General features: G+C 42.3%; 5 protein-coding genes across 6 annotated transcripts; 4 read left to right on the top strand and 1 right to left on the bottom strand.

Moving 5' to 3' along the window:
* Positions 1 to 20,491: 20,491 nt before the first annotated feature.
* Positions 20,492 to 29,734, top strand: LOC129601211 (uncharacterized). 2 transcript variants are annotated; one of them, XM_055499953.1, is made up of 8 exons: positions 20,492 to 20,850; positions 27,900 to 27,970; positions 28,031 to 28,170; positions 28,260 to 28,424; positions 28,486 to 28,657; positions 28,715 to 28,904; positions 28,969 to 29,081; positions 29,148 to 29,734. In XM_055499953.1, exons 2-8 carry the CDS (start codon positions 27,902 to 27,904, stop codon positions 29,442 to 29,444), a joined length of 1,146 nt encoding a protein of 381 aa, XP_055355928.1. In that variant the 5' UTR covers positions 20,492 to 20,850; positions 27,900 to 27,901; the 3' UTR covers positions 29,445 to 29,734. The 2 variants fall into 2 exon arrangements, with proteins under 2 accessions (XP_055355928.1, XP_055355929.1); XM_055499954.1 differs by lacking the exon at positions 28,260 to 28,424.
* Positions 29,735 to 37,553: 7,819 nt separating this feature from the next.
* On the bottom strand, positions 37,554 to 40,531 carry LOC129601213 (uncharacterized). The gene is made up of 4 exons (XM_055499956.1): positions 40,178 to 40,531; positions 39,420 to 39,557; positions 38,373 to 38,604; positions 37,554 to 38,006 (listed from the first exon to the last, which is right to left on the bottom strand). Exons 1-4 carry the CDS (start codon positions 40,471 to 40,473, stop codon positions 37,554 to 37,556), a joined length of 1,119 nt encoding a protein of 372 aa, XP_055355931.1. The 5' UTR covers positions 40,474 to 40,531.
* Positions 40,532 to 47,460: 6,929 nt separating this feature from the next.
* Positions 47,461 to 50,513, top strand: LOC129601205 (putative per-hexamer repeat protein 5). Its single transcript, XM_055499946.1, has 3 exons — positions 47,461 to 47,648; positions 47,822 to 48,348; positions 49,258 to 50,513. Exons 1-3 carry the CDS (start codon positions 47,591 to 47,593, stop codon positions 50,239 to 50,241), a joined length of 1,569 nt encoding a protein of 522 aa, XP_055355921.1. The 5' UTR covers positions 47,461 to 47,590; the 3' UTR covers positions 50,242 to 50,513.
* A 4,227-nt stretch (positions 50,514 to 54,740) lies between these two features.
* On the top strand, positions 54,741 to 57,440 carry LOC129601207 (uncharacterized). The gene is made up of 3 exons (XM_055499948.1): positions 54,741 to 54,928; positions 55,112 to 55,638; positions 56,631 to 57,440. The coding sequence occupies exons 1-3, from the start codon at positions 54,874 to 54,876 to the stop codon at positions 57,216 to 57,218; spliced, it is 1,170 nt and encodes a 389-aa protein (XP_055355923.1). The 5' UTR covers positions 54,741 to 54,873; the 3' UTR covers positions 57,219 to 57,440.
* A 4,486-nt stretch (positions 57,441 to 61,926) lies between these two features.
* On the top strand, positions 61,927 to 64,756 carry LOC129601206 (astacin-like metalloprotease toxin 1). The gene is made up of 5 exons (XM_055499947.1): positions 61,927 to 62,342; positions 62,632 to 62,752; positions 62,812 to 62,915; positions 63,348 to 63,419; positions 64,134 to 64,756. The coding sequence occupies exons 1-5, from the start codon at positions 61,994 to 61,996 to the stop codon at positions 64,637 to 64,639; spliced, it is 1,152 nt and encodes a 383-aa protein (XP_055355922.1). The 5' UTR covers positions 61,927 to 61,993; the 3' UTR covers positions 64,640 to 64,756.
* The last annotated feature ends 7,040 nt before the right edge of the window (positions 64,757 to 71,796 follow it).

The following is a 71,796-nucleotide window of genomic DNA, read 5'->3' as shown; positions in this document are numbered from 1 at the left end:
GGTCCGTTTACGTGGCTTCCGGGTGAAGAGGATCGCAGTCACAAAGTCGTGATGGAACACACGGTCCAGGCGGCGGTACTACGGTGGAAGAATAACGGGCAGCGCTATACGGACGTGGTCCCGGCGAATCGGCTTCGCTGGAGAGGGGCGGGGACTAAGTGGCTCAGTTTTCGTGCGCCTATTCCGCTTGGATATGCGCTCCAAAGTCACACAGGTAAATTGATGGAGCACGAACAATGTTTCGCACATGGAACCCGCTGTAATAACACATCCCATTTTTGGATCGGGTTTTAGGTAAACTGCGTGTTTCCTTACAAGCGGTGGAAAAAGGGGATTATGTGACACGCAGCATGCCGCTGCCGGCCGAGTACTCTTCAGTGCCCGCTGAAACTCTGCTTGAATACGTCAACAGCACAAAACGGACTGCGAGCAAGGAATGCCGAGTGCTTTACGTCGGCGTTGCTGAAGGGCGACTATGGTACATTTATCGTCAGGACGATAAAACGGATACGGTGAGTTTCGCCGCAGAAAATAATTAATCCTGCCTCCTGTTTAATTGCATTGTCTTTTGCAGTAAGAAAGTTGTCGCACGTTTTCGTAGACGGACTATGAACGTCTGGACCGCCAAATAATTGCGGAACTTCTGTCCCCCCCCCCTTTTTTTGAGAGGCCTTTACCTGACCGAAATCCGAAGATGGACGGACTGACTGCGTTCCCACCGGAGCTGCTTCTGGAGGTCTTTTCCCAGTTGGACACTGCGAAGCAAACGGAATTGCGCGCCGTGTGTGCCAAGTGGAAAGCCATCTTACAGTTGCCGCAATTGACCGCGGATATTATCATCAAAACCTTCGGACGCGATCAGCTGGAGAAGTATTCGAACGGTCGGAGGATATACTTATTGACGTCGCCGATTTTCAAATGTCTCCGTTCCTCTACGCGTCGTCTCGTCATCGCCAGTCGAGGGCGCACGTTAAGCGAAACCGACTGCCGAACCGTGATCGACGTGATCACTTACGTGCACAGAGAGACTGACATCCACCTAACCGCCATCTATTTGGTGGGTGCACCGAGGAAATTAAAGATGCGCGCGGCTTGGCACACCGGATGTTCGCTGCATCTGTTGCGAAATAAATCCTCGCCGGAACGTGGAGCTAAATCACCTAAGTACAATTTTTATTTGGACTCTTTCCCAGCGGACTGCACCGAGTGTCCCTGCATGCGCTGGGAGCCTGCGGAGGAAACGGCCACAAAAACGCTGCGATGTGACTGCGGCCACGAAGGTTTTCAACATGAGGCCATTGAGCGCTACCCTTCGCCGGTAGTCCCTTATTACCTTAGGTAATAACTTTCCCCTTAATCTGGCTATCGATTTGTGTGAATAGTTTCTCAAGACATTCGACAAAACATGAACTGTTTGAATTTGCACAGTGTTTATAGTAACTTCCGTTACTAATGATTACTCAGTATTCATATTACCGATCCTGGTTTTCTAGTATCATTGTGCGTATGTGACCGGCAAAAATGTCCCCCCTGTCCCCCCGGACATTTTTGCCGTGTCCCCCCTGCCACCATCGCCAAAACAGTAACCCTTTGGCCAGAATGGTGACACGGGGGACCTACCACAGAAAGCTAATTTTCAGGTCAATCGGTGACCTTGAAAAACTGCCACCAGCGTTACCATAGCGTTACCAACGGAAAACCACTGTGATAATCGGTGACCCAAGTGACATTATTGCTGGAACGAATTTAGTGGTGTCCGACATGGGGGTCATTATTGCCGGAACCAATTTAATGGTGTCCGACATGGATGACATTATTGCCGGATCCAATTTAATGGTGTCCGACATGGGGGACGTTATTGCCGGAGCGAATTTAGTGGTGTCCGACATGGGTGACATTATTGCCGGAACCAATTTAACGGTGTCCGACATGGGGGACGTCATAGATTACTTGAGTGGACGTTGCTGCCAGATTGATTTAAGTGTTGAAAAACAGTATATTTGAGAAAGCCGTTGTTGTTTAGCAAATAAAGGTGCTAATTCAATTTATTCAACGCAGTTAAGTGAGTTGTGAGATTTGAATGTTGTCACTTTTTGGTGGTAAAATTCAGCAAATTGTTTTGGCCAGAGTAGACAATTAAGAGCTGTTTTTTGAATTTTAAAGTGCTCGTAACTTTTAGATTAATGAAATGTTACTTGTAAATCGAAGCTAAAAACTAGCGCTTTGGTGCGGATTTTGGATCTTGGATTGGATCCGGCAATAATGTCACCCATGTCGGACACCATTAAATTGGTTCCGGCAATAATGTCACCCATGTCGGACACCATTAAATTGGTTCCGGCAATAATGACCCCCAATGCCGGACAAAATTAAATTGGTTCCGGCAATAATGTCCCCCATATCGGACACCATTAAATTGGTTCCGGCAATAATGTCCCCCATATCGGACACCACTAAATTCGTTCCAGCAATAATGTCACTTGGGTTACCGATTATCACAGTGGTTTTCCGTTGGTAACGCTATGGTAACGCTGGTGGCAGTTTTTCAAGGTCACCGATTGACCTGAAAATTAGCTTTCTGTGGTAGGTCCCCCGTGTCACCATTCTGGCCAAAGGGTTACTGTTTTGGCGATGGTGGCAGGGGGGACACGGCAAAAATGTCCGGGGGGACAGGGGGGACATTTTTGCCGGTCACATGCGTATTATAGTATTACTGTGTGCACTCTTTTCATCCTCCTAACGTTTATGGAATTTCGATATATTTTCCGCTGCTGTGCACACAGGTTTCCTGTCGCATAAATATAATATTATGTATTCATGATTTTTTTGCCGGAAAATGCTCTTCTGTTTAGTCGGATTTGATCTTTGAGCAGCATTACTGTCCATAATGTGCTCGTGTTCATCATTATGCTACTACAGTAGTACTGGTCATGAAGTTTTCGTTGCATTATTCATATTTTTTTGCTGCCATGTGGATGACAACAGGAAGGTCTTTAATTTACGTGATCAATGTTTTTTCACGTAGATAAAGCTGATACAAAAATTAATATGAAAGAAGAATTTGCAATGCTCACAAACAAAAACAACGATGTTGAAAAATTGGGCAGATTAAACCAGGAAACCAGCAGTAATCAGTGTTACCACGATATTCTGGATTCCAGTTCCGCCGGCTGGCAGGAAAGAAGCCTCGCATACAGCAGGTACATCTGCTGGTGAGCTTTGGAAATCTGCTGCAGCTGAAATTTCGCCAGGTCCTTTGCGCTGGTATTGTCCATTGGCAGGGTAATCTGCGGGCCGATGGAAGGTTTCGCCAACTTTGCCAGTTCCTACTTACAAATTAATCAGTGCATTAGGCGTTGAATAAGTGACGTTTCCGAGGAAATTTTACCTGTTTGACAAAATGCCATTTTCCATCGCCATCGCGGTGAAACCTGCCCAAATACTTCAAGATGCAGTTCAGCTGCGTGTCGGTCAGTATCGGCGCACCATCCCCAAACATCGTCCACCAAGCGCTTGAACTGAACTGCTGGCCGTTCGTTAGACGGCCGTCGGTGACATGCACTCTGATGACCACTTCCTTACTGGACTCGGCTGCAGTGAGGAGAGTATATCTGACATTGCGAAATATTAAGTCCTCGCAGGCAGATGCCGATGCGATCATTTCCGCCTCTATGGCATCTAGGGAGACAGATCACGCTCCTGTGACCGGTCAATGAGGACGCGCAGGTGGGATAAAATTATCTTGCGAGGTGAACGTTGTCCAAATTTTTTCATGAGGCGACACAAAAAGCTAACGGAGAACACCGCTGGTTCGTCGTGACCTGGAGAGCCGGTGATGATAATGGTGGGAGCCCAGCACTTGCTGGCACAGACGGCGTTCAGTATTCCTCTTCAGGATGTCCCTCTTTCTCCATTTCATCCGAATTGACGCGACCGGTGTAGGTCAGACGCAACTGACTGTGAACGGACGGCATGGTTAAAACGGCGTCCCAGTGACTGCATACGTTACGGTATCGACAACGGGTCAAGGTATCCAGGCATTCAAATATTTCGGCTAGGATGACCGCCGGTAACAATTGAATGCCCCTCTCAGCCGACAAATTGTGATCAGGATCCTGGCGTTTTACTGGACCGCCATCGGCATCCGCTTCGTCGACGCACCGAACCGTAGATCCCTGAAAAGAGCAACACTGTACACAATCGATCAAGTTGTACCACTGCCAGGTCCAACCGTTTCCTTACTTCGGCCGGGTATCGCGCAAGTTACAGGGAACATAGACCAGCGTGAACGACTTTTTTTGTACAGTAATATCCTCTGCTTTCTGGCTTCTGCTTTTAGCCGCAGCGAATTTTACAGACTACGAACAATATTGTACAGGGAAGACCATACCTTGAGCGATTCTTCGGATAACTCGCGACAGTCTTCCTGAGTCACAGCCACCCATTTCGTGGAGCGTGCTCGGATCCGACTGGCAGGAACAATCACTTTGACTGTTAAACTCTGCTGAACGATGCCGACCAAACCGAATGTGCCTCGACCGTTATTAAACTGTCGAAGGATACCCGGATACCATTGGAGCGGCTGGCCGACGTCAAGGCGCATTAGCACATCCACTACCAACTTTTCTCTGTCTGGAGGGAAAAAAACAGATAGGAATTAAAAATTTCTTCTCATCCCGGTTGAACTTATGGGTTTATGACATAATACTAGATAAGCGTCTTGTTGACTTGTTCCAGAAAGAATCTTGCAGCTGCCTATTTAAGATTCAGGAAGGACCGTACTGAACATGAAATGATTATGACTTAATCTGAGTCTTACGTTTGAGTAGTTCCATTGCAAGTTCTGGTCGAACGGTTCTCTCGCTGAAATAGACTTTCCCGTATGGAACCAGCTGGGTCGATCCAGCAAAATTTCCCGTTTGGGTTTCGACGAGGATACCGTTTTCCGTGCCAGAGATAATCTTTCCACGATGCAACAAACCATTCTTGAAAATCCACATCTTCAGTCCGCAGAGGCGGCTTTGTTAGTTCAGAGCCCATCCTGAGTTTCGCCAAATATGGGATCCCACTGCAGCAGCACTAAGGTGATGGTAAAAATAACGTTCTGGATATCGACACAGTAGTATTGACAAGGCTGAAAATGAGCAGCGAAAGCTTAAAAGCAGACGATCGTGAACGTGTTATACGGTGTAGCGAAGGCTGTTATGTGAGTAACGTAACTCATGGTGAGCGCATTGTGTGCTCATAACGTGTTTTTTTAGTGAAAAACTATTGCTTGCTTCATAGCATAACACACATGTGCGCACTGGGTGGTTGTACGTTTTAAACCTGAAACACAGTTGACTAGACAAAAGACACGCTGCGGCAAATTGATGAGGAAACAGGAAAACGCATACTTCTTCGTGCTTCATGCGCTCATATCGCTGCTACGAGTCATGACTGAATTCGATCATCAGTTTACTTTGTGAGTGAACTGATTCACTTGTATGATATATTGCTGAATAGCTACTGATCAGGCCCGCCAGAAAGGGGGGGGGGGCGCACCGGCGGTCGCCCACCCTTTCCCGGGTTTTTGACCGCCCCCCGGCGCGCCGTCCTGACGGCCGAGAAGGGCTCCGCCGCCCCGGCGCCGGTTTTACTGCCCTGGTTCCGTACGTTTTTTTAATTTTTTAATACAGAAATTAATGAAATTTGTAATTTTTTGTTCGAATTTAGTAATCTGCGTGTTCACAAAGCTTCAAAAACATTTTAAAACCAGACACAGGATAATACCATGTAGCGATCGACGGTTTTTGTCGGGCCAAAATACGGTTCGAAAATAAAAATAATTTTTTTTATTAAGCGCCCCCCGGCGGCGGCCAAAAAATGGTGCGCCCCCTCCCCCTTTCCAAAAACCTTGTGGCGGGCCTGCTACTGATTCATTAGGGCGATATGTCCACTCGTTCTATCTGCTATGCTTCTCTGCTTATTCGCTTACATATACAGAGTAGTGCCGCTTCTTCACACACCGCTTCTATCATTGTACACTTTGGCGGTTCGCGAGTTCGATATCTTTCATAACTACTTTTCCTTCTACTTTGCGTTCGTTAGCGTTAATGTTTTCATTTTACACGCTGCATCCGTATCAGCTTACCCGGCCGGCCGGTTTACCCGCGCCGTGACCTTGCATTATGTTGTTCTGCCAAATCTATTTAACACTTGTAACATCATTGAAAGTGTAAAAGACAAAAAACAACATTACCAAGACAAGTGGGCGTACAAAATTCACGGTCGTTCGCTGTTTTTTTTTTATTTGGGACGTTCTGATCATTTAGAGACGTACATACGTTTCGGGCGGCTACAATATGCCCAGTGACTGTACACGATCATCCTGGAGTACCCGAACGAAATACCACCGAACAGAGGAATAAGCTGCACAAATTACTCAAATGTTATCGACCCGGCATGACATTCAATCCACTATTGGCTTCGGATCTGACATACCTGGTACAGTAACATCCCCTGAGCAGACCACATTGTCGACTCAATCTGGCGCCATATCGTACTGCCTCGTGCAGCCAGACGGATATTTGGGATATACAGCTTCTGCTTGTTGCACGCTATTAAAAAACCCAGATGAGCGCAGCGAGCAATGTCGTTCTCAAAATCCTACAAAGCGATCGGAAATATTACGCAGGCTGCTTTCAAGTGTTAGATCAATATTTGTTGAGTACTTATAATTTTACTGTGGACTTTGAACGCTGCTTGCGGTGTAGGATATCTATCGGCTCAGGTAACAGTTACTGGGCACTGGATCAGCCAAATCACACTGTTTTTGAATGAACCATGTAGTGATGGATCTATTAAGTTTTTGACTCAACTGCTTCATAGAAGAATGAATTAATTTCAGCCAAGCGCTGGTTTCAGCCCGTGTAAACTTATACTCTGTATTCAGACATGTCTGAGGCTCTGCACCAGTGGAACAGTGTCGACGTGCTGGGAGACGACGGACTGTTCCGCTACGGACACGTTGTGGACGTGGCGGACACCGGGCTCTTCATCGACTTTCTCTGTCCCAACCGACGACGCGAGTTAACGCCGTTCCACCGACTTTTCCGGAAGGAAGTCGACCTGTTCACTGAAAGTTATCTGGCTAAAATTCTTTATCGTCAGGATTCGAGCATCCCCGTGGAGGTGTTAATACGAACACGGTTGTAACCGACCAAAACGTCCGGACGACCAAGACGTCCGGCGGACGTTTTAGTCGTTAAACCGACCAAACCGTCCGGGGGCCAAAAAAACGTCCGCCGTAAATTTTGCCCACTCAAAAATTTTTGCATTCTCGATGTGACCTGAAGTTCCTGAGAGCGTCTCAGCCCGGACACTTTGGTCTGAGCACTACTTCAGCCCGGACACATTGGTCGGAGCACTATCTTGACCCGGACATTTTGGTCGGTGCACTATTTCAGCCCGGACACTTTGGTCGGAGCACTATTTCAGCCCGGACACTTTGGTCGGATCACTATTTCAGCCCGGACACTTTGGTCGGAGCATTATTTCAGCCCGGACACTTTGGACTAAGCACTATCTCAGCCCGGACACTTTGTTCGCAGCATTATTTCAGCCCGGACACTTTGGTCGGAGCACGGTTTCAGCTCAGACACGTTGGTCATGGGGTTCATCACAAGTCAGCCGTCCTTTGGCGGGAAAGCGGATGGGATTTATTGTACAATATCTACCCTACCGTCCACGGCGATACGGAACTGTTGGATAGCGAAACAATGAAAAAAAAAACAATTAGCGATTGAATACAGTCACTGCGCAATTGCGCATAGGACGCCGCGCATTTCATTGCCTGTAACCTATTGAGCATCCCCATTAGAGAAACGATATGCCAGCATGAATTTGGCAAGATACGAAGTAATCAAAAACCGAGTAGCTGCCAAATCTAGGTTTCTTAAGATTTTGATGTTTTCATTTTCTACTTGGTAAGGCTTCTTTTAAGAAAATAAAAAATACCTTAAAAATTACGGTGAGGTGATGAGGTGTAAGGGGCGACAGTATGCTGGCGCTTTTTCCCCCAAAATGTTTAATGGTTTACGCTTTCTAGTTTAATATTTTTTATTTTTGTTTTTCAGTATTACATTTTCGACCGAAGCGAAGCGAAGGTCCTCTATGTTCAAGGAAACGGGACTTTCTGTCACGTCGGACACGTCGGTCATGCACATATAAATTATTGCGCTTAATGAAAGCTTAAGACCAGTGTGTCTGTCGAACCCCCATATCCCTTAGCGGTGGATTTCAAAAACCAAAGATCGTCTGATAGAAAACTTCAAAAAACCCTATCATACAAAGTCTATGGACCTCTACCACAACCAATCAGCGAGGACGTTAAGTAACTGCTGGCTTCAGTTGCTTGGGAGCTTGTGTGGTGATACTGAAATTTTGCAAATTTTGTTTACTTGGATATTTTCGGTCTTCTGTTTCGGTCTGGCTGGGCAACAAGCTTCTAGAAACCTTTGTGTATAGCGTTGGGTTTTAGGATAACAAAAACATATGCTCGAGAAAGGTTTAAATCATTTTGACAACTGAACGCACAAAAAACTAGGGGAACCTATTAAAGAAGTGCTCCAAGTGAGAATCGCGAAACTTTTGCTGACAACTGGCAACTGGCAAGCTCCGAGTAGCTGCGGGATGGCGGGTGGGTGCTTGATACTTATGTAGAAGGCAGTGTTCTGTATCAGAAAAATTTTGTGATTTGGACGGTACGTAGGGCGATCCAGACAAACCTGGATCCATCAGTGTATCCGGGTGCGAAACTCTGGGTACTTGTCCATTGTTCTTCGCCGGGCGATGCGACAACCCTTTGGGGCGATTCAACAAGCTTTATTTTCGACAAATATTTAACTTTATCAACACAACACAGTTAACTTTAACAACGCAGCATTCGTCATTTATGCATTGATTTGCTCAAAAAAGAGCAACAGTTATACGAAAGGTTAATACAACGGCACTGGCACGGTATCGATATTTCCACGCTTAACGGTCGCAGACGAACGTACTACCGTTTCTTTGTTGCGGTAATTTATGCATTTAGAATACCCCTAGTTTATGCATTTAGTTTATGCATTTAGAATTTAGTAGTTTGCTGATACTCCCATGTTCCACCGTTTGTCGAATCGCCCTGTCAATTGCGTAAAATGTATAGACTAAAAATAAACTAGGCCTTTGTGAAGTCTAAGCCATTGCGTGCTATTGTTATTGAATCGCCCTCTGAACCGATTTGTACTCCAAATTTTGGAGTCCCACTTTGTGGAGACTTAAGAGTTTTTTATAAGTTTTTGTTCGTGTTTGTGGACTAGAAACATAGCGATTTATGACAAATATGAATATTGAAATGAACTTTATGGTGAACGCTTTAATTACATAATGCTTGAACCCGCCAAGAACGCCAAGAATCCGCCAAGAATTGTCGATTTTCGACGAATAATAATAAATGCTTGCTGAGGAATGCTACTCTTGAGAACCGGCAAGATGTTGTGCGAATAAAATAGATGAGCGCAACTAACCTTACTCCGCTGATTCCAGCATCACTGTTTCAAACGGTATCTTCATGAAAAAAAGTATCTTAGTGTCCGTGCTGAAATAGTGCTCCGACCAAAGTGTCCGGGCTGAAATAGTGCTCCGACCAAAGTGCCCGGGCTGAAATAGTGCTCCGACCAAAGTGTCCGGCTTGAAATAGTGCTCCGACCAAAGTGTCCGGGCTGAAATAGTGCTCCGACTAAAGTGTCCGGGCTGAAATAGTGCTCCGACCAAAGTGTCCGGGCTGAAATAGTGCTCCGACCAAAGTGTCCGGGCTGAAATAGTGCTCCGACCAAAGTGTCCGGGCTGAAATAGTGCTCCGACCAAAGTGCCCGGGCTGAAATAGTGCTCCGACCAAGGTGTTCGGGATAAAATAGTGCTCAGACCAAAGTGTCCGGGCTGAGACGCTCTCAGGAACTTCAGGTCACATCCAGAATGCAAAAATTTTTGAGGGGCAAAATTTACGGCGGACGTTTTTTTGGCCCCCGGACGGTTTGGTCGGTTTAACGACTAAAACGTCCGCCGGACGTCTTGGTCGTCCGGACATTTTGGTCGGTTACACATGGTGTCCGGGGCGTTGATGTGGTTCCCAGCTGAATTACTCATCTTCCAGCCTTGTTACGCAGTGGCAATTGTTCAGTGGTGGAACGACGGACAGCGCTGCACGGACATTGTCCCGCCGAGCAGAATTCGCTCGAGAGTGGCGAGCACGTGATGGGAGAAAAGCGGTCAACCAGCTCCAGCTGGTTACGTGCCATCCGACACAGGTAAGTCTGCCGCAGGAAGAACCTATTCGAGTCAGGATCAACCACAGCGAATTCCAACGAGTTGAGCGCAGGTACACCGTGGTGAAAAAGCGCATATTGGCGGTTTCTTACGTATAGATATTACTGGCGAAACAGTCCCCGAAGCTGTTGAAAAATGGGAGTACGTGAAGCGCAGTGTGCCATTGCCGAAGAACCATCTTGCAGCGCCCGCTGGAGAACTGCTCAAACGATTGAATAATGACGAACAGATGGGGAACATTTACTATGTCTTGTACGTAGACGTTACAGATGGACGCCTGTGGTACATTTTCCACCAGGTCTACAAAACGGATGCAGCATCCATGCGTGCCACAGTATTTCGGCGTATTAAGAGTATTTCGGCGTTTTTCGCATTCCGGACATTTTCCAAATACGGTTGTGCGTACCGGGCACCAGACATACGGTATTCTCCGCGTTGTTCTGCATTCCATGATAAGTAGTGTATTATACAACATTGTAAACGAGATTAATAATAAGATAGTCACAAGTTTTTAATGTGAATCAACGCAAAGATTACGAAGTACTCTGGCGCCGGATACGCGAATCCATATTGTGAAAACGTCTGGTATTGCGAAGTACTTGATTAACGATTTTTGTCGCTGTCTTTCACGATAACCAAAGCCGCTGTTGTTTTAGCAGGTTCAGTTTGAGCGTAAACTGATTAAGCTGCTTCCATCCATCATTGCGGCTGTTGGTTTAGCGCAAACAACCGTAAACCTCCCGATAAAGGATGGTCTCTGCTTGCTACCGCCGGAGCTGCTGTTGGAGGTCTTCGCCCAGTTGGACACGGCAAAGCAAACGGATCTCCGCGGCATCTGTGCCACGTGGAACGCCATCGTACAATCGCCCCAGTTGACTGGCGACATTGTTATCAAAAGCTTCGGACGCGATCAGTTGGAGAAAGCTGAGTACGACCGGATGATCTGCCTGCTGATATCGCCGCTCTTCAAATGCCTTAATTCCACCTCAAAGCGCGTTATTATCGCTGATCGAGATAATCGACTGAATGCTGCCAGTTTCCGGAAAGTGTTCTCCGTGATCGAATTTCTTGCGGATAGGAAGAAAGACATCCATCTAACCGCCGTCTTCGTGGTGGGCGCATCGTGGAAGCTGGTGATTGACGCGAATATTGATGATGTGAGTGACCTCCGGTGCGCACGCCATCTGCCGGATGATCGTAAAGGACAGACCAGTTTTCCCAACGCACTCTCGCTCCAGGATGTCGTTGCTTCGTGGCGCAGTTGTCCGTGTGATACCATCTATTTGGTCAACTTTGCAGTAGAGCTGAAGTATGCCGCTTATAATTTTCAACGTGAGCGCATCTCGCCCACATTTCTGTTCCACGTAACTTCCATTCGCTTTACAATGCCTGAGGATTACAACAACGGCGCATTGTGGGATGCTCTGGAAGCGACACTCCCTGCACCGTCTGACGAGCAGCTGCGGATTCTGTCCCGGTTGTTGGCTGTGTTGAACGCCAATAAGGAGTACCTTGCCAATATCAGGCTGATTCCGAAGGTAAAGCGAAACTGCTCGCTATTATAAGCCTCGCCAGTGAAGCTGTTGCTAATATTGATCCTTTCTCTTCCATAGATACTGTGTGCTGTGGAGGCCGCCGATCCACGCCCGCCTTCGTGTCATCGCGGGAAGAAGTGGTGCGTCTGCGGCGTGGGAGACTTGCGACCGGTAACTCTGTCTCGCATGACGCAACATTTCCTTCTCAAAATGGCCAACGCTTTGTGACCCAGAAACTTTCATCCTGCTTTTGCTTTTTTTGTCATGACCTTGCCTTTTTTGCCGGGATATGTTTATTCTGTTTAGTCGGTTTTGAACTTTGCATAGCATTACTATCCATAATGGAGCTCGGCGCTCGCATTCATCATCATGCTGCTGGTCATCAATTTTTCGTTTCGCTGCATTACGCATAGTCCACTCTTCATTAAGAATAGTAACGAAAAAGAGCAAATTTTATTCTGCTAGACTGAATTAAAGGCATTAAGACATCGCCGAAATTTGCGCAGCAGCACCGATTCATGCTGCCGCACCAGCAGGCTGCCATTTCTTTACCAACCATAAGCGGTGGGGATTCGTAATTTTGGGAACGTTCAGTTTATTTTTCAACTAAATCTTTGAGAACGCCTGCAATCTAACACTTAAAACCTTCAAACTATTTCGCTTTTTTTGGACATTAACCAAGTGAAAGTTTACATGTAAACTCCATGCTGAAACCTCGAAACGAACAATATACTAAAGAATGGCTGATCTAGCAAAATAAAGGCAGCGAAACTAATGACGCAGAAGACAGCAGCGTACAGATAAATTAATATTCCTACAAAAATGCGCACACAGTACTATTACCAAAGAGAGGATAATTCCTGGCATTATTACACTTGCACGACTTTAGTACTGAATCTATGGTATTTCGCTGTCAATCTGACTGCTTCATCCCTCCCAAGTTCCACGCTATCACTCACTGCAGCGACTGCACTGCGCGAGAAAATATCGAGTAATACACGACAGTAAATATCCAGCAGTAAATCTTTATCCAGCAGTAAATCTTGCAGGCCATGCACGCACCATTTCTTTCCACGATAATGCGACGAGGAACGCGGACCAGCTGATTCCAGCGCACACAGCATCTGCAGAAATAAACAGCGCTCAATGCTTTTCCAAGTCTGAAAATCCTAAACAGCGATAAAAGCTGTATATGGCATACTTACCGCGCAAACGGCTTTCTTAAGTAGGACAGTATCATCCGGACTTTGACTGACTTTACTTTAAGCCGCTCCAACCAGTGGGTCAGTTTCGGCATGTCCTTTTCGCATGGAGCCGGCAGCGTCGCCTCCAGCGCATCCCACAATACGCTGCCCAAGTCCCGACCAATCGGCAGTCGCGTTGCCGGAAGTGTAAGGTCAACTTTAATGCCCGGTTTCCAGCATGATGCAGGGCTAACACAGCGGCAGACGAGGTCAACAGCGCAGTTGGCCATGAGGATGGCATCACACGGCAGGTGACCCCATATGGCAACGAAATCCTGCAGCCAATGAAACCCGCTTTTCGCCATAACCAATGGATGGCCAGATCGATGCAAAACACATTCGGAGGCACCGGTGCTGTCGCTAAGACGATCATCAGAGACAATTTCCAGATGGAAATGCAGGTGGCTAGCATGCAGGCTGCGCAGGCGGATACCCGTCCGCTGCTGAACCACATAGCGGACGATTTCCCAAAGCATCAACATGCTTTCGGGGCACTGTTCCCCGTTTCGGCCGTCCACCGAAATGTGCCGGGTGTCACTTTGCAAGCGCTGGTAAACCGTCGCCAAACGTAGAAACTGGGTGTATCCTGCCTGTGAGTCAGCGGGATCTTGGATTAGAATGCGACTGCGCCATGCTGGCGCGTCCATCAATTGGTTCCACGTGCCGCACACAGCACGCAGCTGCATTTGTGTCCGCGCTGCCAAATGCGAGATAACTTCCAGCCACAGTTCCCCGGCAGCGCAGTCGTGTCCGGTGCTATCGGGATGGCGACTGGATATACTGTTATCAGGATGGCGACTTCTCTCCATCTCCAGTCTAACCACAACGCGCTGCAATTCGTGCAATTACACGTCAGAAAGCGCAACACAACGGATCCTTACCAGAAGGCGAGACACTTTAAAAATCTTCCATACTTGTAAACTCCGAATCCACGAGTGCTGCGTAATTTCCCACGGACCCTTTCCCTTTCCGAAGAGTAGAAACTGCAGCTGGCTATCGGCGAGGTCCACCACGAAAAGCGGACAGTGAGAGCGCGCCAGCTCGTCACTGCTGTTTAACTGCTGGATGAACGCCGTTGCTTCTTCGGTGCAAAGCGAGGTAAATTCAGGGTATAGCTCCCAGGGTTCTTTAATAAAGTTCCGCCGAGAGATATTTTCGCGCGGTGCGCCGTTTCGGACATTCAGTCGTCGGACGCGTTCGATGGGAAAGAAATCTGTGGCAGACACTCCGCTGTGCTTGCACTTCCAGCGGACCATGAAGCCGGTGCATGTCGGATGCGGCAGACAAGCTCCGACTGAGGGCTACCGATTACTTCGGCCGTTTTCCTTTCGGCCACGTTCATTTCGGCTTATGTTCACTTCGGCCACAGAACATTTCGGCTGAATACGGCTTACATAATCAGCCATTTGCAGCGATGGAGTTCTCGTTGTTCATGCATTTTTGTTCCTTTTCTTTTTCATTTGCTCTCACAGTTTAGTGAGGAATATTTGACGGGTTCCTCTCACCACAATGTCGGCAGGGGAGAAAAGGTGGCAGTGGCACCTGCAACTGCTACCGGCAGTGGCAGTTGCCACTACGTGTTCTGGCGTGGCAACGTGGCAACTCAAAAAAATTCAGAATCAGCTAGAATTCGCCTCGAAACGATTTCGCCATCAAACGATGAGTTATAAAGGAAGTACCTTTGTATTTTCGCAAATCCACTCAATTGGACTTATGTTTTCGCATGCTTTTTAACGTTTTTTATGTTTCTAAAACAATCCCGTATATCCCAGTTCCCCAAGTACTTGCTTTCATAGTCGTAATACAAGTACAAACTTGGTACTATACAAAACAGCATTTATAACAAGAGACTGGTATCATCCCATTTCACCTACGCGACATTTCGCCAATAAATGCGATTCGAATCATAAATAACGCTAATACCGAAAGCGTTTTCTTCTGGTTTCTTAGTTTTCTTAGATTTCTTAGGTTTTCTTTGGTTTTCTCAGGTTTCTTAGTTTGTTTTTTATGATTCGAATCAAATTGTTAGGCGAAATGTCCTTTAGCGTTCACAAAGCGCGTTTCCCCGTTGTATTTGCACAGATACTCGTGGCTTAAAAAACTGTTTTATTCTGGCCAGTGGAAGTGCTTTGCCGTTTCGAACCTTCTCCACTACAGTAGTTTTTTGGTTGCGTCTCCCCAGGGTCCGTAAATTTCGAAGGCAGCAGCAAGGAAATCCAAGTTAAGTTATTCTAGCCGAAGCGTTCCATTCGTGTTCCATAAGAACACGCGATCTCGACAAACTGTTTGATCTTGCTTGACATGTGGCACATTCTGGATGACAAAAATAAAGCCACCGCAGAATATCGGAGTCGCATTTGGAATTGGATTACTAAAACTTGGACTTAGACCACTTGACTTGTATAACTTACCGATTCGATTCCGTTTTCTTGACTTTTAACTTTTTTCGGTTTCTTCTGTTTTTTCATCTCTTCTTATATTTCATACTTTTCTTTTGTTCCTTATTTTTATTTAAAAACACAAGAATACGCTAAAAAATATAAGAAACATAAGAAAACATATGTTCTATAAAGTCGATCTGTGAAAATAAAAAGATTCTCTCTACAGAAGTTATCGTTGGATAGCAGAATCGTTTCAAGCTCTTTCTGAATTTTTTTAAAGTTGCCACGTTTTGTAGCTTGCCAGAACGTGAAGTGGCAACTGCCACTGCCACCTTTTATCCCCTGCCCCACATTGTCTCTCTAACGCATTTCTTACAATTCAAAAGCTCGTGCCGACCGTAACAAGGTTGATCAGCGGAAGTCTACCGCTGCAGGCGAGTGCTAAAAACCTAAAAAAACATAACCATAAAGCAACCAAAAAATTCGAAGAAAAACAAGGAAGTCCTAAAACAACGTAAAAAATTTTGCAAAAACTAGGGAAGCTTGACCGGAAATGAGAAATAACCTGAAACCTAAGAAACATCTATTTAACTGTACTTATCTTAATCTCACTGTAAGATATTACAAAACAATTGTTCACAGAAAAATTTCACAACAACTTCAGAAACAATCACATTAAGCATCAATCGACAGAGGCGGCCTAATCACAGAGAAAATTTGATCTAAATTTGCCCCAATCGGCGCTGTCCCCAAGATCGATGCCGTATGTCCTCGTTGAATTTCAATGCTAATCCGCTGGCGAAGATATTCTGTGGCTCGTTTTTCGCCGGTTTCCTGTCGTATCATCTGTCCGAATTCCGTTATCGTGCGGGCAGCATCCGGTCCCGGCGGTCCGAGCGTTTCAAAACCAAGAGCGCGAAACACGTAGTCCTGGCCGATATCACGATATTTTTCGATCTTGCCCTGCTCGGCCTGTGCTGCTGCTGCTCCTGCTCGTGCTGGTGTCGCAATAATATGCGATATGGCCATTGTGTTGACGCAAGTAGCGTCCCATGCCAGCATTCGTCCTCTCTCCCAAGGTGTTAAGGTAACACCGTCTGGCCGCTTACTGTCTGTTGGAAAGATGCCTTGCGGTTCCAGTTCGCTTTCGAAACCAGCAGATGCGAGGCTGCGCTTCACAATGGCGTTCAGACATTTATGTGTAGGGATTCGTCCGCGGCTTTTCTTGCAGCTTAGGCCATGGTAGCCTCGAGCATCCGCCCACTCACCGCAAACACAGCGGTGTGGGGTAATGACCGGTGCCCCCAGACGCAATCCAACGGCGATCTAACATCTAACAATAAGATAAGAATAAACTAAGAAAGCTTTAGAAAGACAAAGAATCTCAAAAAAACCTAAGAAACCAAAGAAAACCTAAGAAACCTGAGAAAACCTAAGAAAACCTAAGAACCTTAAGAAACCTAAAACGGCCGAAATCTCCAGTTGCCGAAATGAGCTCTAGCCGAAGTGAGTGGTGGCCGAAATGAGCCAGGGCCGAAATGAACGTTGGCCGAAGTGAACCTTTGCGCCCGAAACGTAACGCAGCCGAAGTGATCGGACGCGGAAACTGAGTTCTTCATCCGGCAGCCAAATCCACGGACCCAACTGTGTCTCCGGCACTAGAACTTCCACGGGAAGGGTAGAGAATTTCTGGAGATCAGCGTCGTGATCACGTATCTTGCTCGTTTCGCTGGGCACGTAGAGTCGGTCTGCCGTGACGAATTCGCGTCGCGGAATGGGACAGAGCAGATCGACCAGCAGTCCGTTGACCGACATATTTACCATATTTACGACGAAAAAATGAATAGCTGTAGCAAGTAGATTGATTAGTCTGTTAGTATACTGATTGTTAAACTGGGACATGAAGGGCACCAGTGGTCAAGCTGGGATTCAAAGGAACGTAAAATTTATAACCTATTATCGGATAGTTTACAGCTTGAAAAAGCGCGGAATGACAAAAAAAAAACAGGAAGGGAGAACAACTTCTAAATTAGAAGTCCTTCTAAGTTCTACAACTTTTAAGTTCTAACGAATTACAGACTCCCTAACGCAGTGGCTGCACGAAATGTGGGTAATTGTTTGGTTACTGATCTTGAAATTAAGAAACATATCGGAAACTAATGAAAAAATGTTCCGCTTTTGCGAGAGAAATTTCGCAATTCAGGTTTAAAGCCATCTCTGCAGTCAGTTAAAGAAACTGGCAAATTTCCCAGTAGATATTACCGCCAACCGTCAACGGTATATACAATTTTATGGGCATAATGGTATTACACCGGGAAAGCTATGACGTCATCGATGACGTCATTCGACTCAGAAATTTTTTATGAGTCGAATAGTGATGACCTTTTGGGAGGAAAAGGTCATCCAACGGTCGTCCCGTAACCTGCTTATATATAGTGTTTTACCAATAGTTTTAAGGTTTTCTTAGGTTTTTTATGGTTTCTTTTCTTAGGATAGGTTCTTGGGTTTCTTTGGGTTCCTAGGTTTCTTAGATTAGTTGTAGGTGATATAAATTAGGGGAAGTGATCAAGATATACGAAAAGTGCTGAAATCCACAAAAGCAATTGTTAAGCAGCTTATCAAGGTATTGTCTGCTATGTCCTCAGGATGACCTTTTCCTCCCAAAAGGTCATCACCATTCGACTCAGAAAAAAATTCTGAGTCGAATAACGTCATCGATGACGTCATAGCTTTCCCGGTATATAATACCATTATGTCATTTTATGCTTCGTACACTACACTACAGCATTAATTTTTTCACTGGATTATGATTTGTCCATCGCATTAAATGCTCCGCGCGATCTGCGCGGAGTCTGCCACATCGAAAGTTCTTCTATACATGTCTATCGCATTAGACTGGCAGGTGATGACAACAACTGCACCGGCAGCAAAATATGTTCACTTTCTCAACCAAACCATTGCAACAAATCTGCTGTCAAATCGTCACAAAAACATGTGGCTGGCATTATTACACCAGTTTATTAAATTGTTTTTACTTTAGGTACATGCTCGTTCAGGTTTGGATCTTTGCCATAAGCAATTCTTAATCACTTAAATGAAGCCAATAAAGGAAGCGAAAATGAAATACAGTGCAATGCAGACGCGCATCGTCTCATTCTCTAAGCAGCCACGATTATTTATGGATTATGTGCAATTAAGTAATTACTGGGAGACCGTTTATTTCGTTTTATATGGTAATTTGTTATGGAAGCATATTTGCGTTAATTCACTGCTTAATTTTTATTCCAACTGCCGATTGGACTGTGTGGACAAACTGACGAAAGCAAGTATTTGTTTTGTGAAGTGTGTTGTTTTGCGTTTGTTTTGTTAAGTTGCCGTTTAACGAAGTGTCAAATGATCTCGATATGACAGCTTTCTTTAATTATTTGGCAAGGCTATAAAGCTCCACACTAGTAGTAGCTCGTTGTATTTTCATAACCGTAGAACAATATTTCGTTGCGCTGTATTGCATTATCTGACTTGCCAGATAAATTGCGCAGCTTAATAAAATTGTTGCATGGTTTCTAGTAGCACCAGAGAACAGAGAAGCACATACGTACGGCATACAGATAATCAGATAATATTTTGCCGCGGGAGGGGGAGGTTCATAATGGACAAGCCCCGCCCCGTTTAGCCCCAATAATTGTAGGCGGGCATCTGCCAGTCGATGTTGCAGCACCAAAGGAACTGGCCGCATATACAGCGTATAGTGCGAGCGTGGGCAACCGATCCAGGTGCGTCTTCGGCACGGCGCAGACGGGCGACAGCCATCGGATGATGATAGTCCTGGGAACCGGCAGAAGCGTCCATATCCGCCGTCCACTGGGCCATTGTCGGGCGGCTTATTATGGTGAGGAGGAGTAAGATTACGAAGACGAAAAGATACTGCAAAGTGCTCATAATTGAACGGTATTACAGAATATTTATTACTATTAACGGTATTTAGCGTGGCGTTTACAGTATATGGTATTAGCGGAAAGAATATTGCAGTCTGCAGACAGGATTCGGAATAATTATTCAAATTAATGTGATTAAAAATCGAAACTGATGATTAAAGGATATTTGTAACATAAATACATAATACATTCGTTCCTTTGCGACTGGTTTAGTACATGGGGACTGTGCGTTGCCATGCACCTACAGATCGAAGCCATGTTGTTTTGGGAAATCCCCATGTTTCTATTGTGTCAACTTCTGCTGTGAAATTATTACGATGTACACAACCGTACGAATGCCTTGATGGTAGGGAAGACTACGTTTGTCATGGAAAGTGTGAACCTGCTCTGCAGAAGCCTTGATAAAATATACGTATGTGCTACAGATTGGCATGGTTTTTTATGTAACATTTTATGCACTGAACACTTTAACAGGAAAAGAGAAGTATACAAGTACTTAATTGAGTTCAACTACTGTACTGACACGATATTAATCGTAAGGGTCAGTAAAGTCCCCTGGACCGCCCGCACTAGGCGTCGGTTTCGTTGATGTCAAAGGAACCGACGATTAGCGCGGGCGGTCCATGGGATTTTGCTGAACCTCAATATCGTGTCAGTACAGTACGTATACAGTAAAGTTATTATATATACAAAGCTAACTGAGCCGTTTCTTCGGCCAACATCTCCTCCTACACCGTTCGACACTGATTTTTACACGATAGCTCAAAAAAATCCTAAAATCATGTAGTTTCCGGCAACGACTTTCGTTTTTCATTATTTTTATCCTACGATTTACGAAACGCATTCCAAACTAATTTTGCTGATAGGCGGATTTTAAGACGCAAAATACCAATTGGCGGAAATAGATCACATATATTTAACAAATTCGCTGACTAATATAAGTTCCAATGCACGACATAAGTCTTGCATTATTATGCTGTATATGCAATACAAAAAATTATTTATTTATTTACATACATATGCACATACATACACACATAGTATATAAAGTAAGACACATATTTAGTATTCAGTGCCACATGTTTGTCAATTCGGTAGGTTTATTTTACGCCGATGCAAAATTCGAACGCGACAGATGAAATTTTATTATTATTTTTAAACAGTGCGGTTAATGGTACATTGGCATTGATTTTTGAATCCCTGCCATTCCCTGTATTCGTGTCTTTTCGAACGGTAGTCCAGCGGTCTTCTGTGTTCTCTGTTCTCGCTTTTGTCAGCTTCGCCCAAAAAGGGACAGTTACCGATCCAGCAAGTGTCAACGTTCAGCTACGAGAGCCTCCATTGATTCTCCGCTTTCTCGAGCCTGTTCCTTTAAAGGTTCATACGAACACTTCAACCAAAACTTCGTGTAAGTGACCTTAACGCACGTAAGTGGCCGTTTGCCTTTTTTCGAAATACTCGTATACTGTAACCGCAATTACGTTAAGGTTTTTGTTTAATCACTTAATCCACCATATAAAGATCGTTATTTTTACTGAAATTTAAATTTTGCATGACCATCATTATTTTTTACTGTTAACAGTAAAATTAAAAAATAACTTTAGATACTTAAATTTTTGCCGGTGTTCTGTATTCGAACAGGTGCTCTAATTTCGAGTAGGAACTACACGTAGTACATGCCATGTTGGGTTCGATTTATAAATGCCACGTCAGATATTTAGGGTTACCGCTTACCGGCATGGGTTCGATTTAAGTTTAGGGTTCCTGGAAACACTTAGGAAGCAATACAGATTCAGGGTTTTTATGCACTGCGCTTAATTTAGCCATATGTACTGCCGCAATGTCATACTTAGATGCAAGTGCATGTACTGTCTCATTTCAGGCAATGGTTACTATTTCTTAGTTATTATTGCCTATTAAACTGTAAAAAGAAAGATACATTTCAAAATTAATTGAGGGAAGTAGGCCGGTACATGTAGCCAGATCTGGATACATACACGAAAATTTCCTTCCGCGCAATTCCAAACACTTCTTACATTCATTTTGATGCATTCTGTAGCGAATTGATTTGTATACGTTGATGTAAAAATCGTTTGTGCGCGCAAACATCCGTTTAAGAAGTTCTGGGCGAAACTTACCTAACCGGATGTTTTATTCTAAAATTTTATAATCATACTAGAACAGTGCATCGTTGTAAGAACGATCTTCATAATTATGCGCATTTACCTGCAAAATGTGAAAAGATTCTGTCCATACTGAGACTTATCGTACACCTCGATGCATTTAAACTTTTTGGAATTTTGTTATCCTGATAACTGAATTTTGTTATCCTGTTGCGCGCGCAAACGGATTTTACACTTACGTATACAATTCTTGGCTGTAAATACAACAAAGCAATGTAAAAAAGTGTTTGGGAGTGCGCGAGAGCGAAAGTTTCTTTGGATGTAAACGAATTCCCTTAAGAATCCCTTAAGAAGCAGTCGAATCCCTTAAGAAGCAGTCGATTCCGCTGTCTCGTACGCATCGTGCGAAACTTATTTAAGGTCCACCATATCAAATATTAAAATATTGACAGGAACGAATATTTAAATATTTATCAGGTACTGTATTAATGTATACATTATCAAGTACTGTATTAATGATACATTACGTAAACTGCAGTGCTACACATTGTATTTCATAGTGATTTATTATATTAGTGCAAGGCCCTTAATACAAGGAAAAATGCACGGTGCCGTACATATGGCAGAAGCTTTTCGAAGTGACAATTAATTTCTTAAATTAGCCATAACAGTTAATAAACGCCGTAGGTTGGGTTAAACGCATCCCGTGGTGGCTGCCCATTACACAAAGCCTCCGTATGCGCTGCAGTCTGCACTGATTTCTTTGTTAGTATCACTGCAGTTCTTTACTCTTTTGTGTTCAATTTAAATTACTGAAATTGATTTCAATTACATTAATATAAGTTTTTACAAAATACGATGGAGAGTTGTGTGTTAGAGGATAATCCTTCTTTGTTTCGTTTGTTAAACTGTACAGCGCCTGTGTGTCGCTATGGGCTATGGATGTATTTACAGTACTCGTACTGTAGCAGTAAGTGAAGCCTGTAGCCTCTACGGTCTATCCCTGGCGAACTTGCGAGCAGATTGTGCTTACACTTACTGTTTTTATATTCGGAACCCGGAATGCCAAATCATCCAGCAACAGAACAGAAGCTCATTCAGGAACAGTACACCAAGCTATAAGAGAGGGAACTTCTGGAGTGGGGCAAAATATTTCCCGAGTAGCATAGTAAGAGTGCTCTTTTTGCGCTGTAGCCTATACTGTTGTGTCTTTACTGACCTACTGTTCCTGGATGATCTGCTGTTCTGTTGCTGGATGATTTGGCATTCCGGGTTCCGAATATAAAGACAGTAAGTTTCAGCACAATCTGCTCGCAAGTTCGCCATGGATATACCGTAGAGTCTACAGGCTTCACTTACTGCTTACAGACTAAGTTACAGTACTGTACATCGATAGTCCATGGCGACACACAAACTACTGCTCCATCGTACTTAGTTAAAATTTATTTTATGTAATTAAAATCAATTTCAATAATTTAAATTTGAACACAAAAGAGTATAGAACTGCAGTGTTACTAGCACAGAAACCATTGCAGACTGCAGCGCAACTCTGCATTGCACAATGTTAAATCTGTACGGAGGCTCTGTGTAATGGGCAGCCACCACAGGAGGCGTTTAACCCATCGTACGGCGTTTATCAAGTGGTACGGCGTTATAGCAGTAGCATTCTTAACAGTTACTTAACATATTTTTTATCAAAATTATACTTAAAGCGTCAAGATATGAAATATATACAAACACCTTTAACAATCAACCACGCACAATAAATTGGTGTTCTTTTGCCACAAATAGATAGAAATTTTCGCTATCATGCCAAAAAGGAAAAGAAAACCAATCGACCAAAGTGAAAAAAACAAGGCCACCCGCAAAACAAAATATGCTTTGGAAAAAACCAAAACGGAGAGCTCTGTAAAGCGTGTCTTGGGTCCATTAAAAAAAGTAACACAATCAGTGGAATGCGTTAAATCTACCGAGATTTCTAAATAAAGTTAAAAATTTGCTAGATCACAACAAAGTTGTGCGACCGTTGTGGCGCAATGCTTTTTAACACTGATTCGGCGTCAATGTGTTGCGGAAGAAGTAAAAAATCCCCAGGAACGGTTATTGATTTGCCAACGATACCAGAGGCCTTTCGTCATTTATATCAAACAACACCTCAGCTGTGCGAGAGAAGCCGAGCATACAACAATTTGTTTGCCTTCTCTGACATTGGCACAACAGGTGAATTTATTAAACAAACGGGGGGACCGTCAAATTTGATTCTTCATGGACGGACTTATCACCGAATGCTAAACGGTAATATAAAACCAGGTTTTTTTAACGAAAAAATACCAAACGCATTAATAATGCCTTCGATCAGGATCGGATGCAACTGGACCATTGCGGTGGTTCGTAAGCGACGCTACAGTACCAAAATCTATGGGAGCTGATCAAAAACTTGACCCAAATATCATAGAAAGTCTTCGGTCCATTTTTGAGGAACATAATTACTTTTGGAAAAGATTTAGGTGCATGTCAGAAAATCCGTCTCAAGAAATTCGAATGGAGCTAACGGTTTCTGCTACTCGAGAAGTAGCAGCACTCATCTGCGATGACACAAGTGGTGATTTCCAACAAAGAGCAGTTGTGTGTTGGAAAAAAACCGAAAATCAGCCGACGTTTATCCAAACGTCTAATGCAATGTATTTCAAATTACAGTATGTATTACTTTATCCGTGCGGTACGCTGGGGTGGGATCTAGCTTTAAAGATGACGACAAAGCTTACTTTATTACAATACTGCCGGCAGATGATAATGCGACATGAGCCACTTCATTTCTTTGGACCATTGATGAACGAATATTTAGTAGATGGTTTTAGCGTAATCGAAGAACCACGCTTAGAATTTCATCGGGCATCACAAAAGATTTGTCAAAAGCAGGAATTGCGTGAATCTGTGGCTGACGGCGACGATGTTGGGCGTACATTTCTTCCATCTAGCCACCTCCATTCTAAGCGAAACATGCAAGACAATACTGCAGATGCTTTAGCCATCGTCGCAAAATACGGAAAACCAACTTACTTTATAACCGTAACGTGTAACCCAAAATGGCCTGAAATAACATCCCAACTGAAGCCTTTCCAAGATGCCTCAGATAGACCAGACATCGTTGCAAGGGTTTTTAAGGCAAAGCTGCAAGAAATCTTTGCCGACCTTCCACGTGCTCTCGGGGGTGGTAAAGTTGTTTATCGGATACACGTAATTGAATTTCAGAAACGCGGTCTTCCCCATGCGCATATTGCCATTAAAATGGCAAGAGAACCTCGCACAGCTGACGAAATCAACAAAGTTATTTCGGCTGAATTTCCAAAAGATGACCCTGAACTTTGTGAAACTGTAAAACGGCATATGGTTCATCGTCATGTCGAAGAACGCTGTTACCGTCAAAAAGGTCATCTTAATGTCCCCGACGCCAATGGAGTGGTCAAATGCAAAACCTGTGTTGCGTTTTACCCAAAACCAATTAATAATGTCACCTTTATTGACGAAGCAGGTTTCCCGCATTACCAGCGCAGAACCGAAGACGATTGTTATGTGGTGCCCTATAATTCACATTTGCTGGTGAAGTACGATTGCCACATAAACGTCGAAATTTCCCATTCAGTCAGAATAATTACCTACCTTTATAAGTATTTTTATAAAGGTCCAGATTATGCAAATGTCCGGCTATCCAAGGGTGACGAAATTACAGAATACTTGAATGCGAGATACATTTCGGCAGCTGAAGCAGCCTGGCGTATTAACGAATACGATACTACAAAACGGCTACCTTCCGTTGAACAGTATCCTGTTCATCTTCCAAACAGGAACTACGTGGTGTACAGTCCCAACAAAAAAGTGGAAAAGATCAACCAGCTGTCAGCCTTAGATAAATATTTTCAAAGACCTGAAAATGAAATCTTTGATGCTTTAACATATATGGATTTTTATTCAGAATATGTTGTCAATACAAAGAAGCCAAAGTCTGTTGAGAACGTTAATGAGTGTCAAATGTCAGACGGAAAAACCTACTTTATTTACTGTCGCAAGACCGTCCATGTGCCGCGACTGGCTTTAATTCGCCCACAAGCTGGCGATGTATGGTACTTGCGCCTATTGCTAAAGCACGTACCATCAAGATCTTATGAACAGCTTAGAACAGTGAATGGTGAAGTATGCGAATCGTTTGCGGATGCTGCAACTAAACTGGGCCTTTTCAATGATTCAACTGAAAGCAAATTGTGCATGGAAGAAGCGATTGCACAATTTTGCAGCCCAGCGCAGCTTCGTACACTGTTTTTTCTCCTGGTGACAGAAGGCGCTCCCGGACCATCGTTATATGAAACCTTCAAAAGTCATATGGCAGAAGACTACCGATTGAATCAGAAATTTTCGGAATGGGAATCTGAAAAAAAGTTATTGTCTGATCTGTTTGCAAAATTTGATTCCGCCGGTAAAAACATGCACGATTTTGGCCTAGCGGAACCTTACAGTGAGAAAAACATGGTTGAACGAGAAATAGCAAGATATAATCCAGCAAAGAATGAACTCGAACACGAGCATTTGTTATCGATGTTGAATAACGATCAACGCGAGGTTTATGATTATGTAGTTAAAATGCTGGAGACAAACAGCGGCGGTCTTCTATACATTAACGGCGCCGCTGGTAAGTACTGTGCTATCAACTACGAAAGTCAGAAAATAAAGCTACTGAAATGTTTTAGGAACGGGAAAAACTTTCTTGGTCAACTGCATAGCAAACTTAGTACGTACACAGGGCAAAATTGCTTTGTGTTGTGCCAGCACAGCTGTTGCAGCATCAAATTACGGAGGCGGCCGAACGGCTCACTCGATGTTTCAAATTCCGGTTGAAAACCACGGAACAGAGCAAAAACTGGAGTACAACGTGCCTATAAAATCACAGAGAGCAGATTTATTGCGTGCTGCTTCGGTCATTTTTTGGGATGAGTTCGTTATGAGTCATAAAAAAAATTTTCATGCAGTCGATGAAATGCTTCAAAAAGTTAGACGCTCTGCTGAAGTGTGTGGAGGAATTCTTTTTATCGGAATTGGTGATTTCCGACAAATCCCTCCTGTTATCCAGTATGGATCAAGAACTCAGATCGTTGAAGCTAGCATTAAGAGCTCCAAATTGTGGAAACTTTTCAAAACGTTCTCGCTTAAAATATCAGTTCGACAGCAAGCGGACCCGGAATATGCAAAGTATATTGCGCACTGACATTTGTTGTACGAACATTTGTTAAAAAAATACGTTCTTAGATTGCTTGAGAAAGTAGGCGACGGAACATTGGAAGAAGATAAAGAAAACTACGTTATTCTTCCTGATTACCTTAATTACACGACTTCAGTTGAAGAAGCAAAAGCCTTCGTTTACCCAAACTTGAAGGAACAAAACCGGGAAATTCTTGACTCAGCGATATTGTCTTTGCGAAATTACCAAGTTGATGAACTGAACGCTGACATTTACAAAGACCTGGCCGGTAAACCGGGAACGCTATACAGCTTTGACGAGCTTAATTCCGAGGGATCCTCTGGTTGGTTAAAAAACGTTTTGTGTTTAACTTAGGCAAATGTAAACTTTTTGCAGGGTATTTTGATGAAGAGTTTAATGAAGATTTTTTGCACTCACTAAACGAAAACAACGTTCCACCCCACGAGCTGAAAGTCAAAGAAGGCATAAGGAATGTTATCTCCTTCGCAATCTTTCCCCGGAAGACGGGCTTCTGAATAATGCCAAAGTTATTATCCTTAGTTTCACAAGAAACGTTATAACAGCGAAAGTGGTATCAACCGGCAAAACAGTCTACATTCCAAGAATACAGTTTACGTTGAAAATACAGAAAAAAAACTTTGAGATGAAGCGACGTCAGTTTCCAGTTAGAGCTTGCTATGCTCGGACTTTTAACAAAGCGCAAGGAGCTACGCTCTCAAAATGTGTACTAGATCTACGAGATGTTGCCTTTGCACACGGGCAGCTCTATGTTGGTTTGAGTCGTGTCAGACAACGTGATGATATTTTGATATTGTTGTCCGAAGTGCAAGTGCATTCGCTGTTTCCACTACGCACTAGAAATGTGGTTTATAAAGAATTATTAATATAGAAAGAAAGTACGCAATTCAATTGCGTAGAACTTAGTTGTGAATAATATCCCGAATATTCTTAGGATATATGTAATTTTATGAAGAGCATACTGTTACCAAATAGCGCCGTAGTGTTAAAAAAATCCAATAAATAACTTATAATTCGTGTGATATTCGTATTTATTAAATACATTAACCACGTTAGTACATACAGGAATGGACCTCACCTATGGAGTATTCGGCTCTGCTGTAACGCCAAAAGACGCAATTGTTGTGCAAGTTACTGTGAGTTTACAACGTGCATTACAAATTTGCATATACTATACAATGGCATGTCTCAAACAGGAATTCCGGGAACCAAAATCTCTAGTTCTTTGGGACGGCGTTAACGAGCAATCCGCTCAGTACACGCCAGGAACGGGAAAACCAATACCAGCTGCTGGAAGTATTATCAAGATCACTTCAAATGGATTCAAACGGTTAAAGTATGGACGAAAATTGTACCAAAAATGTTTTGCAAAACAGTAAGGCGCTTATGCAATACAGTATTTTAAGCGAGTCTTTCGATTCTCAGACAAAAATGGAATATCGCAAAATTTGAAACTGTGAGGGATGGTGAAAAGGAAAAGATCGAGAAAATTTTGGCGCCGACGCCAACTACTTCCAAAACGGCACCCGTTGAAATTCCTTCCCCCGTGCCATCATTATCAGAACTTCCCGAAGCCAGAAAAATAATTCCGTAAATGATTAATAAATTATTTTGTAAAAATATACAATTAAACAGAAAACTTCCTATTTAGACTGTTCCGCGCAATGGTCCAGAGTGTTGGCAATGTTCAACCAACAAATAACGAACCCGACAAAAAAATCGCGCGTCTAGTTTTGGCCGATGCAACTGGAAGTATCAATATGGCCTTTTTCGACAAACAAATCGCGCAACATAAATTTGTCGAGACATTTCGACCAGGAATGGTAATCTCATCCTGTTAAACACAATACAGACTGATAGCATAGCGAATGCTTTTTAAGGCACTAGAAATCCGCAATGGCACTACCAATGAGCCAACGGAAAAAGATTATCGCTACACGGCTACTCTGCGAACCAATTTTTGGGTGACACAGTCCGTACTGATCGACGTCTTAGACAACTGGGAACCGATTCTGCCAGAGTGTGTCAAAATTAAGCAGATCATGAAGTTGAAAAAAGAGTGTGACATAAGTACGATTTTACACGTCAATTATTATTTAATTTATTGTCAAATAATTACGATGCCGTTCGTCAGACATTCTGGGATATATCGAAGCAGTAGAGAAGTTCGATGGATCACAACGAACACTGAAGCTGAGAGACAATTCTTCTGACGATCAACTCACCGTTGTTATTCCCAAGGAATTTGTAATAACAATTCTAGCAAAGCCATTTGTTTGATACGTACAGTTCACTTTAGTATTATCATTTTAGTCGCATCAAATCCAACCAAACGAATACGAATCTAAATTCATCTTCTTCGGAAACCTGCATCATGCTGACGGAATTGTCAAAATGATACCACAAAAGACTGTATACTGGCTGACACGCAATAGCATGGCAAAAGCAATCTTCGAAAATTTTTTGAAAGAAGAACTGCTTGAACCGAATTCAATGAGCTTCCTCGACGAAACTATGAACGACATCGAAAGCGATACGGTCTCTCTGAACAAGCGCAAATCAAAAGATTCTCACCAGTCTGTGGATTCCAAATTACCTAAAACGCATTAATAATACTTCAGTGGCTGTACAATATTCCGTAAAAAGATGCAGATGCCTGTTTATCCGAAATTATAACAATACGAGTATCTAATACCAACCACCATGTACTACTCTCTTAAACTCATTTATGCAAGCCTGGTTTAAAATATTGTTTAATAAATTAGTACATAGAAAAAAATTTCCACTTGAATTTAAAATGTTAGAACGCTGCACATATATCATGTCATACCATAGACACACAAAACTGAATCAACTACGGTGCACAATAGTTTCGAATTTTCAACACTTCGTTGCTTGCATTTAGCAGCCCATAAGGAAAGCTATATTAGCAATTCGTAAGAATAACTAAACCATGGAAGCAACCAATGAAGAAAACATCGAATACTATTACTGCATTTTCAAAATTCAGTGTTTTCATTTTTGTTCCTCGAGCTATAGCAGGTTATGTCAAGCAATCCGTAAGGAAAACAGTATTAGCTTTCCGTAAGGAAACTAAACTACACAGCCTGCTTATTCGCCGCGAAGTAACAAAATATTTCACTGAGTTTTCTTTAAGCATAAGCAGGTTACTATCAGCAGTCCGTAAGGATCGCTACATTAGCAATCCGTAAGGAAAACTAATCTAAAAAACCTGCTTATTCACCGCAAAATAACAAAATATTTCACTTAAAAGTAAATGACAGCACAATAATAATTAACAATAATAATACCACAACAATAATAATACCAGAACAATAATAACAATAATAACACTTTCGGTAAAACGTAGGCTATTTTCAGCAATCCGTAAGGAGCGCTGCATTAGTTTTCCGTAAGGAAACTAATCTAAATAGCCTACTCAGCACCGAAAAGATACAACTAAAACTAGAATATGTTAAATACATAAAATATGTAATTATGTACAGTAGTACTCTGCACTTTATAGTTAGAGATAATTATATGAGATATAGAGGTAATTTAACTGCTGAGACCGAACTTCCTGTACCTGCTACCGTCAGCATGCTGGAGTTTTACGTTGTGATTAAACACGGAGCTTAAGTACCGTGCCTGATTTAACAGTATGTTTTACCATAACGTTACACACCACGCGGGTGACGGCGTCAAATACAGAGAGTGCTGGTCTGTGCAGTTAGATTTTCACAGTATACCAAAATTATGTTCAATAAAAATGCAAATTTTATGTAAAATGCACTTTATAACGTTCACCTCATCCGTGCATACCACAGTTGAACACAGAATAATTTACAACTACATAATATTTTCTGTTGCAGGTATCAAAGCAGAGCAAACATGGATCCAATGGAAATTCATTTTTTGGTACTGATTCGATAAAAAATTGTATTTTATGCAAGTAAAACCGACTTTCGAGTTAAGTGTATAATTTTGTAAACCCTACCCCAGATGTTGTAAACCCTACCCCAGACCCCCCAATGCACAGTTGTAGGTTAATACCATACACAGTTGGCTGTTACGTTGCTTACGGAATTAAGTACGAAGAACTTACAATAACTAAAACGACTGATAACTGTCGGTCGAGTAGAAGATCACTGCCGCATACAGAAAGCACTCCTGTGCTAATGCTTACCATAGTTCTACAGACTTTGTTATCCCTTTTAATAAATATTCTAAAATTAAACACACAATCGTCTAAAGGGCTGGCCAGAAATTTACTATCAAAACCCCTGCTTACGAATTTCTTATTTATTGTCCCGTGCCCAATCACCATAATTACATGTATTGGCCAAACAGCATAACTTTACATTATAAAACACTAGAGACCACACCTCAACCCGAAACACCAACGTACGGTACATTTGCGATTTTTGCTAAACAACAGCACTTTCAAATTTATAGTAAGGTAATTCCAGACATCCTACCTGACCAACTTTTAAAAACAATTTAAGATAAACTCCGTCTAATGTATTTCGAGTTTAATTTTTCTGTGCGTTTTTTAAATATTTTTGTAACATTGCTCTTACCAATGAAACAAAGGCTATGGCAATCCAGTATTGGAAGAACCCCGTGCGAAATTGTAATTCAAACCGCCATTTCGATAAGCCACCCGGTACACTGCTAACTTACTAACCACACAAACGTGGTAATAATTACTGGAATTAGTACTTTACTTGAATGGTTAACAGCATCATTCGCCGCTAAACGTATGCAAACACCTAAACACCTTTCTTCTAACACGATTTTATAAACTGAATAATTTAAAATTATAATTTAAATTTCTTTAAAATATTTATCTATATTTTATAATTAAAATAAATTTATTAAAATATCAAAATTTAATATTTTAAAGGTCAATGAATTACACATTAGTACTGTTCTTTACAGAGAGAAAACCGCAAATATCCGAAAGAACATTTCGAAGTTCACCGTAGAGATTACGCAAGTGAGAGCGGAAACCTTTTATGTTGTGGACCACAAGATGCAACCGTTCAACTGTTTACTGACTCACTAGGAAGAGTTTTCCTAAGCAAACCTTATGATTTTTACGTCAACAACCGAGTATACATGTCGAAATCCAAAATTATCGAGGGTCGTTCAGTTTTATGCTGTACCAGAGCGGGTGGGACAATATGTGATGTACTGGTTGATAGCCATCGCTTCGGGAAAACAAATATTCCAAACTGTACACGACTAGTTCGTGACTGTGTAGTCTTATGGGCCGGAACGAACAGTATATTGAATTGGTCTAACCAGTACCGTTATCGGCAAAAATTATACGCGGATGGAGAACTTTGGGGCGACAAGATACAGTCATGGTATACTGCATATAACGGCTGGATTCGATACAACTACGAGAACACCAAATCGGTAGTACTGGTTGGAACATACAAACAGCGCACAGAAGCTATCAAAGAAAAGCAGGAGTATATCGAACTCCAAGATTTTCTAGTGGAGTCATTCAACGGAATGCTAAAGGACATCGCTAAAAACACCACCATCATGCCAGTCGAATATTGCGAGATGGCTGATTACTTTCCACCTGAAGAAGCGATGACGAATGATGGCTTGCATCTCGATTATTATAATCCTATGATACCTCGTACAAACTGGTTAGATGAATTCAATAATATTTATAACCAAAATCCTTGGAAAGCAGTCAACCGAGTTCGAAGTGCAATTAAGACCTGCTTGAAAAAAATTTAAATGTCACCAAAACTTGATAAAAAAAATGTTTATGAATCATTTTATATATTTTTAGAAATTACTTTGTGCGCATACAGCAGCATAATGAATAAAGGGAAGGACGTAATGCACGGCAATATATTCAAATTACCAAAACGTAAACCTAGAAACTGCGTGATAAAAAAAATTAACCAAAATTGATGTCACAACTTACCTGACCCTACTCGTAAGAGGAATGTCTGAAAAGGTTGTGACAAAGTAATGTAGTTCTAAAACATTAATTCAACGCAAAGTAAATATAGAAAACAAAAATAAAAAGGCAAGGCAAAATATTTAATAATATAGAAAACATATTGCTAACATTATTAATATTACATTATTAATATTAATATAATAACCATAATAATATTAATATAATAACCAATAACCATATTAATATATATTAATATAATAATATAATAACCATTTTAAATTTAAAATAAAAATTAATTTAAATTAAATAAACTTATTTTTTCATTTAAATTTAAATTTCATTTCCTTTTCTTCAGCAAATCAGACAGTGCACAATTTTTTAAGCTATATTTATATTTTTAATAAAATAAAACCATTACAATTCAAATTTTTTGCAGAAAAAAATAATTATTATTCGTTTTGTAATACGAAAATTTTGAAAATTTATGACCCTTCATGGCTGGCGGCCTCCACGTGGCAAGGGTTGGGTATGTATGGCACACAGTCATACATAGCAAACGGCCAGTTACAACAAATTTTTAGAAAATTCAACTATTTATTAGCAATATTTATTAATAATATAATGTTTAATAATCCTCCACCATTCACCATTAATAAATACATAAATTTAAAATTAACTAAATCACCAGTACTTGCACTCAACGCACATGCAGAAATCCCATGCCCACAGCCAACACCCGTTTCCAAACTCGGTGTAAGCACCTCAAACCCGGGCTCAAAAGGTCACCTGTGCATAAAGCCAACACCTGTGTTTACACGGGCGCGCGTAGCCATACTGTTATACTAAATATGATATTTCATTTATAATATGTTGAAGGGTACCGATACTAATAATAATAAATAACCGATAATACCGACACTAATTCCGATTTCCCTGCTTCAAAATATTTTAGAATCCTATAATAAGTACATATTGAGTCAACTACAATATTTATGACGGTGTTATTTAAAGGTTACTTATTTAAATTTTTCATTTTTACTCGTTCACAACTGAAGTACTGATGGCCTGTTTTAATATCAATACATACTGTATACACTGTAATATTTATGGCTACCTCTTGATCGGTTCAGCTAATACAAGTCTTACCTTAAAAAACTACCATTCTAAATAATAATTTACTATTAATACTTACCACAACTATTTCAGTTAATCATATTCTATCACGAATTTTACAGTTCGTGTAATGTCACATTCATCTGTCGATTATGCTGTTAAATCATATATTTCACTTTGCAAACAGATTTCGGAAATAACTTCTTCTGTGAAGCAGTTATATTTATTATATTGCTACACTTCCAATTATATTGATTAGATTATATTTACAATAGCATATCAACGTAATTTAGATACACAACATACTCCGTATTGCGTAACATGAGATCACTATACTGAGTGCTCTCTTGCTATACGCGATGCGAAGTGGTTGTAAAAAAACCAAAAAACATATTAATATAATAAGAACAGCAACACTGACAATCTGACATAAAAATTAACTAACTTTGCACATTACTTTAGATGTCGTTAAATTCTTCAGCACTGGGTACATAATGACGACGAAAAACAAACCGCATCTCCTTACCAGTAAACTTTCGTTCTTAAATTCATTTTCAAACTGCTAAAACAATTATTTTCTGCAATTCTAAAAATTCTCAACCGAGGCCGTAGGCCGAGGTTGAGCTTGTAAAGTACAAGGCAGCCTCACGTATACCCGCTCGGCACTTAAAAGGGGCCACTACCGTACATGACTGCGTAATAATTATCATAATATTACTAAATACTGGGTAACACCATAATATTACTAAATACTAATATTACTAAACACATTTTAAGAATATTATGGTACAGATAAGTAATACAAGTATCGGTCGCGCTAGCGCGCGACCAGTTGTGTTCGAGGTAAGGAAGAACGAAAGAAATACAAAATATACTTCATAGTGACATCGTACAGCAATAAAAAAGATTTTGAAAAATATTTCAAATATATAACCCCAGCGAGGTCATTAAGCGAAGTGGATGTGCGAACCGACTAAAAGCTTTTAGTCGGTTCGCACATCGCACATCCACTGTACATATTCAGCATGACTCCTTTAATCGTTAAGCTGCTGAACTACGAAAATTACTAAAAATTAAAGGATTGAAAGGCTAATTGCAACTAACACGATTAAAGGAGTCATGCTGAATATGTACAGTGCTACATGTACAGATGTACTAACAGACATACTACGAAAGATGGAGAAAAAGCAAGGACTAACAAGCTTTAAAGACTGATAAGCGCGATACATCTAAGTTGGAAACGGTACGCAGTGGAAAACGTCTAGACTGACATCGTACTACGAACAATCGACAAAAATTAAAGACCCTAAATCCGCTGAATCTGGTATAGTATGAAACATCCGATTAAGACTCTACAACACGGCCGCGATTGATATGGATACACTGTACTACGATAGTTAACAAAAATACCGCTACTGCTTCTGGCTTCTGGTGAACTCGGTTTCATGCTGGACCCTGAAGACTCATTTAGATTCAGAGAAATTTGAACGCGGAGTGACAGGTGCGGCAAGGTGTCGCGGCAATCCCGGTCCATGCAAGAATTTTCACCGTCTTCCCTTGCCCTCTCAGAATGTGAAGCAAACATTGGTACACGAAAGTTTCTCAGGTTCCACCGGGGTCATCTAGAAACCATTGTTGTGGGCCAGATGCACTTTTTGCCGCATGCAGAACTTTGCGAACGAATTCTTTTTGCTGTTGGTTAAGTGTACGCTTCAGTCTTTCGCCGTCTGCAGTCTCTTTCTCCCTTTGGTATTCATCACCAATACTGTCAACAGGACGTGCTGGTTTTGGTAATCCTATCTGTTCGCAGGTTAGAATCGGGACACACTCAACGTCCCATAGAGCCCTATTTTTGCTTTTCTCTTTCGAGTAAATCTGCCGGGAGTCTTCCATCAATTGCTCTTGATGCGATTCGAAAAGCCCGTTAGGATCGGCGGGTATGCGGAATACACAAAGGTACGCGAACATGTCCCTTAACGATTTCGGCATACTGGACAGACTCGCTTCGGTTAAGCATGCACTCCGTTCGGCATCGTCATCTAAAAGTCGGAGTGCTTTTGCAGCTTCTTGATAGGTGTCATACGGTACTCCTACGGATGTTGCTCCAAAAATTGTATTAAATTAATTGAATATCTTCCCAAGAAAAATGATAACTGTAACAAAATCTTTGTAGTAGAGGCTAAGGGAAGTGACCCGGTACATGGTACCGGTCATTTTTTGTACATACTAAAAGAAACTAACAGGATAACGATTTAGCATTGGGCAGGACCTAGCACAGCAAAGCAAACGCCGCTTTGTTGGGCCACCCATTAATGATACGCGTTATAATGTATACCAGAAAGTGTTTTGACTTCATCTACGTTCTTCTTATAAAAATTTTCGTTTTCCCATTCCCACTCCCATTATGAAATACCATTCCCATCTATTAGGGTCTTTCCCATTACCAATACCATTCCCAATACAAATTCCCAATACCAACTCCCAATTCCCATTCCCAGCGTTTATTAGTACCCATACTGAAATCAATTGTATACAACTTCAGCAGAACGCTAGGAAAACAATAAGCAAGCCAACAGGCGTATTCAGACACAGATACTCGTGAAGATATTCAACTGCATAAAAATAAACCATTGCATAAGCACATGTTTAACGGTGATATAAAGTATAAACAATTGCATAAGCACATGTTTAACGGTAAATGGAAGTTGTGCAGCTAAATAAATACATCACTGCACTTGGCATAATATTTGCATTGTAAAAATTAGATCCAAAATACAATAATTTAGTCATCGTACATTAAGTTTGTTAATATAAGGAGCAACATATCATTTTATATCGTATTACATCGGTTGACGGGCATGGCTGCCACACGTACTGTCACCAAAAATCCACCTAAAGGTGCACAAATATTCAGGATAAAAATTGAGTTTAAAATTTGTATGATTTCTAGGCTGACGTCATATAAATGGGCGGTGCTATCACCCTGCCACCGAAAATATAGCACAGAAAAAAATGAAAATTATGTACGTATATTATATGCATAATCGACCGGCCGAGCGTAGCGAAGGTCCTCTATATTCAGAAGTAATACCTTCGTTGATTTCTGTCCGTTACGAAAGTTGTTACGAAAGATTGTTACGAAAGCCATTTCCAAAGAGTAATTGGAAGTGCTTATGTTGCAAAATAATATAAAATTTTATTATTCTATATATACATGTGGCGAAGTACTCTGACAGATCAAATAATTAATTTTATAATCTTAAAGACATGCTGTATTCAAGGGAAATGCTGCGCTCCGGTCTGCCAAATGCACGCCAACGTGCATTTTTCCTAGTATATTTAAATGTGTATATGCTTATCGCTTGAAATACAAATAAAATAATATGTATATGAAAATATTTAGTTTTCTGAAAATCAGATTACTTAACTAGCAAAATAAAAGCAAATAAAATAAACTCCATTAACCAATGAATAAAATAAAATCCACTGACAACGAAAACTGTTGCCCCGAGCCATGAGCTCTTTCACGCCAGCTTGCTGAGGCTAGTAAAATGGCTAGTCATGATTAACTGCGCATTTCTGAGTTCTGCCTGTGCGGCAGGCAAACTGCAAAGCCAGGAACCGGCGCGCGTCCCATTATATGTGGAGAAACCCCGTGACCTCGATGTTATCCACTACTTCTTTATCACAGCTATCGTCCGCATCTCCAGAATGCAGTACGCTGATTCGCCTGACGGACATAACCAGCGTCTGATCAATGTGCCGCCATAAATCCCGAAGGATAACGCGGAGTGTAGGTGGCGCAGCAGGTCAGTCACTGTCTGCTGTTGCATAATGTACTGGACCGGAAGAGGACACCAGCACAGGGGACGGCGACTGACAATGTACAGAATCGACCAGACGAGATCCGCACCGTTGCCTATCCAGTATAGCACTGTACTGGCCAGTAGAACCACAGTGGCGGAAATGATGACGCCCTGGATTCGGTGGGTTTTTTGCGGAGCATCCCGGCGCCTTGAGGAAGGACGATGGGATGGCGGTTTGCGCTTGAAGCGCTTCCACAAATGCCATACCGTAAGAGCGCAGAATACCGTAATGATAATGGCACACGCCAGTTGGTGAACACTCTGTCGGTAAAGGAACTGGTTATTTGTTGTGGCATTGCTGCTTCGTTTTTTCTCTTAACACTGCGGCTTAAACTGATTACATTGTATTAGTAACGATGAGCATTCATAGCAAGCAGGCGACTAATTTATGAGAACGGGAACGCAAAAGGAACGAAATATGAGAAAAGTCAAGTATTTTATGTTTAATCGTAAATAGACCTTGATATTGTTATCGAGCCATGGAAATAAAGTGCATACTATTTAAGTATTTTATCGAAGCTTGATCTGTCAGTGTATTTGTATTACGTATAGACTGTAGGATGTAATCATGTAAGTACAATAACTGCGTATAGTTTGTAGGATGTCAGTGTAATAACTGTCACCTACCTGGATCCAGGAGTGAGCGAGCGACCAGTTGGCAGCTGTTGAGGACGAAATTCCCCATTCGGGTCCATAGTGCAGCGCCAGCAGCGAAAACGTCGACGCGGCAATGAATATAGCATAGCCTACGCAGACTGCCCCGAAAATAAAGTTTCGTGAAGTTGAGCCATGCATCGCCATATAACGGGCCGGGGCAAATACCGCAACAAAACGATCAACGGCATAAACCGCCAGAGCCCTGCAAAGTACGGCACCGGTATTGAAGATAGAATTACAATTCAACAGTTTTTAACTATTTTTTCAATGATTCAAATTAAATTAACTCAATGAACTCAAATAAAATTCAAAATTTAGAAAAACTAATTTTCCAAATCTTTTTTTACAGACTTTTCCGTTCAAAGCATTGAAATTTATTATTATTGCATAACATCAGTGACTATTGCTAAGTCTGTCTTAATAGTCACTGATATAGCGTTTTTAAACAGTTATCTTATTACTGTAAATCCGCATCGATTTATGCTGCCACCATAAAAGACTACAAGTATTTTGAGACAAACCTTTTTTAAAAAAACCGTTTCGATTCGAAAACTTTCGATTTATTTTGAGTAAATTACAAATATTAACGCTATATAAATAAATTATTTCTTTATTTAAATTAGTTTTTCTTATTTGTCTGTTTTTGGAATCGTCTGAATTTTTTAGATTGCTATACATTTAAAAACCTGCAATGTGAAACGTACAAAATTTTGATTCCCGTCCTAAGAAATGGCAAACAGAATGAGAAAAAATTGAATATTTAAGTAAAAACATACAGTACTCACCATCAGTGTTTCTCTTCCAGCTATAAAGTTTTATCAGCTAGTGGCCCTCTGCAACGCTTCACGGCAACGTCCTGCCGGAAATATTGACTCCGCGTCATACCGTTTTGATCTTAGGGAAATTTTTGATCGGAAAAAAATCAAAAACTTATGAAAAATGGTAAAAAATAAAATCTAGCTATTTGGCAAAATTCCGTGTTTATATTACTGATAAAACAATCTGGCTTATTCATACCCTTGGCTCAGTAGAATTAGGAAAGCGTCAATAAATATCAGAACCATTAAATTATTCACAAGAGCATGGTCTTCATCCAGGCAGGGGAAGGCTGCTGCCAGTCTGTGTGAAGCCAGCAGGAGAAGACAACGATTCCACCTGCACAATGGAAAAAGCGTTTTTTATATTACCATCTGTAAAAATGAAAAAAAGCGTCTTTTTATATTACCATTCTTTCTTTCTGCAATCGGAAAAACAGACAAACACATATTGGGGAAATATTGGGGAAATATGGGGGAAATTTTCGTTAGCAAACACTGGGGAAATGTAAAGAACGCGACAAGATAATGGTGATCAAGCTGGCGATTAGCGTAATTTGTATTTATCTTCACGATTCTTAGGTTTTTAAGGGTATTAAATTACGTCACTTAGGATTTCTTCGGTTTTAAGGTTTCTTTGGTTTTCTTATGCTTTCTTAGTAGGCCGAATCAATTAGCACGCAGTGTGCACTGCGTAACAATCGTGCGCCGCAAAATCATGTACGGATGTAGATCCCGCACATTGGTTACATTACCATCTGTACAATGAAAAAAGCGTCTTTTTGTATTACCATATGTGCAATGAAAAAAGCGTCTTTCTGTATTACAATTTGCACAATGAAAACAATATTGTACAATAAAGCTGTAAAAAAACTGCATAATAAAGCTGTTCAGTGAAAGCGTCTTTTCATATTAACTTTGGAGGAACAATGTGCAGAATGTACTAGTAATGTAACTTACAAATACAGGAAGTGGATGGATAAATAGATTATGAGAAATATATCCTGGCTGCGAACTTTCGAACGGCGGGGACGAGCAATCCGGAGACACTGGGCAGCCTTTCGACAGAAATTACGACACAGCAGAAATATGACGCCGGCGCCGTTGCCTAACGTGCCAGCGGATAAAAATATTAGGAATGTAACGGCGGTCCGTTCGTCCATGGACTGCTTACAGAGGCGTTGGCGCCTGAGAGCGGCATGCTCGATACTGAAATTGACCAAGGGAAATCCACAGGAATCCGTGGCGTTCGGCATTTTCCGTGGAATAATTAGCTGCCAGCCAAATCAACTAGTTACCATGCAGCTCATTACCAAAAATCATACTGGCTCCTTAAAATCTCCACTCGCTGAGGAAGAAGCGCTTATAAAGGAACTGGGCTACAGCGGAAAGGCAGGACAACCACGAATTGGCAACCGTTTAGTGCCGGTGTTCGATTGCTCTTTATTGCGATACCAAAGCATTAAACTGTCTAGCTTCCGATTCCTGGCACTGATTAGCCGCATTTGTATGCGATTAATAAGCGGGGCAACGATAATAAAACAGACTCAATGTGGAAGTGCAGTGGTTTTATAGTAAGTAAATTAGTTTGCATGACATACACTAATTTGGTCGATGGATGTGAAACTAGCCTTAACAGTAAATAATCTTGCAATTAGCTTGCAGTTATTCATAATATGTGCAACTATCCTGCAGATAGCAATCCGGCGACGATACGTTCATATGGAACAATAATACAGCTTTATATAACATAATATATAATATACGGAAAACAATTAGTGCGTGACGGATGCACAGCACCGTGTAATAAATACGTAATTCTGTCCATTTTGTAAATCTTAAACTAGAAACTAAGTAAAAAGTATCTTTTCAGAGGCAAAAAAGATAGCAGGTCGCGATCAGCGGGAGACTACAGGCGTTGTCAATGATGCTTGGATAATGTCGCTGACAGATCGATGCGATTCGTCCGTGTGTAAAGCGGAAGCGCACCTAGTAACAGACAGCCTGCAAACTGAGACCACTAATTGGTTTTATTAGTAGGTAATTAACCGTAGTTGTAATTTTCCATTATGTGCGCGCAGTAGCACAACCAGGAAGTTTACTACGCAGATGATATATTCCACCCGGACGTGGGCAACAACCAAGAGACAATCTGTCTATCGGCTGTCATTGCGAAGCAGGAGCATGTGCGGTACGAGTAGTGACGCAGCCGCTATGACGTACAAGCTTGTCCTGTAATTACTGACGACTCAATACAGCGATTTACACAAATTTGCGTGTTACGCCAAACTTCACACTACGGCGCGCCACGCCACACTGTTTAAAAACGTAACTTGCATTTTGTCTTGGTACACGGCTACACGCCATATAATTTAATGAGAATAATAATAGCTGCCTGGCGGAAGGTGGCTAGAAAATGGTCGGTGCAGTAAGCGGCAATCTAACTGCGGAGAACATTTACAGATTTTGATAAACGTAGTGAAGTGGCCTGGACACTTGGCAAAGCAGAATTACCGTTGACCAATATCATGTGGTTATGTATGTTTTCTACAACATGCAGTGTGGGTCTTTTTTGAAATAAACAGGTAGAGTTAAGTCTCCAGCTCTAACTACGAAAGCTGCGCTCGAGTTGGCTAATGTCCAGTTTGGTGCTTTTCCTTGTTAAGAACTCTTTTGGTAGTTAGAGCTGGAGACTCGAGGGCAAATTTTGTTTGCATTTAGTAGTCCATCGAAGCTTCGTTGCGCGGAGTCTACTACCCGTAGTTAGAAAGAAATTTTCTTAGTTAATACAAGGAATGCACTGATATGTTGCAGCACCGAACCGCCTTCTCCCAGCATCCCGCAATGGCTACCTACAAACCTACATTATACTGCACGTTTTAGGATTTATTGCACAGTTTCACAAAATGCAATGTACGGTATTAAATTTCCGAGAAAACGTAATGAACAAACAGAACCAATTCAATATGTACCGCAGTACAAGCTTGTCCGGTAATTTCCTACGTAAAGGTACAACTAATGCGAAGTTTGCGCTTATAACGATGATGATTCGGAACCACAACGACAAGCTACAGCAACGCCCAGTTGCCGTTTGGATGGAGAGGTTAAATTCGCGAAAGTCATATGTGCAAGGTGGGATTTGCAGTTGACGGGTTGTGTCGTTCTTCGTGGGTGTTTCGGCTGCAAAAACATGCAGCTTTCTGTCTCCATTCCTTTTGCAGTTTGCTGGTTGTACTGTATACGGTGCAGTCAGCTGATCCGCGTCTATCAGCGTACTATCGCGGGAAGAAATAGTGTGAAATTCACACCATTCCGTGTAATGCAGTAAATTATCATAAGTGACGGTGATTGTACATACGGCCTCCAGAATCAACAAGTGGAAAAATTGTCGCGAATTTCCGTGTATTTCCTAGCTAAACGCAGAGAGCAAAAGAAGTGTGGGGCTTTTGAGTCCCGAACTGGCTGGACGTCACTGTCACGTCTGACATCATTTGCCCCGCGTTTGCCGCATATCCGACGGAATACTTGCGAGTAAGAAAATTATTTCGATGTGTCCTGCCGTTAGTTGTATCTAGTTTTCGTTTTCAACATCTACCGTTATTTATGCTCACATTCGGAAAAACATGATAGAGTCTGCTCTTGAAATTTTTAAAAGTTTAATGCAAAAATAAATTCAGTAACCTATTGTAAGTTGTGCTCACCTTAGCATGGAACTGGAATTATGCCCACAGCTGTAACTTCAGTGCTTAGAATGTGTCTCATATTTCGTTCACTTTAGGTATACGGTTTTATCGCAAATTCCGACATATATGTGGCTGGACAGAAGATTTTACACAGAACGCCTCATGGCTCATGCTGTTCTGTAGCCGTAGCCAGGCTCATTCTTCCCTCTCAGGCTATGTTCTGTGACTTCTGTCTGATCTTTATCCTGCAAAACGCGGGCATTGGTAGCCGGCTCTGGCACACATTGCTGCCGGTCAGTCAGCAAGCGTTTCGTTCAGCTGTTGTTTACCAAAAACTCGCTAAATGGCTTAAAAATCGATAAATTTGGAAGGATCTGGCCATCATCTGGGTGATGTATGATACATTCGGCAGGGTTAGTATATTAGAACGCCTGACCCTGCACCTTCTCACGGGTTTTTGCGCAGTCTTTGCAGCCAACGCTTGAGCCGTTTTCCTTTCATCTAGCAACGCGCAGTACTCTGTAGATCTTCTTCTCCATTTAGACTATGCACTTCGCGGAAAACGATTTGATGGCGCGCTGCTAAATTGTCTCTTTCTTGCGGCTGCACTTATTAAAGAATTACAGATATGTGACAAAAACCCATTGAAATTTGAAATCCATCGTCTGGATTCCCTGAAATAAAGTGATCAATGTAAAACCTATTTGCGGTCGTAAAAAAAGTATCTTAAATCATGAAGAATTAGTACAAGGGTGGTAACGTAACGTCCTCGCAATAACACCATCCTCGGAAAATTTGGAAAGCCGCGGGCTGTGTTTGTACAGCAGGGGAAATTGGCCAGTATCAGATAATATCCAAATTATCCAATACACTGTACGTGTTCACTGACAGTTTACACTGTGTCTTTGCATAAAAATATTCGGGCACGTTCGTTCGCACACAACGGGCAACAGTAGAATGCCTATTACCATCAATCCATAGTAAACCGACAGTAGCATGATAAAAAAGACCATCCTTGCAAGCGGCAGCATTGTGTTGCCTGGGTTTTGGTGCGTCTTTTCAATAATCAAGATTATTTAATTTTATGTATGCATAGTTACATTCCCTACAGATATATAAGGGCTTATCAGAATTCTTACCATGTTTAATGCGAGGCGGGAATGCTTGTCTTATTACAATTTCACGGGCCCGTAGTTTTTATCGTAAAGGTATATATAGCACGTGTTTAACGTAACGTGAAAGTTGCACTATGAATAATTGTTACTACACGACGTCATCCTGACTCAACCATAACGAAAAAAGTTTTACTCTTTTCCATATTAGGGTTGTTACAAAGGCCAAAGTTAATATTTTTTGATTTATATGGATTGTTTATAATTTAGATCGAGATTTGACATGCATCAGCTGATCAGCCACAAAGTGCTGCTGCGGCGCGCCGTTGTATGGAATTTGGCGTTAGTCTGTAAAATTTCACTGGCCGCAGTATTAATGCAATAGGGACTTAATGCACTGGGTTAGGGGACAAGCTTGTAATGCACTAATTACACTAAATCCTTTAGATGATTAAGAAATGCTGTGTTATAGCCATAGACCCCGACCTGTTGCCGCATACTAGCTGCGTGTTCACACCCGACGCACTCCTAAGCTGCAATAGCACAGACATCCTCATTCCCACCCGGTTTGTCTTCAGTCGCGTCCCGGCGACGACAGAGAAGTTAATCGTCGGCTTGGACGATGCAGCAGCGGAAATTTATATGCACCCGCGGACTAATCCCTGGACGGCCATCGTGCCGGCGCTGCGTTAGGTGACACTCTTTAACGTGAACAGTTGGAATGGCAAAGCGGACCCCGCAAACCTCATCAATCTTCTGTCCAGTTTAAAAAGCAATATTACGTATCTTAACCTAAAATACTCGTATGTGGGGAATTTAAGCGGCGAGGCGTTTCAAGGATTCGCCCGCCTGGAGCGGTTATTCTTGGCCTACTGCGACATTCAGTCTGTCGATGTGCGAGCACTGGTAGGATTGGCAGCGCTGCGGGAGATCGATCTTTCAGGGAATCGGATCGTCACGTTTGACTGGGCGGTTTTCGAACCAGTGTCATATGATCTTGAGGTAACTAGCCTTCAGTATATCCCGAACACACGCACTGCAATTTCCGTTATTGCGTACTCCACAACCTTTTCTTTTTTATCGTTGTACTGCAAAACGACTTGTATACTCTACATTGGTGTGATAACCGTATGCTCGTTTATCATCCAAATGCTCAATTTATGCCAATTTAATTCAGACAGAAAGTATAAAAGTGTTGATAAGGTTTAAAAAACAGGGTACCATTTGATCTTTACGAACAATAGATGCCAAAACTGCATAAATATCGAGACAGAAGTATTATTAACATAAACTAGGAAGTGTACCAGTATACGGTATCAAATTCGTGTGCATCTTTATCAGCCGCTCTTTCTCAAATTTTGCAGGAAAATACACATTGACATGAAGATCGCTTTTACAGCGCAACGAGGTTCCCACAATTTTTTTAAACACTGAAAATGATTTTTAAAATTCTCTGTGATACATTAAAATATTTGCCACGTAACGACGCAGGACAGACTGGACAGTGTATGGGAGTGCGCGAAAGCGAATGTTTCCGTTCATGTACACCATTTGGTACCACGTACTGGCACACTTCCCTTAATCTGAAATTTCTGAAAAGTAGTTGAAAAATTCACCGAGCGGAATTTAACAGATACGATTGTGGTTCAATTTTAGAGCATTATATTCAACGGAGTCATGCCGCTGAAAACACTGACCATCAGCCGTAACTTCACCTTCAATAAACCAACTACCCGCCTTTGACATCGAAGTGCAGCAACTAGAGCTTCCATCGAAAACCATCTTCGATACCATGCACAGCAACACCGCGTCGCGTATCCGACTGTGGTCCAACGCATTTTGCCCAGCGGATCCGCAGAAATCCTGTTCGTGCTGCCAGGCCAGAGACACCGTGGAATGGGCATACTGGTTAATCGAGGACGATGTGAATCAGTACGGGTGTTGCGTGAATGATACGGTGGCCAACTGCATCGGATTATCGAGTCCGTCGCCAACGAAACCAACGTCAGCACCAACTACGGCGAGTCGGCCGACAGATGCCACCAACCCGGGCGGTGCGGCGGACAGTCTGAACGCGGCTTGCAAAATTACGCTGATTTCTTTGGTGATACTGTCCGTAATTAAGTGTGGACTGTTTTAATAAGTTTCTTAATTTTCATGGAAGGCTTCAGTCCTGGCCTTATCTGGCCTTATTGGCCTTATTGTGATTTTTACTAATTTGAAATACTTCGCTTTTACTCGCGTTCCGACCGCTTACAGATTACACTTTCACGTTCCGTCCACCCGATTGCATTAGTAGGCCCTGCAGTGAGCGGCTACGTGGTTATTAACAGCTAACTGCACAGTTCAGATTGTTTTCCCCAGCACGTAAAACTTAAAAAAACGTTTCTTTGGACGCACTGAAAGCGAAATCGGCTAACAAAAAACACCTCCAGTCAAACAAACCGAACAGTTCGAAAATTAAGTGACGAGTCTTTCACATGCTGGTTAAATTTTATTTTTACGGTGATTAATTCTAGTAAATTAAAAACCAAATAAGGAATTCGTGATTATTAACTAAATCGGTGATTTTCAATTGGTGATAATTCATCGTTTTTCTATAGCAAACTTTGTGGATGGATTCGTTGATCTCTAAATTATTCTTGAAACTTTGTTTTGTGAAAAATTTTTTTGTTGTTCCTTGTTGCCTTCGATTCTGAAATAAACGTTGTTGCTGGTTAAAAATTATCTGCATAGTATTATAAATTAATTTTTATGTGGGCCCATGCAGGGAAACTGAAATGGTGGGTGGACGGAACGTGAAGGTGTAATCTGTAAGCGGTCGGAACCCGAGTAAAAGAGAAGTAGTAATAACGGCGACGACATTTTTATAACCTGCTGTCTGAACGTCACATAATGTGGTTATGGCTATCAGCAAGTAATTCCCATTTCGTGTCATCCTATAAAATCGGCCTCTTCATTTCTTCACCGTATTATACGTAGTTATACGTTCAAAAGCTTAACAGATGCACTAGAATCGCCAGGTGGTGCGTTGACGGTGTGAAAGATGTGCGACCTGAAAGTCTTTCCCACATAACGCAACAGTTTCTCCTTGAAATGACCCGTTAATTTTGGGAATTAAGGTAATTAATATTATGTATCGTTTTCAATGATCTCTGCGGATCTTTTCTTATCATTGACTTTCTTTGGATTTTTGCTACAATTACTTTTATTTCATATCTGTTTCGGCTTCTCCGGCGCTTGACAGGTGATCAAAACACAATATCGCCTACAGTTCACACAATCGTTGACATTGTCACCGTATTAAGCCATAGTCGGCTGATAAACTGATCAGCGCGTATTAGGAACGTATTCGGTTAGTTATCTGCTTATCATCTTATCACTGGCATTCTGGCAACAAGCGCAACATGTTACACTCACTGCTTAATAATGGTTAGTAATCCAGCTGTGGCGGCAGCAGTATTATCGTGTACAGTCAGGTTTCTGTTGTAAAAAATACTCGCCACCGGTTTCGAAGGTCTTTTACAGTTTGACACTTTCCAAAAGCATTGCGCTTTGGGATTTCAGTCTTGTTAGAGATGGCGAATATAAGGTTCTTATGCGTGCAAACGGCTTTAATGTGCTGGCTATCTTTTGGTACGTCTAAGTATTTTAATGTACACACTGCAGTTACTTATTTGCTGTGCCCAAACTTCTTCTGCATTATTTTTACGATATTAAGCGAGAACAACTTTTTGGCACTGATATTCTTTACTTTGTAGTGTATCTGTGCCATGGTTAAATATTTCAGTAACACGCCTGTGTTGTAGGCACCGCACAGTTGCCGCATCCTGGCTGCACCTTCACATCGGAAGCTCTGCTGAGCTGCAGTGCCCTCGATATTGTCATTCCCACCAATTTCGATGTGAACCGCATTCCGACGTCCACGCAAAAATTGGTTATCGGCGTGAATAATGAACTGGAAGAAGTGATCATGAGTGCGCGGGCGACTCCCCTGCCAGCCAGCCTTGAGGCGTTGCGCGAGGTGACACTCTACGGAGTCAACAGCTTTTCGGACGATGTTAACCAGGCCGGAGTGGCGGTCCCTTTTTTGTCCAATGTCCGCGGCAATATTGCGTATCTCAATCTGAAATACTCGTTTATGGGGAATTTGAGCGCAGAGGCTTTCCAAGGATTCTCCCGGTTGGAGCGGTTGCGCTTGGAAACCTGTCGAATTCAGACCGTGCATGTGCGAGCGCTGGCGGGGTTGGCAGCGTTGCGGGAAGTAGATCTGTCGGGCAATCAGATGGAAACGTTAGATTGGTCGGTGTTCCAACCGGTGGCAGATAATCTTGAGGTAAAAACTGAGACGGCTAATCTCGTCCTCGTAGCAGTTGTTTTACTACTCACTCTTATTTTGCGCAGTTTACATAGAACCTTTCTTGTATCGATTTATGCCATTCTGTGCAGAATTGCTTATATGCACCGGCGGGAAAACCGTTTGACAGTAACATCCTGCCGGAGAGTTAGTGAAATAAGACTGAAAATGGTTTATTTATACGAAAATCTGCCAAAAGCTCGTTAAGAAAAAAACCACTTCAACTTCCACAGTTCCACGTAATGATAAAGAAATGTCCTTTGACCCGTTTCATTCATGCATCTTGTATCATAAAATGTACTTCATTTACCTGTATTTTGGAAATCAGTAAGAATGCCAAAAGCTTCTACCCACGCCAAAACGATGTTTCCTATGGGCTCCAGTTTGGAGATAGCGCATCACGCACTCTTACGTAAGGCGTTCTCCGATATGGGGCTTTGCACCAGACTATACTCGTTTATGTTCTTTTGGCAAATTTAACTCAAATCGTTTCTTAACGAGACTTTTAATAAATCATTTCTGCGCACATATTTTGTACCGTTGGGAATTTCGATTCGGCCATAGCTGTCCACTCCAAACGCGTACGCACAAGCGGATTTTCCGCCCGACTTTTGACTGTTCAACTAACTTCCCTAACTGCGAGTCACTAAAATTACGCTATTCGGGTACAATAGTGAGTCGGCGATGTCCTCCTGGGGAAGCAACCGGGCGCCGGAAAACGCATTTACTTAATCAAGGGAGCAAACAGAAATTCGTTAGACACACGCTCTGTCTAACTCTGTACTTTTAATTAAAAGCGGTGCCCCTTTTACGGTTTACGGCGGATACCGCCGACTCACTAATGAGGAGGATTAAGGAAGGAGTAACATTTCTATTTCTATATTTTAGCACATTGCAATCCGATGGGTTACCCCTCTGAAATCACTGACACTGAGCCGCAACTTCACCTTCGCCAAACCCATCGGCCGCCTGCTCGACGACGCCGGGCTCCTCCGATTTCCCTCGACAGGCATCCTCGACACCATGAGAATAACGAATGGAACAACGAAAGGTACAACGAAGGGAACAACAAAGGGAACAACAAAGGGAACAACGAATGGAACTACGAAGGGAACAACGAAGGGAACAACGAATGGAACTACGAAGGGAACAACTACGAAAACAACGAATGGAACAACGAAGGGAACAACGAATGGAACAACGCATGGAACAACTATGAAAACAACAAAGGGAACAACGAATGGAACAACGAAGGGAACAACTATGAAAACAACGATGGGAACAACGACTGGAACAACGAATGGAACAACGACGAGGACAACGAATGGAACAACGATGGGAACAACTATGAAAACAACGATGGGAACAACGACGAGAACAACGAATGGAACAACGATGGGAACAACGAATGGAACAACAAAGGGAACAACGATGGGAACAACGACCAGAACAACGAATGGAACTACGAAGGGAACAACTATAACTACAACGAAGGGAACTACAAATGGAGCAACGAATGCAACAACAAGGGGAACGACGATGGGAACAACGACAAGAACAACGGATGGAACTACGAAGGTAACAACTATAAATACAACGAAGGGATCTACAAATGGAACAACAAGTGCAACAACAAGGGGATCGACGATGGGAACAACGAAGGGAACAACCACAAGAACGACGGATGGAACTACGAAGGAAGCAACGAATGGAACAACTAAGGGAACAACTAACGGAACAACGGGGGTGACTACTACTAAGCCGACGGATGCGACGAATCCGGGCGGTGCTGCTGCCAGCCATGAAGCTGCCTCCGGAATCGTGCTCATCTTTGTTGTGATGTCTATGAATAAGTGTGGGCTGCTGTGGTGAAATCCATCCCCGTCCAGTAATCTTCGTCAATTTCATCTGTTTTTGATTTAAATACGATGCCCTTTCAGCTTTTTATTTCTGAAACAAGTCTGCTTTCTCAGTCATTTTCATGAACTCTCGCATTTGACCATTTCTGGTGAGCATTGCCTTATTCCGGTTAACGTAATCTGTGAGGTTTGCCATAGCATTATTTGTGGTTATAAGGTTTTTGAAAGTTACAATAATTTTTTTTAGAACACAGCAACGATATACGTAATATTGAAATATAATAAAACGGGTTACCGTATTTTGCTGATTTATCGACCGTAGCGTAGCGGAGGTCCTCTATGTCCAGCGTTCATGAAAAATGTGGTGCCTGTCGGTCGCCGCCATCTAATGCACATATGAGCGGCTTTCCTACAACTTTCCTATAATTAATCAAATCCACACATGCGCGCTGGCCGCATAAACTCAAAGCGCCTGCAAACTGTGGTGTCTGTCGGTCACCGCTATCTAAAGCATACTTGTACGATCACACCACTATCAAATTCAAAATGCGCGCTGGTCGTCTGTACTCAGGCCGCGTGCAGAATGTGGTGTCCGCTGGTCACCGTAACTTTCTGTAAAGTGTCTAGAGGCGCGGTAGCCGTATACAGATACAAGTGCTGTGCTGCGTACTGACGTTTCAGAGCTATATTTCTTTGATAAGTCAAGTAAAGCATTCCTTATTCCTATCATTGCGCTTTACGCAAACGATTGTGTTGGTTCGTCGGCCGCCGCTATGGCGTCACCTTACTTGAAAACGTAAAAAGCGCAGTGCCAGTTTGTACTCGAGGCATGTGCAACCATGGGTTCTTTTTTTGGTTACCGATAAAGCGGTGTCCTTTCACCATTGCACTATTTGTTGCTAAAATAATTATGAATACTGAAAACGCTCTATGAAACTGGAATGAAAAGCCCGGAAATACGGTAACAGGCAGAGCTGGTCGGTGGGATAAGCGCAATACCGGCATGGACAAGCTGCTTTCAGGCCTGACAGTAGCGCAGTTTCGTGGAGGGCTACAGTAGTCTAACTTGTCAGTACGAGTATTTCTAAAACCATTTTCAACAATCAGTACATGTAGGAAATGTTCAAGTATTTCGTCGGGAAAATTACCGCCAGCTGCTCGAATGGTGTGCCAGTAAAAAAACAAGATCTGACGTTATTTCCTTCGTCAAAGATGAAATTTGGAAACTGCATTAATTATTGTCCAGAAACACTTAGCTATAGCCAGTGAAACCTTGCATCCCCCGGCTCAGAAGGACGTTCACCGTAACTGAGAGCGCAATAAGTTTCCTTACAGTAGCTTTTACAAAACCGTTTTCAGTATGGCCGGCAAGAATGACCGATCCACAATTTTTGCCATGTTCCGAGAACAGCGGAATATTTGTCTGTCTGGGAGACCTAACCGGTTACATAATTTTACTTCAAATAATTCATTCTACAAACGTTTTCGTTTCTAAGTAGCTCAAAAATGTTTATAAATTTACTGCTACGCTTAGGTCATGCAGTGCCAGCCAGAAGCGAGTACGCTTTCCTATTAAAGATTTGCTTGAGATACTCGTATTGATTTCATCATCGAAAAGAACAAAGTGAGAATTTTAGCCGCAAGGTGTGTGATGTGCCTTGTGTGTTTTACTGTTCCTCATTGTGATTTGTATCAAGCAAGGTCCTTCCGTTAAGATATGAACATTATTGCTGGACTTTTTTTGTATGCTTGCCCTAAGGCAGCTTACCGCGCTATGAAAACACCTGTTCGTTTTGAAACGGTACGCATTTCTTTTGGCCAAGTACATCTTGTGACCAGTGACCTTCTTGTGGCGAACATTAGTGTGTACCTGCAGGAAGCCACATTTTAATCTGGATAACATCATCCAGATATTTGGTTATGAGCGTAGGAGTTAGGAGCAGGTCATCGTTCAGAACAGAGATTCCACTCTACCGACTGTATTTGGTTGGTCACCTAGTACGGAAGTCGTAGTGCGACTTCCGTATAGCATGATAATACAAGTGTACATGCGAACAGAATTTACCAGAACTTCGACCAATGGCTTAAGGTGGTAGCACACCGCTGCAAGAGACTGACAGGGGATTTTAGAAGCAGTACAAGTTCTACAAGTACTCTGTAACACATGCGATAGCTCGTCGTAAAGAATGTTAAGTACTAACAAGGTAAATTTTTCCACGTTTGTTTGGTTGCCGCGAGATGGGCGGCTTCTTTGAAGTGCGCACAGACACGTCACTGGACGATTTGCGATTTTAAAAACCACCCCGCTATAAACAATATTGCTTAATAAATCTGTTTTCCTCTATAAAACAATATGCGTCTGGTATTTGTGCGAATAACTCAATGGAAAAATTTAGCTTGTTAGTACTAACCATTCTTTACGACACTCTATCGTATTTGTTACAGAGTACTCGTAGAACTTGTACTGCTTTTAAAATTCGCTGTTAGTCTCTTGCAGCGGTGTGCTGCCACCTTAATTTTGCAGGTATATCGTGCCTAATATAGCGATTATCTGACAGCTGTACGGTTGCAAACTTGCAACAAAGGCGCCGGTTTCTGCATGGTAGCAGGTTTACACACAGAGAACAGAAACATCTGTTCACACGACAACGAATTAGTGATAGTTGCAAGATCGTTAGTGATAGTTATTGACTGCAAGATCAGCATGTCTTAAATTTTCCTTATTTTATCATATTCTGGTGAAGGACGATTAGCTGTGGTGCCCCACCGTGCCACTCTCCACTTCTACCGTGTTAGCAATGTCTGGCGTAGTTCCCAACTGCAACGGTGTGAGAGTACTGGGAGATGACGGTCTGCTCCGCTACGGCTGTGTCGTGGATGTTGCGAAATCCGGACTCATCATCGATTTCCTGTGTCCCAACCGACGCCGTGAACTGAAGCCGTTCAACCGAATTTTCCAGGACTGTGACGAGACTGGCGGTGATATTACGGTGGCTGTCGCTTCTTGAGGGTCCTTTCCGACCGTCCCCGTAGAAGTTTTGATGCGCGAGACTCCGTGCGGTTCGTGGATGTGGTCTCCGGTTGAAGCGCGCATTCTCACGGCCGGGGCTTTCCATCCGGATTATGAGACGGCAATGGTGCAATGGTGGAAAAACGGAATTCGCTGTACAGACATTGTCCCGCCGAGTCGAATTCGCAGCAGAGTGCCAAGTACTTGCTTGCTATATTTTTAGTTCAGTTATCGAAGTAATTGAACTAAAAATAAAAATCAAGCCAGGGCTAACGAATCACCGCCTCTTTTAGATGGTTTCCCGGGACCGTCAGGCCATTCCCTGAAAGCCATTAAAAAGGGGGATTATGCAAAGTGTAGTGTGCCATTTCCGAAGAACTGCAGCTCGGCGACGGCTGGAAATTTGCCGAAATCGTTCAGTAGATATCAGTGGGTGAACGGTAGGACTGCGGGAGTGCTCCATCTGGATACTGGAACCGGACGCGTGTGGTTCATATACCGTCAGCACAGGGAAACCGACAGATTGCCGTCACTGGTAAAAATTTTCTTCAGATTGTAGGCTAAGAGGCTTTCCTTGAGCATCTCAGGATGTTCAAGTTCTTTTGCGTTTTTTTAGATTCAAGATGAGCGATTGGCCGAAGAATTATTGAAACGTCTTCCACAGATCACTGCGGAGGAATGCACATCACGGGACGGCATCCCGACAACGGATCGTCCCCTTGCACTCCCGGGGGAGTTGCTGCTGGAGGTGTTTTCCCATCTGGACACTGCCAAGCAAACCGAATATTGCGCGCCGTGTGTGCCGCGTGGAACGCCATCGTTCTGTCAGCGCCGTTGACCAGTAATATTATTCCGAAAAGCTACGGACGCGCTCGACTGGAGGGAACCTGGTTTCCTTACAAGATGTTTTTGTTGGCCGCTTCGATCTTCAAATGCCTACGTTCCACCACGAAACGGATTATCATGGCCACGCAACTGAAAGGATGCGCGATCCTGGGAGCTTGCGACTAACAGCGATTAATCACCGTGATGGAGTTGGCGGTGCAGAGCAATACAGCCGTGAAACTAACCGACATGTATCTGGTGGATGACTTTATTATTAAGACTTTGCTATGCCAGCTCTTGTATCAGTGGCATTATGGCTAATCATTTTTGCAGCATTCCTTTACGTAATCGTTTAAAAACTTCTTCTGTTTGAACCTCGTACACGTGTATATTGTCCACCAATGTTCAGATTATCGGAAGTTTTCTCGTCGCTCGATGGCATAAAATGCGTTATTAGTTTGAATCAGTCTTCTCCGGCGCCTGATGGATGATCAAAACAAATTCACCATATCACTTACACAATCGTTGACATTGTGATTGTATTAAGCCAGAGTTAGCTGATAAATTGATCAGCGCTTATTTGAAACATGCTCGGTAACTATCTACTTATCATCTTATCACTGGCAACAAGTGCAACAATGATGATAAACATTTGCTACTTAATCATTCTTACAAATTCACCTGTTGCGACGGCAATATTGCATGCGCAGTAAGCTTTCAGGAGTCACAAAAAATAGCGGCCACCTGCATTTCGAGAATCTTATACAATTTTACCCTTTCTCAAGCTTTGTGATTTCAATCTTGTGAGAGATGGCGATTAAGTTTTTATGTGTGGAAGCGGCATTGATGTGCTGGCTGTCTCTCGGTATGTACGAGTATCTTAGAGTACGAATGGCAGCAAACTGTTAGCTGTTCATAAAGTTTTTGGGTATATTTTTACGGCATTAAGCGAGAACAACTGTAAGGCATCGATATTACTTGCTTCGTAGTATCGATGTCCCAGATCTGTGCCATGGTTAAATATTTCAGTAATATGACTGCGTTGTAGGCGCTGCACAGTTGCCGCATTCTGGTTGCACCTTCACATCGGAAGGCCTGCTGAGCTGCAGTGTCGTGGATATTGTCATTCCCACCAATTTCGATGTGAACCGCATCCCGATGTCCACGCAGAAACTGGTTATCGGCGTGGATCAAGATCTGGAAGAAGTGATCATGAGTGCGCGGACCACTCCCCTGCCAGCCAGCCTGGGGGCGCTGCGCGAGGTGACACTTTACGGCGTCAACAGCTATTCCGACGACGTCAATCAGGCCGGAGTGGCGATCCCCTTTCTGTCCAACGTCCGCGGCAATTTAACGTACCTCAATCTGAAATACTCGTTTATGGGAAATTTAAGCGCAGAGGCGTTCCAAGGATTCGCCCGGCTGGAGCGGTTGAGCTTGAAGACCTGCCAAATTCAGACCGTGGATGTACGAGCGCTGAGTGGGTTGGCATCGTTGCGGGAGATCGATTTGTCGGGCAATCTGCTGGTCACGTTTGACTGGGCGGCTTTTGAACCGGTAGCAAACATTCTTGAGGTAAAACATGAGACAGAGAAAAATAGCCCGATCTGGTACTAATTTGTACACATTAGCTGAATACTTCTTGTTTCACGCACTTTAATTTCTCTAAATTTATCGATTTATGCCATTCAACTGAGGAAAAAATTGGCCCGCGCTCAAACTCTGACTCTGACTACTCAAAGTCTGACTCTGACTGTCCAAACTCTGACTCTGACTCTGACTGAATAACCTAAGAATAACCTAAAAAACCTAAAAAAACCTAAAAAACCTAAAAAACCTAAGAAACCTAAGAAACCTAAGAAACCTAAGAAACCTAAGAAACCTAAGAAACCTAAGAAACCTAAGAAACCTAAGAAACCTAAGAAACCTTCAGAGTCAGAGTCAGACTTTGAGTGGTCAGAGTCAGACTTTGAGTAGTCAGAGTCAGAGTTTGAGTGGTCAGAATCAGAGTCAGAGTCAGAGTTGGAGTCTGGGCCGAAAAAAAATTATTGGATTATCGCCCAGAAAACCGTTTGTGCGCTCATTACAAACATCCGTTACCAGAACACAGAAAAATACAAAAATGTCCTACATCAGAACTGCCTTAAAATCTATGCACGTTCTTCCGTAAAATTTCAATAAAATCGCTCTTAAAATTTTGGGGCTTTATATTTGTGTCCGCGCTCCATACGTTCTGGACTCCTAATCCGCCCATAAGCGTCCAATCGGAGATAGCCGGTACTCGTCGTTTTTACGCTAATGTATGCAGTGCCGCTCGGCACTTGTAGCAACGCCAACGCTTGGCTCCACAATGGCAGCACACTGCAAAACGTGTTTTGAAGCATTAAACAACAAAACACAGCAAACACCTTTTGGAAAAAGCAAACATTTTCGAGCATATAAACGAATGTGGGATTATATGCGTGGTACATGGTTAAAATGTCCCTATAGTCAAAATTTTTAAGTAAAGGAAAAATTTTGCCATGGACCCACATCGAAGATAAGTCACTTTGTTTTAATTATTTTAGCACATCGAAATCACCGGAATTACCTCTCTGAAAACCTTAACAAATAGCCGCACCTTCACTTTCAACAACCCGATCTCCCGCCTTCACATCGACGGATGGCTCCTGGACTTCCCATCCAAAACCGTCTTGGACACCATTTCCAGCAATGCTACGTCGCGCATCTACTTGATGTCCCCTCGATTCTGTTGGGCGGATCCACAGATATCCTGCTCGTGCTGTCAGGCCAAGGACACCGTCAACTGGGTCCACCGGCTGATGCAGGGTGCCACGCGTCCCGATATTTTCCACCTGTACTGCGGGGGGCGCTCGTGGCAAGCCAACGCCACGACAGCGGATCTGCCGGATGGCAATCAGTACGGTTGCTGTGTGAATGATACTGTGAGCAACTGTATCACGAGCCTGGTGCCCACGAAACCGACCTCCGCGACGACGGCAGCGCCGACGAGTGGAACAACGCTGAACACGACTAAGCCGACGGATGCGACTAACCCGGGCGGTGCGGCGGCCAGTCAGAGAGCCGCAAGCGGAATCGTGCTGCTTTTTAGTGTGATGTCTATGATTAAGTGTGGGTTATTCGGGCAAAATTAATTTCCGCATGATGACCTGCATCAACGCCCTGCGTTTTTAATAAATCACAACTCTTTTTAATATATATTTTGGAGCATATCTACTTTCACAATGATTTTGATTGAGTTTTAAATAAACCGCTGCGCCTTGTTACGGTGGGTGCGGTCTGAAAGGTGTGCTACAGAATTAGTTTTGGGTTTTGGAAAGTGATTATTTATTACCAAAGTAAAACCGATCGCAGTATTTTGCTGACTTAAATTCTGCTCTGGTACTGTGCAATTGACATCGCATGATAATTCGTCGCGGATCAAAATGGTACAGGTCATTCATTACTTTGGCCACCGTGCTTCAAAGTACCGAGAACCACAAGAAAAACAAAATGTTAATGAATGGCTCGATGCTGATTATTTAATTTGTCTTGCCGGCAGAATATTACAGACCTGTGCAAAATACATTTCCGCCTTGCTAGAAGTTTACACCTACTCATCCTGGTTTGTTCATCCTGGTGTTACGAACCCTGAAGTAGCTTGGATTACGGTGGATAATGACCTTTGCTAGCCTAGGATCTAAAGCGCTATGCCAGGATTACCATACAATAATTCAAATACTATATAGAATGGGCATGTACATTTTCTATGAGAACGCCTGATAATTCCAAAAACAACTACTGCGAGGCTTGTTGGTGACGGACGTACAGGACGCCGTAGGTTGGCTGATTTACATACTGAAACCTATACTAGTAACGTGCTTGGTTTCGACATCATTCAGGTAATGCGGCTGCGTTACGGTGCTATGGCACCCGGTAACCAGAAAAGAAGGCTATCGTCCAGCTAACTTAACTGATTTCCTTGATGCAGTCAGGCAATCATACGTATTACCCCGTTTCTTTCTCTTATAATTTTACAAGTAGACTGCGGCCGACAGCGTGGCCTCGTAAGTTATGCACCTCCGGTGCATACGATTGTCTGTAATACTGTAGACCGTCAGCAGGTAGCCCATTAGTCATTTTCTATTGATTTGTTCGGGAAAATATAATTTCATTCTTTAAATGATTACTCCGTGTTAATGCGTAATCGACAGATTTCTAGAAAAAACAGGACATGTTTCCGATTGAAATTCTGTGTTGATATGTTTTGGTTCCAAATATAACTGGTTGCCATTTTTATTCTGCGAACAATGTAAAATTTTTTGAATGAACACAGAATTTTGACAAAAAACAAAAAGGAATACAAATGAGAAAAATTACAGCAATTAAACAAAACAACGAAAGTTATCAAAATTAAACTACATAGTTTTGGCAGTATTACGTTTTTTGGTTTTCTTATTTTAAACAGCAATGCGATACCTATTCGCACATCGTCGTTTGTAGGGAATGTTCCCAGACACGGAGCGGGCAACGCATTCAACCAGGCTCCAGAGTCTTTGTTTAGTGCAGCCAGCAAGACAGCCCTGTTACGTTTGTTTCCTTTTGTACTAGACATAAGAATGGCAATGTTCCGCTCAATCATTGGTGCATCCCATGCGTACTGAAACTTCCGAGTGATATCTCCTGGGATCTCAAAGTGCATACGCTGTAGCCGTTTATTCGGTTGGGTTCTCTATTAAAAAATATGAGCACTCCAGTTGAGTTATTGTTTTGAACACAACGATTGGCCAAGCAGTATTCCTTTAGTATAAAGCAATTTGGTGGTTATGTATCAAGTAATGCAGCGAAGTACTTTGCAGTATATCAGTATTACTGACATGAGAAGTACTTTCTTTATCTAAATTAAACAACTACTTGTATTCATTTGACAGATTTGCACAGGTAACATGTTGGTAACGAGCTCGTTACAACGGTTACTGAGTGTTACGTCCCGGCACACTCCAAAAAACTCGGACATACAACAGTTTCCAAATTCAATCAAGTTTAGAGACATTGCTAAACAAAAACTGAAAAGCGGTTGAAAAGCGTCCCATGCGTATAACCAAATTTCATGAGCATCATTGTTATAACGGTACCGAGCAGTACGTCTCGGTACTACCCAGGCAAACCAAACATTGTCCAATTTTACAGTTTTTATTCGTTTTGAAAACTCCGCTATTGAAAAAAGTGCAAAACCGTTGAATACCATCTCCTGCGTATATTGGAGTCTCATGAGCATTATTGTTATAACGGTACCGAGTCGTACGTCCCAGTGCTGCCCAAGTAAACCAAGCTACATCCAATTTCACAGTTTTTATTTGTTTTGGAAGCCTCGCTGTTCCAAAAAGTACAAAACGGTTGAAAACCATCCCATGCGTATATTCACGTTTTTGGAAAAAAACGAAGTACCGGCCGCTTTAATGACGGAAACTTTTGGGGTGGGTCAGAGTGGGCGTGGCGGACACTAGTATCTTACACCCTACCCCTATTTCTAACTATATAAGTATTACAGACATAACAGACATAATAACGCCCACCGACCAATCCGGATCGTTGGGAGGCGGGGTTTAAGTGAAAATGGCCGCGTGGCACAAAAATTATGTGTCCTATGGACGGTTTTGATCAGTTTTTCTTCCTGAGTCCGAAAAAGTAAAAGATTTTAATATCTGACCCCGTGACCTTTGGTAACGGTAGCGTTACCATTGTAATATATATGGTTACCATATGTAACCAAGTCCAAAGCACCCCTATTTGACTTGCAGTACAGTCTGCTGTGATTGCGAAGCCGTTATCCTAGTTTGCGACGCCGCTTGCAATAGTTTGCTCTGTGAACATTGTTGGTTAGTGGTTACCACCATGGTAACAGTGTCCGTTACCACTGTAGTAACGGTACCCGTTACTACAGTGATAGCGGTACCCGCTATCACTGTAGTACCGATTTGCGTTATTACATTAGTAGCGGTACCCGCTACTAATGTATTTACTATAACGGGTACCAAAATGATAGAAGTATCAGATACCACCGTTGTAACGGTACCTGTTATTGCAGTGGTTACTATGACATATAGCCGGTTACCGTGTAATTCACTTGTAATGGCAACGAATTTTACCTCGTTTGAATTGCCACGTCTTTTTGAGCAGAAATAGTATAAAGTACTTGTTGGTCACTTCTAGTGGTTACGTGTTACCTACGTAACTTGGTTAGTGGGCGTGGCCTAAAGGGTTTTGGTAATTTTGGATTTGAACGCCGTTTTGAATGGACAGGATGTATTAGTTTTTCTTCCTGAGTCAGAAATGGTAAAAGGTCACCTGGGTGACCTTTCCGTACTGTGGTTTCATTGGTCACGTGACCATTTATAGTGTATAACTCTGTTCGGTGACCTTTTGGAAAAAAGTATTTGCCGACTACCCAAAATGATTTGACGCGAGAAAAAAAGATCAGCAGGTGGCTTTTCGGTTTGACAGTCGGTTCAGCCGGTTCATCGAAATCTCGAAATCGGGTGAACGCAATGAATCTTTAGATTTGCAAATGTAAGGTCACATTTAGTACCGGCCGCTTTAATGACGGAAACTTTTGGGGTGGGTCAGAGTGGGCGTGGCGGACACTAGTATCTTACACCCTACCCCTATTTCTAACTATATAAGTATTACAGACATAACTAGACAGCGAAAGCCAATAATACCGGTTTCCCCGTATATTTTTCCTATTGCTGTTTATTTGAATGCAGCCATAAAACATGAGTCACTACGGCAAGGGGAATGTCGCAGCCGGAAGTTGTACATTATGTGCTTCTTCTTGGTGCATGCCATGAACGAGCGGTACTCGTTGGCTACTCAGTGCATCAGTAAAACATTCTGATAAATCGTCGGTTTCTGCCGTTTTCTCTGCTCTGACATACACGAGCTTCGAATGAACACTGGCTGAGTTTGCCGCAGCACGGCGGGGAAACTTAAACCGGCGCATTGCCATCGATACGGCTATTGTACATCCGTCAGCCGGGCTATATAAAGGAACCGCGGTGTATCGCAAATCTTCTGGGATCAAAGAGAACTTTTTGAGGCTTTCATAGCTCCAAAAAATGCTTATAATTTATAAAAATACTATTATTCCCTATTCCTGTCCCTTACTTCCTCAGACATGACATGACCGCCAGCTGACCAAAATTTTTATACGATAGCCATTTTGGTTACAGCATAAAACCAGGTTTCAATCTTCGTTTAGCACATGTTCATCGCCTCACTGCGTATATTTTCTATGAACTTGTTTGGTTAGGCTTTAAGCTATAATAATATACGACGAAAAAGAAAATAGTGTGCCTAATTCTGAGGCGGCAGTACAGTAGCATAGCTATTCAAACATTTCCTCGTCATCAAAGGATACTTCGTGCGGCTGTCATGTGTCTCTGACATTTATTTGTGTTCTGTACGTCGATTAAACGGAAACCATTGCTACATTCAAACATCAGTTTTACCAGTTCTATGAAGTATCCCGAAGAATCTTCGTTTTATTCGTCATTTTTGCTAGTACCACGAAAAACGAGTGAACTACCGTATACCGATGTTTGCCTTACTGTCATGACAGCGTTCCATAACTCAAGTAGCATACCGGAAATTCCTGTTTACCAGACGGCGTGGCACCGGTATTTTATTTAAACACCGCAAACTATACGGCATTACTGGCTCTTATCAAACACATGTTTAGCAGAATCTGCCACGTGTCAAAAGTGCAAAGATTTATGATAATACATCGTACCACCAACGTCCTTATCAGTTAAGCTCAGACAATCGTTATAAAGGCAGATAGAAAACTGCAGTATCAGAATTCAGTCATTCCGACGGTGATTTTGCTTGTGCTTATAATTTTAAAATATATATTTTTGTAATTATCACAATGATGCCTCGCATGCTGATCCTCCTCGCGCTGACCGCTTGCGCAGCAGCCGCTCCCGCAGCCTTGAAGGTGGAACCACCGAGCAAGCTGATCTGCAGTCAGACGGCTCCGCCCATGGTAGCTGCTACGGATCCCTGCCGATTTAAAAAGGATTTAACCGTTGCGAAATTTCCTCCGCTGGATGAGAAACTCCTTTTGGAGGAGGATATCGAAGGGATTATTGAGCCGGGTGATAGCAGTCTGGATGTGATACGCAAACTGATCACGCCACCGCGTAACGGCGTCGCGGCGCAGATGAAACGTTGGCCGGGCGGATATGTGTATTACGAAATCGCTGATAGTACTTTCAGTGAGTGGTTGAAGGAATAAATAAAACATTTTAGAAGGTATTCTTAAACAAACCGGTATTTCATGATAATTGTTGTTGCCGTTTTTATTTTTGAAAAATTGTAAACCATAAAATAAGAGCACTTTTACAGGAGTTCAGCGCCCTGATTTTGTAATTATTTTGGTTTATTAAAAATTATTTTACCTTATGTCAGTATAAGATAATGTAATTGTTAAAAGAAATGATTTTTCTTTAATTTTTGTTAGTGTCAGAAACCGAACGCTACAGTGACAGAATATTTCTTTATCAGCTCCAGCAGAAGTTGCCATGATTCACGAAGCCGCCAGGCAGTTCGAGCAGGCGGATGCGGTACGGCTGCTTAACAGGACCGGACAGGCTGATTATGTCAGGGTCGTACGAGAGAAATCCAGGTACCGACATTTGTTACGCAATTTACCAATTTGTTTGTAAACGACCCTGCTTTTCGTAGTTGCTCTAGCATCGTCGGCCGAGCCGGTGGTGCACAGCGGCTGAACTTGGGCGCCGGATGTATGCGGGTCGGGACAGTTATGCACGAATTCAACCACGCAATCGGTTAGCACACTTACTATACACGTTTATCTTTTGCAGATAAAGCAACAACTGATAAATTTTCATTATTAAAAACATCATAAGGATTCAACAACCATATTAATTTGCTTTTAAATGATTTACAGTAGATGAAACTGGTGATTATTAACGCAGTAAATTTCGTCGGTTTCTTCCAGTAAGATAAAAATTTTGTGCCCTCCATAATTATGATTTAATAATAAGATTAATACATTTAAATGGTTATTACGATGCATTATCAAAAAAGTCAACATTGTTTGCTCAGTGTAATTCTGTAAAAGATATTCAGCGAAGTATTTTGCAAATTCCGAAATCCGTTGGCGGAATTCCGATAATGTTGACGTGAATTCTAGGTTATCGGCAAAATGTGATAAGCTTTGATTTATGTACCCTTTATACCGGTTGCTGATTTGACAGGTTTCTGGCATGAACAATCACGCTTTGACCGCGACCAACACGTCGAAATCAACAAAGACAACATCCTAGAAGGTAGTACACATTTTCTTTGACAATTAATCCACCGATAACGGCGATAAAAGTAGCAAAGGAACTGATACGGCTGTAATACAGTACATTAACTGTTAAGTTTAAATGCCTGGAAAAACTTTGAAATTAAAACAATCATCCTAGATGAAAAACTACTGTTGGCTGTGCAAGTTATGCAGATATTAAGAAATTACGAACATTTTTAGGGACTGCCAGGCCGTTTCAGTGACAATATTGTTGAAGTTATTTTTAATTAATTATCACAGGTGTTTCGTTATTTCCTAAAACAGATATTTATTTTGACATTTTCAATGCTTCAATACAAGGTTTCCAAAACACTTACCCATAGTTGCCCACTGTAGTTTTACCTGTGTTTTGACTACGTAGGGTTTTCGATGTTCTCGTATTTATTGTGCGAATGAGAATGTCAAGCGTTCTCTAAATAATAAATTTAAAAAATCCGCAAAGAATAAAATAAATAAGGGTAAAACAATAACTTAATAACAGCAAATTCTGCAAAACTGTAACTAAATTTTTTAAATAAAATTCAATGAAATTCTCGAGCCCGTTCTGAGTTATTAAGTACCAAAACAATTTCTAAGGAAATACCAATTAGGAAAAAACAAAAAACCTTATCAAATTTACAACTCCAAATCTAAATACACTACCATTTTTTTTATGAAATGAAAATAAAACTAAATTCCATTGATTCTGCAGAAGCCTGGCACAACTTTGTCATTCACGGCTTAAACGAAGCCACGGTCAGCGACACCCCGTACGATCTCAACTCCATCATGCATTACGGCCGCTACGCGTTTGCCAAACAGAAAAACGTCTGGAGCATCCGGCCACTGCCGCCCAACCGCTACGAGGACATTGGACAGCGTGACGGGTTCAGTGAACTCGACATCCAGGAGATGAACGCCCTGTATCCCTTGTGCGCCGTGATGTGGACGCAGCCGCAGTACGAGGGCGAGAGTATCCGGTTCGTCAGGGAATTCCAGACGACGCTGCACAGCAACTGGTGGAATAACCTGTCATCCGCAAACGTCACGGAGGGCTGCACCCTCAGCGTTTATAGCGAGGCGGAGTTCCAGGGGGAGGTGCGGGATTTCACCGGGAAAGTGCCTGATTTGAATGGGTTATTAGTTGAAAATAAGGCGCAGTCAGTGAACTGCCGGTGTACTCAAACAGAACCCGCGCCAGTGCAACCGTCACAATAATGTTCTACGGTATTTGGAGAAATTTCTCGCAACTGTGATAGAAATCTTACATTGGCATTAGGCATTCTACTTCTTCAGTATTCAGAGCGTTATTTCGTATTAAAGAAGCCCACATGTTCTGCAATTCAAGCAAAAGGTAGCAACAGTCCGATGAATTGAAGTAAGCTCTGAAAATCTGAGTTTTACACAACAAATTGTTGTCGGACATACGAATATTTCAATAAAAAGGAGTAACGAGATAAATTATCAAAAATAAAAGTCCAGAAACTCTTCAATTTTCTCCAAAAAAAAAGCGAAACCGAAGAGCTTTACTGTAGCTGCACGCCCTTTGCTCTACTTACAACATCTCAATCCAGACTGACGGCTCGGCTTCTATATCATTGTAAATCAGTATGCATGTACTGAGTACAGCACCCACAAAGGTGGACTTTTTTCCTAAACTGCTTTGACCGTGACATGGATCCTTAAAAGTCCATACTTGCTACCGGCAGCGTCAATGTTTTTGAGGTAACTTATATTTTGTTACTGTAGTGCTGTCATGTTGTACTTAGCAACAGTTGTTTGTGGTAGCTGTATTTCCTGCTGTTTTGTACTCAGTATTAATACTGACTAGCCAGCGTTCTTGTCGTAATAAAATCCCTAATTGTAATACGTGACAGTTACCCACATGAATTCTTGATTCTTGATACCAGTTTGCAGGTTCCCCGCCAGTTTTTATTACTTTCGTGAATACTTGGCATCGGCTGGAAAATTACAGCCGTAGTTTTCCCTTTCTCACATAAACGCCATTTTTTGGAGTGTACTAGTAATTAATTAATTCTGCACCGCAAAGACATACAGATGCGGACAATTATGCATGTCGCGACTCACAACACTATTCATCCAGCTCAATGCAGTATGAACGCCTTCGCCCAGCCACTTCCATGTATATAATGGCATTGCGCTTTTCTCTGGCCACTCTGCACATCCGAATTAGCACTGCAGTCAACAATATTGAGAACTGATACCCCGATAAAATGCAATTACGTCCCTCTCGAGAGCGCACTATTTATAAGCGCGGACAACGGAAAAGTTAAATGGATAGGTTAAGAACTTAAGACTGTACACTATTTATGGCCACACAGGAAAGTCTTTGTCCAGGCTCTGTCTCCTCTCTGTGGAATCTTTCTCTATTTGGTGAAGCTGGCTAACCGTTGATTGCAGGCGACTCAGGTTTCGTTACTACCAAAACGAGCCAATACAATTATATTGTTGTAACGGGAATGCAACGGTCGTACTTTCGAAGAATACCCCGCGTCGTTATTATGCCGTATACTGTTCAAACATCCTCCAAACAGTTAGAGATCGGATTACATAGCTCATCCCCAGCTTGTATAGTTTGAGCAGGCATTGTTAGGAAGGTATTGGTGTCATATTATGTCTGCTAGCGAATATGTGTATTTATTAGCGCAAGTCAGTTTCACTCACACAGAATATGAAGAGAACAGAAATAATTACAGTAAAAATATTTCCTTAAATTTCTCGGCTCCATCCATGGTTCCGAGTACGGAAGCAGCGTTGCCTCTTTGGATTTCAATCGACAAACGCTGACGGAGAAATTCGAGTGAGCGAAGCTCGCCAGTATGCTGCTGTAATCGTTTGCCAATTTCCTTCACTAAAAGTGATGCCGACTTTCCCCAGGGACCAAAAGTCTCGAATGCAAGAGGCGCAAAGATGTATCGGCCCTCCAGATAAGCATACAACTTGGCTTTTTTATCTTCCGCCTGCGCTGCTGCGGATCCGGCGGCAGCCGAAGTAGACTTTATATGGGACAAGGCGACAGTATCCACGCAGGTCACGTCCCATGCCAAGCACATGCCACGTTTTCAGGCAAACGTAGTGCATCCGTCTGGGCGGCGACCGGACGTATGGGACGTACCACGCGGTTCCAGTTTTGCTGGGACGCCCGCTGAAACCAACGATCGGCACACAATGCTGTTAAGTCCACCGTGTCTAGGATGACGTCCAGCGGAAAATGAGCATGACAGTCCGTGGTGGCCATATACATCTACGGGCTTGTGACATTTCGCGCATGGATGTGCTTCGCAAATGACAGCGCCTAACCTGAGCCCAACTGATATCTTCAGGGTGTCGTCGTCCAGGAGGTTGCCGATGTGAGCTGAAGGCAAAGCATTCAACCAAATGCCAGCTTCCGGTTTTGATTGTGCGAGGAGTCTGGCCCTGTTTATTTCATCGTCATGAAAGATCTCAAGCAATGTGGACAGCGATGCATTGCATAACGGTAAATCCCACGTTCGTTGTGAATTCCTGAAAGAGGCCTCCGGGAGTTCCGTCTGCCGGGATTTAGCTTTCCACGACTCCTGTGCGCTTTCAGCGTCCACTGCCGGGTGATGAGGAAGCAGTTGCGGCATTAGTTCGGATACGGAATGAATCGAAGCCAAATAGGCTGGGAGAGATAATTCTTCCGCCCGACGGATGCCGATACCGCCTCTACTCACTGGTAATGACGCTTGCCGCCAACACGGGTAATCGTTTTGGTTTGTTCGCACATTGCATAATATCTGAAAACACTCCCGCATCGCTTCGTCCAACTGATAAAGCTTTTTTGGCTGCTTCCAAGCGTTGCAACATCGCAGCATGTACATTATTTTTGGGGCACCGAGGCAGTTCTTTAAGAGGAATAATGCCTGGTGCCGTGGGAGGAGCTCCAGTCTCGCGCAAGCCATTTTCAACGTGGTAGCCTTCTCGGCGATAGCTGGGCCGATAGCGTCGTCCAGAACGGGAGCGCCTAGCAATGAAAATGTCGCCCTGGTTAAGATTCGCAGACTGGGTACTTTTCTCGAAAACTGTCCACGACTTCCTGCTGAGCTTCCTCTGATCCACCGCAGACGTAAAGCTCGCATTTCGCTTCGTTAACAATCAGACCGATAGCCCGTGCACGTTCGGTGATCTGATCAAACGCATGGGCCACTGCCGCAGGTTTACCGCCCAAGGTACCGTCATCTAAGAACCACGCATTCAGGTCCGCTATCAGATCCGCTATAACTGGTTGTAGCGCTAGACAAAACAATAGCGGTCCCAAAGGATCACCCTGCTGAACCCCGGATTCAGACGACAGCAGGAACTGCTCCAGAAAAAGCCACGAGTGGTTTCCGTAAGCTAACTGGAGAAATTTGCCATATTCAGGGAGGTGCAATTTACCGGCGTTTAACACAGCTTCCCGTGACACGGTATTAAAAGCATTTCTGAAATCAATTTTCAGTATTGCCGTGGGCGTCGCTGTTGAGGACTCCGCAAAAAGTCTGGTGGCGTGCACAATGGCTTCGGCCCCGCCGCGAACGTTGAAGCCGAGGCGCTGAGGCGACAGGACAGCTGTTACACGGTCGGCCACTCTGGAGCAGATAATTTTTGCTATCAGTCTCCGTAGCGTCAGACCAACCGCATGACTCATGACTGTAGATGACTGTAGTGAATATACTTATAACGCATCTGATAGAATAACCTAGCAGTCCTAGCTAAAAAAATACAACCTTTATTGCGATTTTTTCCCTATCCAGGCGTGCATGCCTGACCATTACTTACATCCAGGAAAATCCTATAGTCGCGCAAAAGAACAGGACAGTACATTATTTCTTATGCTCATAATCCAGTTACATAATATACATCTTTCTTTACTTACAGCGTTTAGTCTCCCGGCATTAAAACCCAAAACCTCCGATGCTTAATTAATGTTAGATTTAAGTTTGTTTTGAAAAAATTTTTTTTTCTAAAATTTTCTAAAAGAAATGGAGTAAAAGGGAAAGCATGGAGAGACTAAACTAAAACAAAAATGTCTTGTTCTTTTTGCGACTGTACATATCTTAATTTCTTATATCGCAATAAGGTAAATTGTAACGGAACATCATGTCACAACAACCATCATCGGAGACACGAGACTGAGGACAATAACAGCATCAATGACGATCGTGCTGAGATCGACCGGCAAGCAAGAACGACTAACGTGCATTAACAGTGAACAGGTTGTTCGGGCGTGGTACACTCCACTCTTTATTCGATTTATTTAGGAAAATAACATAAGAACAAGTTAGGGAAATTACTTTTAAGTTATTCAATAGCTGCTTCGTTTGGCACGCTTTCGCAGTTTGCCGGATGGTAGTGGCAATTCTGGCGATGCCGGTCACGGCAGTACGGGCAACCATTCCCCTTGAGCCGATGGCTAGGTGATAGTAGTCGGTCTGCCATCCAGCACTGGTTAGCTGGCCTACCAGAGGAGCATAACGGCAGCGCTTCCTGGACTCCGCGTTGGCAAATCCTTGCACGGTTTCAAAAGGAATGGTTACCTCAGCTAAAATAATACGCTTCTCTCCGCGGTTAACACAGCATAGATCAGGGCACAGAGAGGTAGGAAGCACATCAAGAGGGATAGTGTTATTGTGACTTTCGTAATTCTCAGAATTTAGGTCAGACAAAATTTCCCATTTATTTTTATCAGCCGCACCAGTCAAGAAACGAAAGATAGCTTGAACAATGCTATTATGGCGCCAGGTGTACCGATGGCTGTTCAGCGACACCGAACAACTGTTGAGGATGTGACAGAGAGATCCTTTATCTGCCCCACATAAATCACAGTTAGCCGAAACGATTTTTCCCCATTTAAGCAAATTGGTGAAAGACGGAGAGATATCGAGAGCCGATTCGATCATAAAAGTCACCACATTCTCGGACAGATCGTACAGCACTGATTTCCACGGTGCATCTACAACCTCGGCTTTAAGAATTTCTTGCCACGCTCCCTGCTGTATCAAGCTTTCGATCCGATTTTCTCTCGACGCCGAAACATGTTGCTTTACTTTTCTATTAACAAGCTTTCTAATTGCTGACTTGTTTGCCCCCCCTCGCCTGCCGGTTTCGATAGAAGTTTGCACAATGTCTACAATAGCATCATTATTAGAACATGCCGACATTAAGTTATCACTCGCAATCTGTGCCACAACAGGATCATTAGAACACAGCGCGTCCGTTGCGAAGGCAGCGTGTGATTGCGCATACACTGATTTCAGAGACTTATAATTCATCCCACCCAGTACATACATGAAATCGCAGTTAGCAGATACATTAATATTTAACCATTTTTTTATGTATTTATTAACAAGCGCTTCCAGTGAGTTAACGACTGCTGGAGACAGGTCATGCATTGTTAACACAAATCTCATACAAGCAACAATGTATTCATCATAAATTTTAACTTTATACACGGCACGTAATTTCAGATTATCCACTCGTTGCAATAAAGATTCCAGACTCGTGTATACTAAGTTTCCACTGTTAACAGATTGATTTTTATTAAAAACGTGCACACCAAGAAATTTCATAGGATCACTCGATATATCCGGAATTTTTACGCCATTAATTTCGAACGCCGTTTCGCACGAAATGCCATTTGAAAGAGAAAAGCAACGACACTTGTCGGCATTTAAAGTCAAGCCAATAGAATTCATATGCCCATTCACATCACGGATTAATCGGCTCATGCTGGCTTTATTATTGCAAATAAGCGTTAAATCGTCTGCAAAAGCCATACCGACAATTTTTTCCTGTGGAAGTGCATCAAGTGCTATTCCGCATTTTTTATTTTTACTTTCTTCGAGATATTCAAGGATACAATTAAAAATAATAAGAAACAATGCACAACTCATTGTGTCACCTTGAAATAAACCTACGTTAAACGGTATAGGTTTAGAAAATTTATTATTATGTTGAATTTTTACAGAAAGTCCGGTATAGTAATTATAAATATAAGATATTAAATATTGAGGGAGATTATAGCGACGAAGTGCAGCCAGAAGCACTTCCTTCCTGACAGACCCATACGCATTAGCAACATCCAGCCAGGTTATGTGCATTGCCCGCCTTTTATCCCGTTGCTGCTCTATCAATTTCAGCAGCTTCATCGAATGTTCTCCACAACCGTTAGTCGCTTCTACAAACCCCTTCTGGACATCGGTATTAATTATATTATTTTTAATGCAATACGACATTAGCCGTTTCGAAATAACAGAATGAAATACTTTTCCAATACAGCTTGTCAAAGTAATTGGGCGATAATTACCCGGCATAGAGGCGTCGCCTTTTTTATACAAAAGCACAGTTTTACCCACTTTCCACGAAGAGCATGCGGTACCGGTTGACAATAGCCTATTGAACATGTTGGCTAAAAACATATGCACAGCCGGATACGGTTTAAGAAACGAATAATTAATGCCATCTAACCCGGATCCTGCAGAAACATCCTTCTGTGATAAAATATTCTTAATATCGGAAGGCAGAATAGGCGAATTATCGAACGCAGTATTAAAAGAATTATTTTTCAGTTTATTAATCCACGAAAAATTAAGAGGAGAAAGATTTTTAGGATCACAAATATTTTGAAAATGATTTTCAATATCAACCATTTTTAAAGCATCAGGACTGGGAGAATCAGACGATTTTAATTTTGCATCTATAAAATTCCACTGCCGCTTAGTAAACCACGAATCGTTTTCAGCACGTTCTGCGTTCGAGCGAAGCTGTGAAATTTTTTCAGAGAGAGTTTTCCTGATTGCTTTAAGATACTTTAATCGCTCCGCATACGACAACAAAAACTCCCTGTTCAAAATTTTCATCCTGCGTTTATTCCGTTTAAGTTTATTTACTTCGGTACAAACTGCCTCTCTCTCTCTTAACAACGCTGACGGCACTGCAAATTTAAAATTTTTACTGAAAAATTTACCCTGCGACTGCTGACACTGTAAAACAGATAATGCATATTCAGCTACACCCCATGAAAATAGTTCGAGACACTCGTGTGGAGCCCTTATACTAAGATCACAAGCTGAAGTAAGTTGACTGCAGAAATCACCAAGGAAAGAATGAAAACGTACCGGTGCGGACTGATGTAATCTATACCATTTAGGAGGGAGAATTTTCATGCGAGAAGTATTAGAAGAAATTATAGTATTCAAGTTAACATTAACAGTACCATACACCACGTTATGCACATACTGCTTCAGTCGTTCTTCTTGCCGGATTTGAGGATTCGACGTTGAGTTGGGATGATACATAATGGTCCGATGTTGTTGTTGGTGACAAAATAAAGGTTCCGTAGTTTGGTGATGGAA

This window comes from Paramacrobiotus metropolitanus, unplaced genomic scaffold (assembly GCF_019649055.1).
Source record: "Paramacrobiotus metropolitanus isolate TYO unplaced genomic scaffold, Prichtersi_v1.0 Parri_scaffold0000219, whole genome shotgun sequence".
Lineage (NCBI taxonomy): Eukaryota > Metazoa > Tardigrada > Eutardigrada > Parachela > Macrobiotidae > Paramacrobiotus > Paramacrobiotus metropolitanus.
Note: the sequence above shows the minus strand (reverse complement) of the source record. Positions and strands in the feature narration are given on the sequence as shown.

Coding starts and splice junctions, on each gene's coding strand:
- LOC129601211 (XM_055499953.1), top strand. CDS start 27,902: ATGGACCTCACCTATGGAGTATTCGGCTCTGCTGTAACGCCAAAAGAC. Junction 27,971..28,030: donor CAATTGTTGTGCAAGTTACT/GTGAGTTTACAA, acceptor TGTCTCAAACAG/GAATTCCGGGAACCAAAATC. Junction 28,658..28,714: donor AGACATTTCGACCAGGAATG/GTAATCTCATCC, acceptor ATGCTTTTTAAG/GCACTAGAAATCCGCAATGG.
- LOC129601213 (XM_055499956.1), bottom strand. CDS start 40,473: ATGCCGAACGCCACGGATTCCTGTGGATTTCCCTTGGTCAATTTCAGT. Junction 39,558..40,177: donor TCCATCCACTTCCTGTATTT/GTAAGTTACATT, acceptor TCCATTGTGCAG/GTGGAATCGTTGTCTTCTCC. Junction 38,007..38,372: donor TCGCTCACTCCTGGATCCAG/GTAGGTGACAGT, acceptor CTTTACCGACAG/AGTGTTCACCAACTGGCGTG.
- LOC129601205 (XM_055499946.1), top strand. CDS start 47,591: ATGGCGAATATAAGGTTCTTATGCGTGCAAACGGCTTTAATGTGCTGG. Junction 47,649..47,821: donor AATGTGCTGGCTATCTTTTG/GTACGTCTAAGT, acceptor CCTGTGTTGTAG/GCACCGCACAGTTGCCGCAT. Junction 48,349..49,257: donor CGGTGGCAGATAATCTTGAG/GTAAAAACTGAG, acceptor TCTATATTTTAG/CACATTGCAATCCGATGGGT.
- LOC129601207 (XM_055499948.1), top strand. CDS start 54,874: ATGGCGATTAAGTTTTTATGTGTGGAAGCGGCATTGATGTGCTGGCTG. Junction 54,929..55,111: donor GATGTGCTGGCTGTCTCTCG/GTATGTACGAGT, acceptor ACTGCGTTGTAG/GCGCTGCACAGTTGCCGCAT. Junction 55,639..56,630: donor CGGTAGCAAACATTCTTGAG/GTAAAACATGAG, acceptor TAATTATTTTAG/CACATCGAAATCACCGGAAT.
- LOC129601206 (XM_055499947.1), top strand. CDS start 61,994: ATGATGCCTCGCATGCTGATCCTCCTCGCGCTGACCGCTTGCGCAGCA. Junction 62,343..62,631: donor AATCGCTGATAGTACTTTCA/GTGAGTGGTTGA, acceptor TTTCTTTATCAG/CTCCAGCAGAAGTTGCCATG. Junction 62,916..63,347: donor CGAATTCAACCACGCAATCG/GTTAGCACACTT, acceptor CTGATTTGACAG/GTTTCTGGCATGAACAATCA.